The sequence below is a fragment of the Arctopsyche grandis genome, chromosome 3 (genome assembly GCF_051622035.1).
Source record: "Arctopsyche grandis isolate Sample6627 chromosome 3, ASM5162203v2, whole genome shotgun sequence".
Taxonomy (NCBI): domain Eukaryota; kingdom Metazoa; phylum Arthropoda; class Insecta; order Trichoptera; family Hydropsychidae; genus Arctopsyche; species Arctopsyche grandis.
This window is the reverse complement of record NC_135357.1, coordinates 10,810,096-10,867,882: the sequence shown is the minus strand read 5'-3', so window position 1 is coordinate 10,867,882 and position 57,787 is coordinate 10,810,096. Positions and strand designations below refer to the sequence as shown.

At 34.3% G+C, this 57,787-nt stretch overlaps 2 protein-coding genes across 4 annotated transcripts; one reads left to right on the top strand and one right to left on the bottom strand.

Moving 5' to 3' along the window:
• Positions 1-13,548: 13,548 nt before the first annotated feature.
• LOC143923080 (homeobox protein six1-like) lies at positions 13,549-42,721 on the top strand. 2 transcript variants are annotated; one of them, XR_013261694.1, is made up of 8 exons: positions 13,549-13,698; positions 15,522-15,811; positions 20,673-20,883; positions 22,214-22,341; positions 23,415-23,519; positions 28,975-29,033; positions 38,306-39,048; positions 42,141-42,721. XR_013261694.1 is itself a non-coding variant. In XM_077446583.1 (7 exons), exons 2-7 carry the CDS (start codon positions 15,692-15,694, stop codon positions 38,598-38,600), a joined length of 918 nt encoding a protein of 305 aa, XP_077302709.1. In that variant the 5' UTR covers positions 13,549-13,698; positions 15,522-15,691; the 3' UTR covers positions 38,601-41,444. The 2 variants fall into 2 exon arrangements, 1 of the variants encoding a protein (XP_077302709.1); XM_077446583.1 differs by lacking the exon at positions 42,141-42,721 and having other exon boundaries at positions 38,306-41,444.
• A 4,089-nt stretch (positions 42,722-46,810) lies between these two features.
• Tbce (Tubulin-binding cofactor E) lies at positions 46,811-50,243 on the bottom strand. 2 transcript variants are annotated; one of them, XM_077446825.1, is made up of 8 exons: positions 50,187-50,231; positions 49,832-49,928; positions 49,638-49,747; positions 49,379-49,558; positions 48,872-49,292; positions 48,664-48,795; positions 48,425-48,587; positions 46,811-48,347 (listed from the first exon to the last, which is right to left on the bottom strand). In XM_077446825.1, exons 1-8 carry the CDS (start codon positions 50,210-50,212, stop codon positions 48,010-48,012), a joined length of 1,467 nt encoding a protein of 488 aa, XP_077302951.1. In that variant the 5' UTR covers positions 50,213-50,231; the 3' UTR covers positions 46,811-48,009. The 2 variants fall into 2 exon arrangements, with proteins under 2 accessions (XP_077302951.1, XP_077302950.1); XM_077446824.1 differs by having other exon boundaries at positions 49,832-50,243.
• Positions 50,244-57,787: the final 7,544 nt, after the last annotated feature.

Genomic DNA, 57,787 nt, shown 5'->3' with positions numbered 1-57,787 from the left:
CTGAATATTTTAGATTGTGGCTTGGCATTTAGATTGTGAGCATTACATTTTAACAACAATGAAGAAGATGAAAATAGTTTTCGAAAAATACATTCATTAATAGAGTACTTTTGTTTATTTTATATTGTTGCAAAATATACTAGAGAGTCTAAACACACTTTTACAAAACTCGAAATCCTTGGGGGTTGTGATCTAGGGTAGGGCTTTAGGGTTTGTTTGGATTAGCTGCAATTTTTATACCCGCTTTCTATTGGATTTCTAAATATTTCTAGTTGGAGATGTTGGTAGTCAGACAAGACAGACAAGTCAGAAAAGACGTCATCACTCAAAGGATATATAGGTACCAGTGACGTGTCGTGAAAACCTTTCTGTTTTTATTTAGCTTCACTCTGTTCGTTCAGTGACATTCCCTTCCGTCAAAAAATTGTGATCTGATTTTGAACCACTTCCATTCTTTAGGTCGCTCTAATATCTCATCAACATACGGGGGTTTGCTAACATTGAAGTAAGCTAATGTCTCCAGCATGAAGCTAGAGAAGCTTAACGAACTCATTAAAAATAATATCGGAATCTTGTGTCCGATCAGAGCGATGGCAGCTATCTATCTAAACGCGGCTTTCTACAGCTCCTTCACAACTCAATTAAACAGTGATAAAAGTTAAATTTTTCAGTCTCGTAAACTCTCATCTCATATAAACTTAATAGTACCAGCTTTTATTGTAACAAAGCCTTACTTACACATGTGTGAGCACACGTGTAAGTAAGGCTGTGCAACAAAAATAGAGAGATTTCCATGGCACGCCATTGGTAGTTACGTTTATGAATTTAAGAGAAATTTGATTGGGGCTATCCATCTTTCACCAAAGGAACATTTATTTTTCTTAAAAATAACTAGATTTGTATGTGTAATTAATAATCTAACATATAATTTCGAAAGATACTTTGTATGTAAGGTTTAAAGGTTTGTTGGGAGCATCGAATACCAATCAAAGTTTCTATGACGACGATATCGATATCGTCAAATATTTTTTTTCGATTGAAATAAATTTAATAAAAAAACAAATTAATGCTTACTGTAAGATTGTTTTGCCATGTTTAAGCTGTTTATATTACAAATACCGAGCGAAGCCGGGTAAAAACACCAGTGTTTATAAGCAGGGCAGGCCAACTCGAGATAGAAGCGGATGCAAACCATCCGGACCCCGTCTATGAAAGGGGTCCTGAAAACTGAAAAAAAGGAAAATACCAAATAAAAAAAAGAATTGCATTACCGCTTTCAGTATGTAACTATGGTCTGAATACGAGATAATATCGCCTCGCTTGCTACTTCTTGCAAAAAAATATTTTGCTTTTTATCTAAAGGCTGACTTCATTTTATATTTTTAATTATGACTATAGAGTGGAGAGCGATTAGGTGATGAATGATAAAATGGACACAAACTACGTTATTGTTCTTTTTAACTTGGCAGGAAACCTTTTTGATTGCTCTCTTGAACTTTGCACTGTTGGAACGTGTGTTGTGAATGTTTATCTCGTCATTTTCTGCACCACTTCCTAGGTTACGGAGGTCGCGACCAATTAGAACTAATGAGTTAGTTTAATCAGTTAAGAAGTATAATGTCATGCTTATTTATTTTTCTTTTCTTCTATTTATGTATTTTTACTTGTATTTCATGTACTTTTTTCCTTTATTAATATTTTTAGCACACTAGTCTCTTTGTGCTAAAACTGTTAGACGAGTCTGCTTGATTAATTGATGTATAATAAAATAAAATAAAATATTATGTGTTTTTTGTGACCATTTTTTCATTCATACCCAAATCATCATCCGCTCTATATTCATGGCGGCTCAAAAGGCACAGTGTTACGCGGCACGTGCTTTTTTAGATAGTTTTGCACAAAAAAAAACGCCAGCATACCTGATGTATGCTATGGCAATCCAGACCAAAACTCACCCCTTGAATGTTTTCAGTGATTTTATATTTTAACCTTGTATTGACATACATATCTACATATGTTTGAGAGCGAGTACGGCGAATGCCATATTTGAAGAAATGTGGGAGAAACTTATCGGAATAATAATATTTTTTTCCTGAATTGTAATCGTAAGTGAAACGTAAAAGAGGTATGTAAAAATGACATGATGATACTCTCATTACAGCCGGAGTTTACCTATGCAAGCCGTACCGTACGATTTTATGTCTCTACGCCCTTACGAAACATTGTACAAATTCTAACGGAGAATAAAAAAAAAATCTTTATATTTTTATCCGGCTTCGCTCGTTATTTGTAATATAAACCACTTAAACATGACTAATCTAATAGTAAACATTTTATTAAATTTATTTGAATATAATTCTTTTTTATTAAATTAACGTCACGGATTCTACGAACCAAAACTTACATACATACGTCATATATACATACAAAGTCTCTTTCGAAATTACATATATGTATATTAGATTTATCATGTAAAAGTGTACTATTCAGATTTTTTGGAGTTCAATTTTATTTCACACTGAGGCTCCCTTTAGGAGAAGTTAACCATAAGATATTTTATTCTATAAAAAAGAAAAACGCAGATTGAGTTATCGATAAAGTCCATTAGACTGTCACGGAAAATGGTTTAAATTGAGTTCTGCTTTATTGGTCAATTTTATAATATTAAAAAATATATATACATATATCGGCTTATCTATTATAGATTATTGAATTTATAATACATAGATATTTCGGGGAGTTGGCTATTTTTTCTAAACGAACGATTCGCTCCTTTTCTGAAATGTATCTGAGAAATGGTAATATTATAGCATTGGTATTAAAAATGAAAGATATTGTATTCAAAAATTTTTTAATGATAACTTTTCTACTATTAAACTTCTTTAACAGTAGAAAATTATGAATTTTTCTACTATTAAACTTCTCACATATTTTTTTAAATGTTTTCTGTTTCACGTGCTAAGTAGCCATTGATGATAATTTAATACATAGATACTTAATTGTGCAAAAACGTCGAATCCATTTATAATACCGAATTTTATAAGGGTTCTAAATTTGCATAAAAAATCTTTTTTTAAATAATTTGCATATAAGTACATATATAATCTATACGAATATTATTTTTAGAATATCTATTCAATATTTTTAAACAAGATACTGTTTTATTATACAGCGTGGCCGCATCATCGAATCAATTATGACGATGAGTACCGACCGGCCCTTGTAAATCACCTCAACATCGTTGTGGCGCGTAAATCTCTTTTTTTTTGGTGTAAATAAACGCCTACATAAATATTTTAAACACGTATAAATATTTATCGATGTAATAAAATTAAATAGCGTTCGCATTGGAGTCGAGAAGAGGAGTGAAAATGAATGATGATGCTGTCTCTCGCAACCCCTATAATAGTCGCATCGATCACTATAATATCTACATACCGAGTCAGAAAAAAAGTTCCATTAAAAACTTTGAATGGAATGGAAACAAACGGTCACAATTTCAACTTTCACATAGTAAAGTTAATGAGATTTCGCAAATGTCACAATGGCACGACATTCTTCTCAAATTGGATAATATTTTTCGTGCCATTTACAAATGCATAACAATGCTCTCAAAGTAAACATAGATATTTTCAATATTAATAATTAATTTATATAATAACAAGCACCTATTTTTTAAATTAGAATTTATTTCAACTCTTCGTAGACTTGCAGACATAATACTGTATACTAATTTTCCAATGAATAATTAATTGCCATATTGACCCGACAATTAGGCGTCTTTTTTTTGTATTTATTTTTTTGGTTACTTAAATACTTTATTAATATATTATATGTATAAGTATCAGTCATCTTAATAATTCATAAATTATAATTATAATATGATGACATTGTATAGATACAAGTAAAATTTTTAAACATATGCAGTTGTTCGAGAAATTAATTACTACGTAATTAGGTAGTTACAAACGAATGCAGATACATTCAACATTACCCATATATTATTTATCTACATATAATTAAATCTAATATTATAATTAAAAAATGGCAAACATTGGGAGCATACCTTCCCCCAAGCACATTACAAGCGATGATACGCATGTAAATAGGTTACATTAACGTCAACTTTTCCCTAGATTTGAGAGATATGTATATACATACACATACATGTGGTCATATGTATAGAGGAATATCTAAAAACTCATTATTTTTAATGCTAATTAAATTTTTAGTACTCAGTGTGCCAATTAATTAATATATCTATGTACCTCCTTCTTCGCATATAATATAATAAACATACTTAACTAGGTACTAAAGTATGATTAGTTTTGAAAAATCAAACTCCAAAGTTGTGATTTTATCGTATGATCGACTACAGTAAATCGAGATAGGGATGTTATAAGTATCTGAGTGAAAATAAAGTGTGAGAAAAACAACGTAATAAATTATCACTCATTTCCTGGTCTGTCGTAGCTCAGTGAATTCTGTCGTAACTTTTCCAAAACCGATAAACTTTAATAAAATTCAAAATATTTAATATAACACTTGAGTGGATTGAGAATGACGGAACAAATTTGTCTTCTAGTCGTTTTCTATTTCATTTAAACTGATAACAATGACAATTTGTGCGGACAAATAGACGAAAAGCAAGACTTTCGTAGCGTGCGAGAAGCGATTTAAACGGAAAAGGGGGATGTTTCAAACCGGAAAATTGTCTCCGGTAAGTAGTTATTGTACGTATAACCTTTTAACTGCGGCTTTATTACGACGCAGCACGCCACGGCGAACTAATAGCGATTAATAAAACGATTAGCAATAAATAAAATTTTAAAACGCGTCGATTTAAACACCGGTCGTCTCCGTAATGGCCGCCCAACGTGTCGCCATTTGAATTTTAAACGCGAAAATGCGCGCGCTTTTAATTAGCTCTTTCGCGCATTAGCTTGATTTATCCACACGATACGGCCACACCAAGAATACTGACGTTTATTCAAATTCGAAATTGATTTACAATTTATTTTTATTTTTCACTAATTAATTCAACAGCTGCTGAAAGAGGATCTATGTGTATACATACATACATATGTATACTTAAGTTCTCAGATACTAAAATGTGGATTTGTTAAATATTTATGAATTTAAATATCAAATTAAATTTTATATGAAGAACCTCAAAATAACACCAACGGTTAATTGATGAAAGAATAATGGTTATTACAAAAGTATTCAACTATGTGTGTGACACTGTCTTCTATGTATATTTATGTATGTATGTAGTTGTTGGACAGGGGGGATAAATTGTTTGGCCGAGAAAGATGACACATTGTGTCATTGTCACTTGAGGGAAAGTGGCAAGAGAACTCTTTATACCTATGTATATAGTAAATTAAATATCATATTTAAATATCAATATAATATCATATTTAAATATCAATATAATATCATATTTAAATTGGTCCAGTATAATAACTCTAATTGTGTTTCGTAAAAGGCTTTTAAATAAAATAAAGTAAAAATATAAATCGATTTAAAATACAAATACATGTAAAAAGTATAAATGATGAAAAAATAATATTTAAATATAAGGCGCATTTTATACGTATTCTACGAAAAGATTTTTTCTATGAGTAAAGTGCCTCAATAAAAGCCTGAAAAAACTGTGTCTTCGATTTGAGGATAACTTTTATTCAATACCAATTCAATGTACATAATATAGATACAAGGTAAGCAATCACATTTGTAAGCTTCAACGATCCAATTTATTATTTATTGTCTTATGCAGGGATCCTCAAACTACGGACTGCAACTGCTTTTTTCAGAAAGAAACTCTACAAAAACCTTGTAAAAAAAAACCATAAACGCATACATAAACTCCAGTTAATTTCAAAACTGTCCGACAAAAATATCGAATCTCATTCAATCTCTTAGTAAAATAGAAATTGAATGAAAAAATTCGTACCTCTGTTACTATAATAAGTAAATCGTGCTAATGTATGACGTCTCGTGGGCATAGGCAAGCAAGGCGGTGCCGAAGAGCGGCTCATTTAGAGGGGCGGCAAACTGAAGATGTAAATATTTACATACATAAATAAAAAAAATACTTGAAATGGTAAATTGACGTAATTTCTACTATTTTTTTTATACATAAATCATCTGTCATTCAATAATGGATCACCATCCTCAACTGATCCAAGGAGTGCATCCTAACTATGTAATTTAAAATATCTATCCATAATAAATATTATAATTATGATTATTCGCTTGCGTTACACAATATTTATATGTAGAAAGAGTGGTATTTTGAACTTTTTCTAAGGGCGGCGCATAGTCCAGTGACGTCACTGCATAAATACATGATTTCGAAAAATTTTAAAAAGGCTAATCTATGTATATCTATATCTACTAAAACTTATTTTTTAATACATACTTAGTTAATAGATATAAGCAGTGGTGTAGTGCTAAATAAAAAGTAGTGATAATTAACAAATATTGTTACTTGTTGAAAATATGACTTTTTTTATATTTATAACTTCCATACTGCATCCTCTTCAACATCTTTGATTTTGCAAACCCATGTATGTGTGTCAACAGCAAAATTTATTTTTAAAGATGCAATGCTAAAACCATATACATACCTTTATGTCAAAAAGCTATCAAATTTTAACATGTGAATTTAGAGATGACTATTTATTTTAGCTGAGTTCCCTTATTTTATCTGTCCTTATGTGCAAAGAATGTTTTCTTTCGAAATTTTGACAAAAAAAATGCCCATAAATTCATCAAAAGGTCTTTTAAGTTTTGAATATGCTCAGATCACTATTTGGTTGTGATCACCAAATAGTAGAACAAGAATCTTACAAAATTTAATTTGAAATCTTAGCCAAAATAATTTTTAATTGTTCTCGAAAAACAATTTTCATATCAATCAAAGTGCCAGGGCGGCGACCTGGTCCAACCTGGCCCGACTATACCACTGGATATAAGTCCTCATAATTACATTTTACATAACCGTTTGATTCTTGCGCAGTTTAAAAGATTATTGTGTGATGAGCAACATGGTTTTACACCCTGTCGTTCCACTACCACTAATCTCGCCTGCTTCACACATTTGATCATGTCTAAAGTTGACGTTGGTCAGCAAGTTGATGTAGCCTACTTTGACTTTCGTAAAGCCTTTGATCAAGTCAATAATGACGCTCTTTTGATCAGGTTAGCTGAAGTGGGTTTTTCAACGCGTCTTCTTAAACTCTTTGCTTCTTATCTTAGTGATAGGAAGCAATTTGTTAGATATGGTCTTTATGAATCTCCTTCATTTTTTACTCGATCTGGTGTTACTCAGGGGTCCACTTTAGGCCCATTACTATTTACAATTCTTATTAATAACCTCCCTAGAGTTTTATGTAATGCATCATGTCTCTTGTTTGCTGACGACGTTAAATTATTTTTTGCTGTCAAGGATGAGAGGCAAGCCTCTCTCCTTCAAGCTGATATTAACGCTGTCTTGGAGTTCAGTTATAGTTTAGGCCTTGAACTTAATTTAAACAAATGTGCAATTATGAGCTATGGACGTGCACATTCGCTCTATTGTCACGGATATTCCATTAGATCCGTCTTGTTGAAGCGTGTGGAATCTATTGTCGATTTGGGTATCACTTTTGATCCTCAGCTCACCTTTCACAACCATATCAAAAAAGTCGCTGACGTTTCCTTTCGTCGACTTGGATTTGTTTTGAGATATGCAAGATTATTCTCCAATCCTTTGTCTTCTCGCTTGCTTTTCAATTCGCTTGTGAGAAGTAAGCTAGAGTATAATGCGATTGTGTGGAATCCGCATGAAGCAAATTACTCTCTGATGATTGAGAAAGTGCAAAAAGCATTTCTTCGTTTCCTATATAGGAAAGAATATGGGTATTACCCATATCTCTACCCCACTCCTTTCCTTTTGGGCATGCTTGGGTATAATTCCCTTGAACTTCGGAGAAACTTCTCATTAATTCGTTTCGTTCTCCTGCTCTTACGTGGTAATACGTCATGCCCGTTGTTGCTGGAGCAGTTGGGGCTTTATGTCCCTAATCACTATGTGCGTGGTAGACATCATCATTTGTTGGCTGTACCTCCTGCCCGCACAGTCCTTTTTCGAATGGCTCCTATTCCAAGAGCTATCCGACTTCTTAATGAAATCGTTGCTGCCGAGACTGAATGTGATATTTTCCACCTTAGTGAGCGTAAATTGTCGGAAATTACTCTAACCCATTTATCTGGTAGTCTGCGCTCATCATTGTTTTCATGATTGATTGTGATTTATGAGTGAAATTTTGATTAACTCTCTTCCATTTGGGCCTACAGGGATGTTTTGTATTTGTAGTTGTTTCTTACATATTTATTGAAACTGGCTGTAGGTGCAAGGCATTCCTTATGCTATATTTTATTTGATATTTTTACTTTATCTGTTATTATTAAATGCTATTTTTTATGTATGTATGGATGTATTTATGTTTATGTTTAATTGTTATTTTGTTTTTTTTTCTTTTTTGTGTTATATTTTTTGACCATTGTGGCGCTTTAGGAATTCCTGTTATGCCACAATGGTCTGTTTAAAATAAATAAATAAATAAATAACGAGAGAGCAGAATTAGCAGGTGAGATGTTAGCAGTCAGTGAGATGTGAATAAATTATGCACGTATGTACATATATGCTATTATAAATTTATGTACTTACATGCTTATGTACCTACATATTCTCATATCATTAAAAATAATTGGTAATTTAATTTAATAAAAGTTTGAATTGAAAAAAGAAGAAAAAAAACAAACGAAATAAAGTCAATTTGTTTTCAGTTGAATCGATGACGTTATGTAAAGTTGACATTTATTGCGTTCATGTGTCGTCGTCAATACCATAAAAAGGTTGTAGCAGACGCATGCGCCACTATGGTGATGAGCAGGTGAGGCGAGACGAGGTGAAGTGAGGAAAAACTCACCTGAGACACCTGGAGGCGTTCTCGCGTCAGCTCCGCCCCACTATTTGATATTATCTGGTCATAATCACAGTGCGCTCAGTCTCAGTTGAATGGGGCTACTTTTATTTTAAATATATCTTTACTCTGATTGATATTTTTAAAACAGGTATTATTTTAAGTCAAAAATGAAAAAAAATATATTATTAGATATTATGTACATATGTATGTATGTCAGAGAAATGCTATAATAAAACATTTCTCTGATGTATGTACATATGTACATTCATGTATATGTACATAAATATGTAATATTATAAAGCATTTTTCATTATCATTTTATTTTTTTTATATATTAAGTACGTCACCATAATTTAATTAGAGAACTGAATCGGTTAGGTATGTCATAATTAGAGGCCGGATAACCAAGGTGGCGTTTATTGTTCAAATGTTGTAAATGCATTGTTAAAGGTTTGCCGAACCTTTTTTACAAAGCATTTACAACAATGGAACAATGAGCGGCACCTTGGCTATCCGGCCTCTAGTCATAATAAGCACTCATAGATTTCTATTATCAAAAGTGGCTCAGCTGAAAAAATATTATTGGTAGGCAGTTAGCAGAAAAAATCTATTGGGCAATCCTCCAAGCAAAATTTCACCTATTAAATGAAATAAAGGCTTGAACAATCATCTTTGTGTATTTTTGTGATTACATATGTATATATTAAACACAAGCATTATCATTAAAATGAATTGATTAGCAATGATTCATATGATACGACTAAAAAAACATTACTAATTTTCCCAATTTGGTGGAAAATACAAATTTCCTTTAAAATTCTACATCATTTATTTGAAATTTCACATAATTTATATAAATTACCATTTCTCCAATCACAATATTATACAACTAAAACAGTGGCAGCGCGCACATTAATACGGGAGGAAAAGCCTGTTCCTCTTGTTCCTGTTGTATCCTGCTCGCGCAAATTAAGTGAGTATGTACCGTTTACCATGCACCCTTTTTTATTGATCTTTCGACTTAAGATCTTTCGATTTTCGATCTTTGCCTTCCGATATTTGTGTTTTCTGTAATTTAACATTCTGGCTCGTCACGGAGACCGAGTACATATGTATGTTATTACTAATTATTAGTAACCTCTTCTTAGTTCAGAATCGATTCTGTCGTCTGACGAAGTTTGGGTTCTAATCCGATCGTTTTCAAACTTTGCCATTTTGCTCGGTTTGGTCATCATTATAAGTGGAAATGACGTCCGCCATTACCATGGTGAAAAATAATCGTAATAGATACGTTTGAAAATATTGCATCTTCGTTCACGGTGATGTCTATCGTCCACACTGTCCCATTTGTCCACACTGTTCTGATCGTTTTTTCCCCTTTCGCCCCCCTCTCGCTATGGCAGATTGATCACTTTGCCATATTGGTGATTGGTGAGAGAATTGGTGATTTCTTAATTAGGTTTTTATATATTGTCTTATTTTTTTGCATTCGGATACCAGTATATGTAATCAACAAGCTACTGCAGCCCGATTCATCTGTGAATTATCACAAACCGCCACCCAATTAATAAAATACATACATATGTAAATTTTCAATAAAATGTTCCACTAAATACTATGAATGCGAAATTTCGGCTTTGAATGCCAGAATGCATTAAAAGATAGGAAACGGAATACGTGGTTAGAAGTATAACAAAGTTAGTTGATATATGTAGTAGAAAGATTGAAGAGATTAAAATGGCAATGGGTAGGTCACTTAGCTAAAAGAGTGGATGAAATAAGTACTCAAATGGTACCTGGAGAAAGTGAAAAGTCACAATGAAAATGAGTGGATCAAATTAGAAAAATGTGTTGAGTGAGATGAATGAGAGTTGCTCAAATCTCACCCAGCAGTGGATGGCTGTAAATGATGATTGTATCCAAAATCTTACAGAAATTACACTTTTGGAAAAAATACAACATAACGACATGCATTTCATTTACCGCTATAAAGCTTCAGTGTGATAAAAACACACCAGTGATCGATTCACATTAGTCAAAATTTCGAGGTAGAATTTCCTCAACAAAATTTCATCTATTGTCACTACAAAAGGAACATACATATGTATGTATACATATATTACAGTCGATGTGTATTTTCAGTTGTAATGTATTCCAACTGGCGTTTATGGTCATTCATATTTGCATACAATTAAACTATAAATTATATCTCTACGAGAGTAAATACACTTTTAACAATGTGCGCCAGTTTTGACAGTTCTGATGAATACCATATTATGATAGCTCTAAGAATGTGTTCGAAACAAAAAAAAATGTGACTTTCAAACCCAATTTACTGGTCGAGTAACGTTTTCACGAAAACCTAATTTCTCCATCTAACCTGGTACCAACTTAAAGTTGAACTGTATTATCAGTTGTAATATTTTGACCAGTTGGAATGTAATTCGCCATATGAATCAAGTTACATGGATTAGATGGAATATATTCCAACTAGTCAAAATATATTGCAACTGAAAATATACTTCAACCATATCGATAGTTATTACCAGGTTAGTTGGAATATATTCTAACTAGTCAAAATATATTACAACTGGAAGATACACTTCAACTGTGACATATACATACATATGTACATATATCATTTTAACAAAACTGTGACTTTCCAATTCAATCCAATTCTAAACAAAAATGTGGCTTTCCAATTCAATTTACTAGTCGAGTGACGTTTTTACGAAAACCTTATCTCTCTATCTAACCTGGTGACAAATTATAATTGAACTGTATTTTCAGTTATAATATATTTTGACCAGTTGGAATGTAATTCACAATATGAATCAACGTACGTGGGTTAGACGCAGCGGTGTCACCCCAATTTTGGAACAAAGGGTCTCCAAATTTAAAAAAAAAAAAATATTTTGAAAATATGTACATTTTTTTCATCCAAGGCACTATTACATGACAGTTCATTGAATTTTTAACAAAAATTATGTGAATTTTTAGATTCCACTCCACTTTGGATTAGACTCCACACTGTCAAAACATTTGTGAGACAGAGCTATTTTATAAAATATCAGCATAGCACGGATTCTAGCTCAGCATTGAAAGTGTTAATAACGGGTTTCTGGAAACCCATGGAAACCATTAGGGTGACACCACTGATTAGACGGAATATATGTATTTCAACTAGTCAAAATATATAAAAACTGAAAATACTCTTCAACCATAACGGAAGTCTGTACCAGGTTAGATGGAATATATATTCTAACTAGTCAAAATATATTACAACTGGAAGATATACTTCAACTGTTAATATTTGCTAGGTATTACGAATAAAGGAATGTGTGACTTTCCAACTAAATTTATTAGTCGAGTGACGTTTTTACGAAAACCTAATATCTCCATCTAATCTGGTATTGGCATATAATTGAACTGTATATTCAGTTGTAATATATTTTCACCAATCGGAATGTAATTCGCCATATGAATCAAGTTACATGGGTTTGATGGGATATATTCCAACTAGGCAAAATATATTCCAACTGAAAATACACAACTATAATAATAGTCGGTACCAGGTTAGTTGGAATATATTCTAACTAGTCAAAATATATAAAAACTGGAAGATACACTTCAACTGTTAATATTTGCTAGGTATTACGAATAAAAGTAATGAGTAAAGAGCGGACCAAGTTTCGGACCGTTCATTGTCCATAGTTCGCCTTGCATTGTTCATTTTTATGATGAACCATTTTTTTGGCAACATTGTAGTTTGCCCTGTTTCCTTGGAAAATAGACCCAAAACGCCCTGTTTCCTGTAATGAGTAGACTGCGGATAGACATCGTGATTTTTCCAGGAATCGGGGGTGTTAAGCTCTATTTACAAAGCTAGAGTCCAAAAAAAAAAAGCGTTCGGCGAACCTTTAACAATGCATTTACAAAAATTGAAAAATACGCGGCACCCTCTGGATCCGGGCTTTAGTAATGAGTCCCTAAGATATTACGATAGCTCTAAGAATGTGTTCAAAACAAAAAAATGTGACTTTCCAACAAAATTTACTAGTCGAGTGACGTTTTTACGAAAACCTAATATCTCCATCTAATCTGGTATTGGCATATAATTGAACTGTATATTCAGTTGTAATATATTTTGACCAGTCGAAATGTAATTCGCCATATGAATCAACTTACATTGGTTAGATGGAATATATTCCAACTGATAATACATTCCAACTATAACAGTAGTTGGAATCTGGAACATCTACCAGGTTAGATGGAATATGTATATTCCAACTAGTCAAAGTATATGGAAGATACACTTCAACTGTTACATGTATACAAATCGAGTCACATTTTGGCAACAATGTCATCCCTCAAAAGACGCCCTCTATGAAATATAATTTTAAGTATATATGAAAATAAAAATAAAAAAAAATTCACACGCAGGCTGTGACGGACTATAGTACGCGTCAACGGTCAAAGGTGGGGGATGAAAGGGCGTGACGTCACGTGCGAGCTTACGATTGGTTGAAATGTGCAAAAGCCCCGCCCCGAAGACACGGCTCGTCCCGCCAGTGTGGCCGTGGCGCTTGCGCGGTGGGATCGTGTTGTACGGGTGCGCTCTCGCACTGTGGTGCACGTTGTAGTTCGTGATTCTTCTCTTTCTTCGATTGTTCTACTCCCGTGTCTGTCCAGACTCCGGACCGTGATTCCAGTGCATCAGGTATATACCTGTGTGACGTTGTATTGCACTCGGTGTCCTCCGCTCTTGTGTAACGTCAAATTTTCCGTCGACGCGTTACAATAACAGTGGACTCGCCGCGAGAGCTTTCAGCTTGCTATTTTTCTTCTATCCAAAGTCGAAGATGTCAGCAGTGACGTCCCTAGACTATGTGCCGCCCTTGGTCTAAGTTCAAAATGTCACCCCTTCTACATATAAATATTGTTCAAATGAAAAATATAATATGTAGATATTTTAAAATCACATTTTATACCATGTGTCTTAATGACAGTACATAATTAATATGCATTCACTTAGATCAGCTGAGGACAGCGTGAGAACATTATTTATATACCTATACTAGTGTTGTGCCCGATGAAATATCAACGCATGAGTTATTCAATAAAAAAATATATAAAAGTAATGTTGTCGGTCCTGTGTTCGATCCGGGTCTACGTGACGAGCCAGAATGTTAAATTACAGAAAACGCAAATAACGGAAGGCAAAGATCGAAAATCGAAAGATCAAAAAAAAAAAGGGTACATACTCACTTAATTTGCGCGAGCAGGGTACAACAGGAACAAGAGGAACAGGCGCACATTAATACGGGAGGAAAAGCCTGTTCCTCTTGTTCCTGTTGTTTCCTGCTCGCGCAAATTAAGTGAGTATGTACCGTTTACCATGCACCCTTTTTTTTGATCTTTCGACTTAAGATCTTTCGATTTTCGATCTTTGCCTTCCGATATTTGCGTTTTCTGTAATTTAACATTCTGGCTCGTCACGGAGACCGGTTCGATCCGTACGCGGTCGTATTGTTTTTTTCAAATACCTTTTAAATAGATATATTTAATTTAATGTTTATATTTATTTGTTTAATATGAAAAAACTACCTACATATAAACAATATAAAACATCAATAGAAATATTAATTAATTAAATAATTTTTCAATAGACAGAGCTATCTGCTCATAGATTTATTTTCCTAGGGGAAATATTCGTAGCAAACAGTATATATACATATATAGAAGTTTCTTGTTGATCTGTTATTATGTTTGTATTATATATGTTTTAACTATGAATGTCGAATCGAAGCGATTATTATAGTACGGCGTGCGTTATCGCACACCGATGCACAGACTAGACCAGTTTACAATTGGTTTTAATATGTTTTTCGGTGTTGTCGGCCTTTAAATGATTAGGAACGTCTCTGAAGTTATGTGTGATTTCAAAGATCTGATGTGTATTTTTGACGTTGCGCATGTATTTGTCGTCTGGTTTTCCACTTGTGTTCCATGACGTTTAAATTGCATTCCTTTCCGTTTGGATTGATCTTATCTTGGGTCGTGTGTTGTGTTGTATTGTTGTTATAAGAATTTTATGTATTTGTGACGTCTCAATGCCGTGACAAAGTTTCATTTGATACTTTTATTTACAAAAAATAGTAAATAGGTAATTAAAATTTGGTTTTTTTATTGAATTCTTCTATCTAAAAATTTAACCACTTACATTTGATTGATTGTATAATTTGAATCATACACATGCATACTTGCTCGATTTAATTTTTTGATATTATTTTTGCTGTGATTATTTTCACAATAATCAAAGCACAATGCTTTGAAATGTTTACTCAGACCTAGCTTTATTTGTTTAGTTAATGTTAATACAAAAAAAGTATAGGCTCATCTTGGAAAAAGGGTGTTTGAATGGGGTGCCAAGAGTGTTTCAACCAGATGTGTTTACACAGTGTGCAAATAATATGCAGTTTCTCAAACAACGCTATTTTAAAATGACGATTTTAATAAATGTGTCGGATTGTTTTGTTTTAGATCGAGTCGTGCAAATGTCGCAGTATAGTGAAGCGTCGTTTCGGTAAACTCCAATCGTTGATGTTGTGATGTAGTGCAGTTTAGTGCAATTGAGTGCAGTGCAGTGCAGTGCAGTTTATCGAGAGTGCATCGTGAGAGGCGGCAAATTGAGTGAGGAGGGGTGCAACGGGATGCTGGAGTGGCAGTACGGGGGCGGGTCGGGGGCCGTGGGGTCTGCGCCCCCGGCCCGAGATGCGCCTCCGCCCCCCAGCTTCGGATTCACCCAGGATCAGGTCGCCTGCGTCTGTGAGGTACCTTATCATTTTATCAATACTACTTTGAAATGTTTTCCTTCGGATAATAATAATGTCATTGCGATTGAAATTCCCATTACAATGGTAGGGTTTGTTTTGTTTTATCATGCGTAAGTAAACATGATAGGTATGGTCCATGCTTGACACGTGTGTCATGTTGTGACGCACGTACAAATGAATTGGTTCACTTGTTAAATAATAAAAATAGTTGTCGTTGAAGGATACTGATATTCTCCTTGTCATATCATACAATAGGTACTTGAGTGTCTTATCTGTTCAATTTTCAAAGAGTTTGTTTTTTTAGAATGTTTTTTTTGAATAATTTTTAAGAAATTAAGTTAATTTTTTTTAGTCAACTTTGATGCAATTCCCATGTATGTATGTATGTATTTATTTAATATTTTACGAATGATGAAAATAATTAAAGCGATATTTATCAAAGCTTAGAAAATTATGCGGAACCATAATATGTGTTCCTAATTTTAAAAATATTTTTTAGGTCAGTGATTGACATTTTGATTGTGAAAAATTATTTTGTTTACCTACCAGTTAGCAATAATATAAAAGTAATTAGTATGTGTATGTTAACATCCAAATATATATAATAATAATAATTGAATTATTAATTAATTAGAAAAAATCAAGTACTAAAATGAAGGGAAACTTGCGCTTTAAAGCACCTTTTACTTTAATATACATACATGCATGTAGACTTACTTGCATATGAACCGCTATATTTTAAAGCTTGAAACTTGGCCAATTTTCAGTTTCAAAAACACTATTTCAGTTTGACTTAATTCACATATTGTTATCCCTACTTTAATTCGATATGTCCAGAATCTCGGAATAGAAGAATATACTTATTACAAGCCACCAGTATTTTTAAATATTTTAAAACGCAAAACATTATATTTAATATTTTGTAAGATATTTCTCGAAATGAAAGAAATGGATTTACGCCACTTACAAATATAACGGCTCATATGTAGAATTAATAAAGAGGTTTTTGAGCTTTTTTACTATTGAACTGTACACTAATATGAAAATAAAATAATATTATAAATATAATACTAACAAAAAAAAAAAAAAAATAGATCAGTAGCAACCAGTAACGGCTCATGCATAATTACATTTACAACTTGTGAATATAATTAAAATAAAAATGATTATTTATTTAACATACTCATTCATAATGAGTAAAGCCCGGACCTTGAGGGGCCTTATATTGTTCAAATGTTGTAAATGAATTGTTAAAGGTTTGCCGAACCTTTTTTACAAAGGATTTACAACAATTGAACAATAAACGGCACGCTTCCGGTCCTACCTCTAATAATGAGTATGTCAAATATCTAAATACAATATCGTAATTTTTCTGTAAAATTTTTTGTTAATTTTAAAAATAGTTCTTAAGAATCATTTGGAATGATTTTTATGTAGAAAAAAAAGCGCGAAATATCGAAAATGGTTGTCAAAATTTGATAATGAAAGCACTGTCAATATTTGCATTAGATAATATGCATTGTAAATACATACATATTATTAGATTAGATTCAATGTATCTACATATGTATGTATGTATTTACACATAAGGTTACACCTCAGTTCAAGCTGGCTTTTCTTCCATTCATTGTTCTAGTGGTATTTTAATCAATATGTAGTTATATTCACCTGTGAAAATTTTTCGAATGAAATGTGTCAGTGCCGTAGTATGTATATATTTAGATACGTCGATTTTTGTTTTTATCACAGGGTTCGTCAACCTTTTAAAATATGAAAAAAAAATGCAATAAAACACGTTCACCGGCGCGAACTCATCCTAATTGATGACAGTCTGGTGGGCTCGGGATCTCCTCGCGTTCCACCACCAGCTCGAGTTGGCAGTCGAACTGGTCTAATTTTGTACTGGACCGGTACGGAAATAGGTCTGACGAGCTGGCGACCTAAGTAACTCTATATGTAACTCGACACAGACGGACACTCGACACGCCACTCTTTCTCTTCGTTTAAAAATCCGTTCAAACCGGGACGGTCTTGCTAATTATTCATTCGTTTATTAATCCAAGTGATAATAAATTAATTCGCTTACAAGATTTAAAAAAAAAAGCTTACTTTACTTCATTTTTAATGCGACGCTCGGTTCCGGTTGGAGCAAGTCAACAGAAAATATAATATTGTGTAATAAAATTAAATATCATGTACATAGGTATATGTAGCGATTTGATAAACGCTGTGTTGTTAAAATAAAGAGAAAAGTCCAGGGTTGTCGAGTAGGGATGCCAAATCCGAATATTCGAATACTTTTTTATTTTCAATCTACAGCACATTTAGTTCTATTTGATGTTACAGATAATGATTCTCTTAAAATTTTAATAATATCTTGAACTTCTTAAAACTACAAATAAATAATTTAAAGCTACTATTCGATATTCGAATATATTCGAATATTTGGGATCCCTATTGTGGAGTCAAATCAAAATTTACTGACTCTGACTCCGGCTTTATTTTATGATTTGACTCCGACTCCAACTTGAACGATTTTAGTACGATGAACTTTTCTTGCCAACGTATAAAATTATTAGTTGTAAAAATAATAGCGATTTTCAAAATATAAAAAATTAAAGGAATTACACAAATCACTATAAATTGACATTTAACCCAATTTATTGAATTGTTGGTAATGAAATAGGTATAAATACAAAGTAAGTACATTCATAGTATATGTGTATGACTTTCATACTCCAACAACTCAATTTAATAAATAAAATGACAATAAAAAAGTATGAGACGGAGGAAAACATCGGTTTTGGCTAGAATTCATCAAAATATGCGCCATTTAACGACATAATTAACATAATTTAAATTGATGATTTTTATGAAGAAATTTTTAAATTTCAATTTAGTGGATTTACTTAAATTGACTCTAATTGACGCATTAGTTTAAAATAATAATAAAAAGAAGTCGGGAGTCGGTTGATTTTTTACGACTCCGACTCCGACTCCGCTTGAAAAGCTCCGACTACACGCCCTGGAAAAGTCATAATTTTTAATGATAATTTTTTATTTTTATTTTAATTTACCTAGATAAGTTTATTGGAGATACAAATATTCTAGTGATTTATTGAAAAAATAACTCATAGATTGTAGCGAGAATATTTTTGTTGCCAGTAGCTACATAGCAATACACGGAATCTTCAAGAGATACTTATCTTCTCGTTTCGTTCTATTGAGTTATGAGTTATGACATCGAAAGTCAACAAGGCATACATATTGTAGGTTGTTCAGTTATTTTTTGATACATTTTGTTTTCATATTGGGTCATAGTGACATTACAGGTGTCACCAATTCGTCGCTATGACCAAATAATTAATGGATTCTATCTTCAAAAAGTTACAATATTGACTCCCATCTGCGACGTGCATAATAAAATATTTTTACTTTATTTTTCTTAATTATGTAATACTTATAAAAATAAATAATTGTAATTATAAAATAGTACAACTATGAAAATATTAAACCAGAAAGATTTTTATTATTGTCCCATACCAAAAGCGGATCTATAATATGTACAAAAATATGATATTTTTATTTTATTTTAACCTTTTTATTGTTTTATATTATGTTCAAAAATATATCGCTAGTCTATTTTAATGGCTTCTGATCTAGTGATCATTATCTATCTATTTAGTATAAATCGTAATGTGAAAAAACCTCAAAAACCTTTTTACAATTCTTATTTTAACTAAGTACTCTTTAAAGTAGACGATTTATATCAAATACAAAATATTATGATATGAGAAGATGTGTTCATGTTTTAAATAAATTATATTTACACCCCTAGTAAAGTAACTCTTGAAATAAAGATGAGTAATTATTATGTAATTCATTTTTAAGATTTACGAATTAAGTCATCAATATCTTATATTAATGCAATTTAAATTTTTATAAATGCAAATATTGTTCCGCAGGCAAAACTTGATTTTAGGTATGGGTGTATTCAGTGTTTGGACATTTCTTTGGGGTTTTTTTACTATTATAATTTAGTGATTAAAATTATCTTTTAAATAAAATTATTAATTAATTATAAAATTGTTGTAAGTTGAAAATATGTTTGCATACATATCGCACTCAAATCTATATATTATTCTTATGCATTTAATCAGTTAAGAAAAATTAAATTGTTAATTATAATTTGAGACAAATTTAATAGTAGATGTAAATATGCATATCGAAAATAATCATGAGGGTTGATGCCCCAGTGCACCCTTCTTCTGAACGCGCTCTTGTCCTATGCTATTTTCTCTCCATTAGCTATGTCAAAAATACTCATTTCTCTAACGTGGCTCCATTGTTTGTTCTTACATGTAATTTGATTGAATTACAAAAGAGTGCACGTGTATGTGACTTTCAAAGCCCCCGCCAATTCGGAATCGATAAATATATTTTATTAAAACTCTAAACGCAAAGCTAAGTCAAGAGGTTTATATTGTTCGGAATAAAATAAACACTTCGGATCGCTTCGGCCGTAATAAACATCAGTTCTTCATTTGTGTTTTTGTAATAAACTCGACTAGCGTATGTATTTACAATAACCAAATGCGTCTTATTGACGATTTCTTGGTCATTTTCTTTGTTCTCGCGTCTGCCAAGTCATCATCTTGGAACGAAAATAATACCAGCTTATGTTACCGGCTGGCTCAGCTCGGATTCCTACACGGACGGGCTATTTCTGTCTTGGTTACAGCATCCGCTACCAAACTTCTTCACTCTGGTGAAATGTTGATTCCGAGGATCTGAAATACACACTAGCCTTTTTCCTGAATTGTAGATTGATAAATGATGATCATTGTGTCCATTTCAGGTGCTACAGCAAGCTGGAAATGTCGAGCGACTGGGTCGCTTTCTCTGGTCCTTACCTGCCTGTGAAAAACTGCATAGTAACGAAAGCGTCCTGAAGGCAAAAGCAACGGTAGCTTTTCACAGAGGGAATTTCAAGGAGTTGTACAGATTGCTCGAAAGCCACTCATTCAGCCCGCACAACCATACCAAACTTCAGGCACTTTGGTTAAAAGGTAAGAATCTAAACGGTGCGCTCTGTTCTCCGTTCAAATTTTCGTCTGCTTGAACAGGAGTTTGTATATTTTACACAAAAATGTATTTTTGTATATATGTATGTACTTTATATTTGTGATTTAAAATATTTAAAAATAAATTTTTAGTTTATTTTTTTAATAGTTATTGTTTATCTCGTAAAATAAGTATTTCACTATGTGTTTTTTTGTATATACATATGTTACAGTTGTAATATATTTTGACTAGTTGGAATGTATTTCATCTAACCTGGTACCAACTACCGTTATAGTTGAAGTGTATTTTCAGTTGTAATATATGTAGTTTGACTAGTTGGAATATATTCCATCTAACCCATTCATATGGCGAATTACATTCCGACTGGTCAAAATATATTACAACTGAATACACAGTCCAATTATAAGTTGATACCAGATTAGATGGAGAGATTAGGTTTTCGTAAAAACGTCACTCGACTAGTAAATTTAGTTGGAAAGTCACATTTTTGTTTTGAACACATTCTTAGAGCTGTCGTAATACGGTACCTTTATTCGTAATACCTAGCAAATATTAACACATTATTGAATTATAAGGCATTCGTCAAAACTCAACTGTTATATTACAACTGGCGCACATTGTTGAAAGTATGTTTGCGCATGTTGAGGTATTATTTACTAGTTGAATTGTATTCGAATATGAATGACTTAAAGCGTTAGTTCGAATGTATTACAATTGAAAATACACTTCGACTGTAACATTCATATTACAAAGTCGCCGACGAAATACATCGAAAAATTTGGGGAAACGAGTCTCGAGAAATTTCAAGTTAATGGAACGAGGTAGACTCGAATCAAACACTGTTGAAATCATCGACATGCATTTCCTATCATTAGACACGTGTCAAGTAATCGTGTAACTGTTGATTATATTTTTAATGCAATCGATTTGCACCGTTGCTGACCGTTCGAAATTCGATATCCTCTATAATCTACTTAACGAGATACGCGATTTTTTTTTATCACTACGAAGCTAATCTGTACCACCAACTACTATCTAAGTTGTAATGGTAGAGATGAGAGTGTAAGTGTATGCAATTATTATTATGTATTACACGAATGGCGGAGAACGTGACACAATTCCCATCGTTCAATTTCGTCGCACAAAAACTGAACTAATTGTGTGATTAGTGCCAATTTGTATATGTTGACACTAATTCAATAGAGTGGTTAAATGCATATTTATTATAATAGCTACTTATATTTGTAATTTTAATTGGTCCATTTCATTGTTATTTTAAAATAACTTCAATTAAATTTTTTTATTTTGTTTCAGCACATTATGTAGAAGCTGAAAAATTACGTGGCAGACCTTTAGGTGCTGTTGGAAAATATCGAGTACGTCGCAAATTTCCTCTTCCCCGCACTATTTGGGATGGAGAGGAAACTTCATATTGCTTCAAAGTGAGTTTCATTATTTTAATACGTATTGATTTACTATATAAATAAATATCGGCGATAAAAATAAAATAAAAGAGAATCTGTCAAAAGTGTGGTAAAAGAGCCTTGATCTTCTTTTCAAATTTTATCTTACACAACCATTTTATCTTACGCAAATTCTGCGCGCGCACATTAATACGGGAGGAAAAGCCTGTTCCTCTTGTTCCTGTTGTATCCTGCTCGCGCAAATTAAATGAGTATGTACCGTTTACCATGCACCCTTTTTTATCTTTCGACTTACGATCTTTCGATTTTCGATCTTTGCCTTCGGATATTTGCGTTTTCGGGCGTTTCACATTCGGACCCGTGTAGTAGACCCGTCGGTACCACATTCGTCGTTTTGGAGCAATCTGTTAAGACGAATGTGCATGATTGATTGAAATAAAATAAAATTTAATGTAAAAGAAATCATTTAATTTTTTCAAATTAAATGATTTTTTATTGAACATTTTACAAACGAAAATACAAAGGCGATTCACAAAATCTGTTCCGTTTTAATTAAAAATCTATAAAATATGTGTTGATATAGTAAAATCTTGTACATATGTATTGAAACATTTTCAAATTTCAAAGTCACTTGCGATCAGGTCTGGTGACCTGAATGAACATTGAATGTCACCAAAAGCCCAGATTAGACGTTCTATGAATAAGTTTCTCATATACATATATATATGTATGTAAATTGAAAGAATTTTTGTAATATTTGTATATCAGATTCTGTTTTCATGGAGTAAATCACACACATTTTGGCATATGATAATTTTCATCGAGTCGAACGTACGATGTGGAGTAATTTTGCTTTAAAATTCGTCGGTTTTTTACGTCATGAATTCTTATAAATGGAATTTACTTTATAATTAATGATGGACACGTTGTCCACTGTTTTGCATCGTAATCTAAATGTATAAATTATTTTCTTTATACTCGCCGAATGTTTTTGATAGATAATAAAAGACAACTTGGCACCGTTGCCAAGTTCATTACTAATGAAAACGTAACTTGAAAACATTGTAGTATTGTTATTTTTATTATTTCAGGAAAAGTCACGGTCCGTGCTTAGAGAATGGTACACACATAATCCTTATCCTTCGCCCAGGGAGAAAAGAGAACTAGCCGAATCCACGGGTCTCACCACAGTCCAGGTGAATATTATACCAGATAATATGTTGATTTTCTCACATTAGACGGTTCGTAGATAACTGGTTTGAAATCATTATGAATTTAAAAGATAAAGTAAAAGATGTATTTATGAAAACCCATACCATGTATAACAGAAAGAACATAAGTTTGTAAATTTCGAATTTTAAATGTATTTATGATTTTACATTTTACATTTAGATTTAAATATTTTAGATGTATTTTTTCTTATGTTGCATATTAAATTTTGGAGGTATATTGCGTATAGTTAACACTTCATCCAAACACTTCCATTCATCTCTGGTTTGCGTAACTCTCATTTATCTCACACCATGAATTTTCTTTTATTCCACCCTTAATTTTTGCGGCCTTCCTTTCACCATATTACATTCTCTCGAGTAGCAATCTAGCACTTGTTGTGTCCACCTTTCATCCAATCTTCTAGTTTCGTGACCCGACCCGCCCATTGCCATTTCAATTTCTTCATTTTCTCCACTATATCCAATACCCTTGTCATACTTCTCACCCACGTATTCCATTTCCTATCTATCCTCGTTATACTGATCATTCAGCGTTCCATACTTTGACTGCATTTGACTTTATATACATTTATGTATGTACATATGTATATATATATATTTAAATTATGGACATTGAACGCTAAGAAGATACACAAAGTCCAATGCACTCCAATGAGTATGGAAAGCTGTATGCTCGGCATAACGAGGAAGGATAAGAAGCGTAATACGAGGGTAAAAAGTATGACAAGGGTAAAGGATGTAGTGGAGAGATTGAAAAGATTCAACTAGCAATGGGCAGGTCACGTAGATAGAAGAATGCAAGAAAGGTGTACAAAAGACGGGCTAGAATGGTACCTGAGAGAATGTAAAAGGCTAAAAGGAAGACAGTAAGGAAGATGGGTAGACGAAATTAGGAAAATGTGTGGGGTGAGATGGATGAGAGTTGCAAAACAGAGACGAATGGATGCGTGTTTGAGAGACATTCATTCAGCAGTGGATGGTGAGTGGCTGCTAATTATGATGATGATGTAAATTAATGCAGTAAATTCTCAATAGTCAAAAATCCACTAAATAAATTAGCAGTTGTGGATTTAATTGAAAGCATTAATTAATTAACAAAAAAATATGCTTTACGCATATATTCAATATGTTAATAGGTCTCATCAAGCTATAGTAGCACAAAATTTTCTAGATAAAAGAAAAACGAGAAGTGTTGATGTCTCAGTTGGCTCTCTAAGCAAAAATAAAGTAATAAATGAATAAAGCGACTTCTCCTACGCCCTTCTCGTATTATGTTAGTCTCAGCAACCGGAGAATGATAACACACGCGCGTCCTACGTGCGAGATGTAAAGTTTTGTAAATTGGCGTCAATTAGCAAACGTTTGATGGCTCGTGTCGTCGAACTGCAATGGTGTGGTGGTCCCCCGCGGCGCGATCTTGCCAGATAACATCTCTGTTCCGAAGACTTGTCGATGGCATTCCTCGGCCATCGCCGTGGCCGATGGTGGCCATCGGCCGTGACGATTAAATAAGTTTTGTTTTGTGTTTTCCTTTTTTTTTATTCAATTTTTTTGGGCCACCCCTGGTCCGGTGTCAGGTTTCACCGCGTTACCACATGGAGCGACATGTGGACACGGATTAACCACGCGCACATATGCGCCCGAGGCTTGGCCAACATCTACAAAAACCACACACACACACACATCTATCCGTAATATACGACATTACTATGTTGAAAAGATAGAGAATACGAGTACATATGTACCTAGTCCATTTTCAACCCTTCTCTCGGCTTACGTCATAATTTTGCTCTCGTATAGAAATTGTGTGGTTTGAAAATCGAAGCAAGAGTTATGATGACTCTTAGGTATATCATGTTTCAACAGAAGGAACTGAGGATTGAGGTGAAAATAATTGCTGTATATTGGAAGCAATACGTTTAATGTAAAGTAGCAGTATTTAATTATAGAACTTGCTCATGTATGTATGTATGCTAAATTGCAAGTTGTATGTTCATGAGTGTTCAACTAAAGGTGTTTATGTGTCGCGTTACTCTGTTATTAGTCTCAAGTACCTTTGAAGATGATGATGAGTCATTACGCTTACGGTATAATCATCATTTTAATGCAGTAATATATTCTTTACGTTTATCAGTTTATCACTATCAATTATTGTAAGGGCTGTGGAGTCGTGACTTTTTGACCGGAGTCAGGAGTCGGGTCGTTAAAAATCGAGCGACTCTTTTTTTTGTTTTTGTGTGTGATTATTAAATTGCTGACAAACGTGTAGGGCGATATTTGTTACGAAAGTGATTTACCAATGTGTGCTAATCTGAGACGCAGTGTTTCTAGTTTTGTGTTTTTCTCTTGTTTAGGTCAAATTGAAAGGCCCATTTTGCCCAATCATCAAATCAAAGTTTCATCAAATACTTTTATTTTATTAGTTTAATGAATCATAAATAAAAATATATCAAAATATAAAAGATTTTTTTTAAATTAAAATCAACCAGCTCATTTTTATGCCCATTATCGCTAAGGATGGTGAAATTATGACTGTATTTTATGTTACTAGTGATCTGTTCACATAGAAATATATTTTATGATGTTTTTTAATTTTTTACTCTCGATTATTCGGGTGCGGACTATCCGTGCTTGAAATAAATAATTTTATTTTTTAATTTCAATGAAAAAATAAAATTAAAACGCTTTCAAAGGAAATTTTACTTCCGGACACAAATCATCTAAAGAGCGTATTATGTACAATCATTTGTTGTGGAAATGCATCAGGAATTAATAAAATGAAACTTTAAGAAATCGGATAAGCAAAAAAGCCTGGATGATGTGAGGGGACTGAAATAAAAATGTTCCTGTTGATTATATAACCAAAATTATTATAAACAAAAAGGAGCATGGATGGATAGAAAGATCTTCGAAGATGTGTTCAAGTCTTGATGGGTTCCTGAACGTCTAAAAGTATTATCGTTCATACATAATGCTGCTTCTCATCCGAATGCAACTACATATAATATGTGTATTAAAAATAAACGATCGTCTTTTGATAGATAATTCTTTAATGGCTAATGTTACAACTTACAAGTCTAATTCAACCCATGGACCAAGGTGTCATATCATCAACCAAACAGCTTTGCCTTGCTTGTCTTTTCAAAAAAATTGGTTAGGAAGATGATGACTTGATCAATTACTGAAAAAAATTAGATACACGGAATAGCAAAATCTTGGTCGAAAGTAAAACCAATAACACTGGTTCGCAATCTGAAAATAGATTTATCAGATTGCGAAGAGATCGAGGCAAGTGCGTATCTGAAATATACAGATTAATGGACAATTTAAAATGCTTTGAAAATATTGATCGGGAGTGGTTTGATCGCGGTTCAAATGATCCGGGTTTTCAATGCATGAGTGATGCGGATATCGTTTCTTTATTTTAAAAACGATGTGTAAAATTGATAGCTCGGATTAGCCGTGTTTTTCGAATATCCGTTTCCGTACTCCCCCCCCCCCCCGGATAATCGAGATTACTGAAATATATGAAAAATCCAAAATCGGTTTTATGCCAGAAATACGTTCTACATTATGTCTTTTAAAATACATATGTTTCAAAGTTCCCAAAATCGTGGTTTTAATAGTGTATCAAAAGCAAGTTTGTATTGCTCATACAATGCATTGACAAAAACCTACATATGCATCTCAAAATCTTAAAAATGGCTCTTAGATTATTTTTTATTTCCGATATTCATATATCTATTAATTCTGGGAAAATGATACATACATATTTGTATAATAATTCGTATGAATATCAGAATAAATTTATCGATCATTGTAGTTTTCTGTCAAGTTTTCAACCGAGGAATACCTAATGGTTTTGAAAAAATATATTTGAAGTTCTATTGTCGATTATGATTTTGGAATGCTATTTCTTGATATTTACTGTCACAATGCGTGCTTAGCTGTCTGAAAATTTTGAATTGAAATATCTCAAACGGTAATTATTACGGGAAAACTGTCCGTTTGGAGAAAATCCAGATGGCCGTTGACTGAGTTCGATTTTTCGATATCGACTATGATTCAAAAGCAACACAAAAGTGGAAACTCAGACAAGTTGCGGCCAGGCAGAGCGATGCTAGCAGGAAGTAGATGGTGTCGGGTTTCTTGCGGTGCTTCTAAACAAAAAAAAAGAGAATTTGTGCCTGGCGTTGCGGACCATCGGCTGACCACATGTGCTCATCGCCTCAGACCAGAATCCACTCCATCCATCACATCCTTCAAAATTGTCATTTCGGTCGTTTCGCTTCTGAATTTTCACTTTGCGCGAGGATGAAATATCTTTTTGATAACTATTCAGCACCTTGCATTGCTGACATAGTTTTGTACAATACACATGTATCGGAAACGACTATGCATTCTTGTTGAATTGCAGTCTATAGTCAATTTGTATCATATTATCGCATGATCGATTTCGAACGTAGCTACTTTTCCTCGTCATTTTTTACTATATTTACCCTGTAGTTTAGTTTTCTTTGGAAAGATTCCCTCCAACTTTCCCGTTGCCCTCTGAAAAGGACGAAAGTGAAAAGGTGAAAAAATGTATACGAAACTATCTTGATAATTCAAGCTGATGAACCCGGCAAATACAGGGATAATCGATTCGAATTTTATAACCATCCCGATATTTTTAGCGGTCACAGGCGATTCATTCTCTTTGATAAAATCGATTTGTTGTTTTGCTTTCGCCCGTGTTTTGAACTCATGACCTGTAGATGAATGTACTAAACTGTGGCTTCTTTTGATAATTCATAACATTGAAAAATGCCAGGCACAGTATTAGGAGTGTTTCCAAAACTTAATCGAAGTTTTTCTTAATGAAATTCATCGAGGTTTTTTGTACCTAAATATCGATGGCTTGGTGCACAGATATTGTATGTCCATTTTTGAATTTTAAGTTTTAAGTAATTTATGTGTTATGCATAAATTACCTTGAAAGGAAAAACCTGAATTATTCCAGCATCTACATACCTACTTAAAATTTGATACGAACTCAAAATTCGATATAAATTCAAAAATGGACATACAACATCTGTGCACCAAGCCATCGATATGTACATGTGTGTGTACAAAAATATTATTTATTACTATCTAACTTACTTCAAATATGTAATGTGATTATCAAAGTATACAATTAGGTATTCATGGTTACTGGGTATAAAATAATAATACCGCTTTTTTTCCATATATTTAATTAAGGCTCTCTGAAGTTCAGAGACGAAAGTTCATGCATTCGCATAGTTCGATGAAAGCTTTTTATAGAATTGATTTTTTTATGGAACTTTTGAATCCTTGACGTCGAAACCGCCGTTCCGGCTGCCGTCGGCTCTCTTTAAAACAGGCATTATCTCATTGTTCTTTTATTTGCTGCTTTCAGGTCTCGAATTGGTTCAAGAACCGGCGACAAAGGGACAGAGCGGCCGAACACAAAGACAGGTAAGAGGACTTCTGCTTTGCGTGTCCATTGTCCAATTTACGGATCATTTAAATCTATTTTTCGAAAGAAAATCCTTACTACGCCGCCCCATAATCCGATAAAGATCTGCATCTCGAAATAACCTATCCAAAGTGGGACAAACAAAAAAAAAAAAAGTTGTACAATACAAACTTGCGATAAGTTCACCTTTTGTCTCTGATTCGAAATCAAATTCCGGATCGTTCGAAATTCGGCAATAATTCGTCGGAGACATTTTCTGACCGAAAGTCTTGTTAGGAGGCCCCCCTGCATCCGAATAAATCTAAAGTGTGGAGATAGATGGGCACGCGAGATAAACATGAAAGTGCAATAAAAAGATTCGAATGCGCGCGATAAAATTTAACATTTTATAAGGATCGTGAGACGTTTGTCCCCGCGGACAAATAAGACGACGGGTACACCTTCCGAGAAGAGCTGATGCTGCATCCACAAAGGTCACAATCGCACATAAATATCCCGAAGGTTCGTCTCGACACCTCTCGGCTCATCGCTATGTTGTACTTATTTTGTTAGATTAATATCAATTGAGATTGTTTGAATAATTGATCCGGGAATGGGAAAGCTCTGGGAACATTTTTGATGACGAGCGCATTTGGGTCACAGTTGTTAACGCGAGCCACGTTTTGACATAACAGTGCGACAACAGCAACAACCTTGGTCGCAATTCGGGTCGCGAGACCGGCAAATTCCGAGGTCGCTCTTTCTGTCGGATGAGCAGCGGAGTGATACCCCACTCACCCTTAGCCCCCATCATCCCTGCCTGGGAGTGGTTTGTTTTTATGGGAGCGTACGCCCCCCGGGCCCCCTCGGCCCCATGGCGCCCCTCCGTCGGTGTCGGGTTTCGCGCTTCGAGATATGTACTGTACTATGTAGTGCGTTCTGGTCCGCGGGCCTTGCACCGGTCACACCTGTCCTTCCCAAACTGTCCTTGCTGAAAAATTTTCAATTATGCAAGTTACATACATACCTACTGAGATAAATTTGCTGTTTATAAAAAAAATAGTACTGTACTGATAACGTTTTATATATTTATTTATGTATACTTGGGAAAGGCGGCATAGCTGATGGACTCAATTATATTTTCCCATGATGCCATTTTTCGGGTTGCCCCTGAGCGACATATATCTATGCGATGCGGTGCAAACGATCGAAAAGCGCCAAACAGACTGAACCACAGATTAACGACACGTGTACCTTATGCGTGTGCACTGCTCGCACTTACACTAAGCGAAAACTACCCGAAGTCCCGATATACCTACCCTGTATACGTTCTGTGCTTCTGATACTTTAGTTCCGAATTTTTCCTTATTAAATTATTAAAAACTCGCCAGAAAGATCTAACTCAATTTTAATAATTACCATTTTAATAATTGCATCTGTGCACATCGAAAGGTTACTCGTCATATGATGTGCAATTTTTCATTCGTGAAGTCGAGAATTGCGTTTAAAGCAGCCATCCAGTTAATCTGCGGTTCAATCTGTCTGGCGCTTTTCGATCGTTTGCACCAAACCCATATCTATGGTATTAAACTTGAACATAATAATAAAAATGCTGCATTGTTTGTAATCGGCAAGGAAGGCGCACTGGGGTTTACCTGTTAGGCCTTCCGGGTATATATGTATATAATAAAAAAATAGTGGCAACATATTAGTTTGTATGATGGTATTTGGCAAGTTGATGAGGAACCGTTTCACCAATGAAATTAGATAAATTGGCAAACTCTGATAGGAAACAATCGAAATATCCAAGTATGACTAGCAGCATTACACATAATACTCAGAATAAATTCTTTTCAATCGAGATCAACCCACGGGATCGAACCCGGCAACCACTTGCTAGTGAGTATTAACGCAACTATCAAGCTATGCTGCTGGCTTAAATTTTGGTAAAACTATGAATCAATAAAACAAAAAAATCATTATAAGCAGTGCTAAAACTACACGTGTGTATGTACTTAGAAAAACAATTAAATTTCATAATAAAAAAGCATTTATTTATGTCTAAAATCAATATCATCAGTTTTTCAGTTTATCAGTTTTTATTTAGTTATGTCTAAAATCAATATCATGAATGTATGTAGTTTTCCCAATAGGACGAACTTATGTACGTGCGTAACTTTGTATAAAATAAAAAGAAACTTGTAAAATTTAATGATTACAAGCAAAAGTATACTTATTATTGCTGTCGTTACCAACTTATTACTAGATTTTATATCTTATTATAATTTACAAAGGTACTTATTTATTCACAAACTTATTACGATAGGTTAGGAAAATATTGAAACGGAGATTGGTTTATATATAAATCCGTGTTTTTTTAAGTTTGGAATTTAATTCAGTACATACATATGTATTCTCGAAGTTCTTATTCGTTACGCTTATTTAATGCGATTTTAATTGTGTATGAATTAAGCACATAAAATTTAAAATTTAATTTGATATCGTATCCGAAACCATGAAAATCTTTTTTTATACAATTAGCGAACCGTAAAGATGTTAACTTTTGTTTTAATTGTCGCATTAAGTGTAAATTTATTGTGTCCTTAGTCAATTTAAATACAGATACGCTTGTTTTCAATATCGCCGATTTCCAAATCTACCTCATTTTGGTTTTATTTTAAAGCTTTTCTTATATTATTGATGATGTTTTTTATGTGTATACTTTTTAAGAAATCTGTCAGTTGTTGGATAATTAATTTGGTACTTGGGCAATTTGAAGTTTGAGAGTCATCGTGCTGATATAAACGTATTATTGATGACGCTTTATTGCGACCATATGTGTGGGCGAGTCCAGTGTGTAGCTGCTGTGATAATAGGCTCAAAACACACCACATCTGGATCTTCACTCCTTGTTTAAAACATTTTTTCTAGTTCAGATTAATGTTATGGACACTAAAGTACATATAAGTCTAAGTATTGAATTTTTTATGATTACGGATGCGAGACAGGACCAGGTGTATGTCAAAAAAACAGTTTATCAATTTAATTTTTGCCAAATCGATGAAAAACCGGAGTATGTATAAGTGTGTACCGCAAAAGTGATGTCGATAAGGGCCGTAGTAGATCGCCAAAAATGAGCAGCATTTGATTTTGTTGGGTTCTCATTTAGGGTCGGATGGCTTTCAAAGCCGCGGGGGTTCAGGAGGTCCTGCCGCGTCTCACTCACCCTATGCCTCCCCCTTTTCTCCACATCGGTTGGTGTTGTTTTGTAGGATATCAAATGTCGCATTAGCGCACCTCGCACTCTGTCCTCATCCCGCACCCCCATGATCCTCCCCGAACCTCCCCAGTCTCCCCTATCACGCACACCGCCCATCATTATCAACAATCTGTAACTATTGTACCGCTCCATATCCATTACAGCCTCCACATTAATATTATTGGATCACGGGGAATCGTTAACGACCGGGGATGAAACCTGTTGGGCCGAAAGAGGACGTGCGTACGTAATTATCTGACCATAATTGGCAACTTTCGGAACAATACATTCATGTCAACGAATGCCTTTCCTGATTTTTGAATCGAATCAGTTTGATCATTGTGATTTCTTCGTGGACAGAAAAAAACTGATGGGGCTACCCCTATAATTTACTTTGTCTCCCATTTAAAGCGATCGTTCGGGTTATGTTCTTGTTCACAGGTGGACGTGTGTGGAATTTTATCGGGTTGTCTTGTTCGACAAATTGACGATTGATAAAAGTCCCATATGCGTCTTGTTGTTTCTGTTTCGGACGCTTCGGAAGCTTTGCCTCGATGGTTGCCTTTTTTTTGTTCGAGAATTTTTCTTTGCATTTCCTGGATTCGTTTTCGAGGAAGGGATCTGTCATTTTGAATTTGATGTTGTTTATTCAATTGTTTCCGCATTGGGGATTTAACACGTCCCCATAATAACTCCCTCTGTGCTTTCGAAGTGTTCCACATAAATCATTTGCGTTTATTTAAGGACTGCGGCCCCATTTCGGATGAAACTAATAACTTGTATAAATCCCAAAGGACTTATTACTAATAAGTCCTTTGGGGTTTATCTGAAAACCATAAGTTGGTGAGTCCCGCGAGGCTTTTATTTTTTAGGGTAATGCGAAGAAAATTACATTACATATATTATTATATATGTATAACACTAGTAGTTTTACCCGGCTTCTTTCGGTATTTGCAATATAAACCGATTAAACATGGCTAATCTAATAATAAACATTTTATTAAATTTATTTGAATAGTTTTATTTTATTTAAATTTATTTGACTATTCATTTGTTTTTTATTTAATTTAACGTCGCGGATTCTACGAACCAAAACTTACATACATACATACATACAAAGTCTCTTTCGAAATTATATAGATTTAAATTTTATTTACATTTAAATCTAAGCCATCCGAATTTCGATTATTCTATATCAGGTTTCGAAAATGAACTGTAGTTGTTTTGATTTAAATAAATTGAAGATGTGTTTTATATTCGTTGACTACTTAAAACCGTTAAGTTAAACCATCCGAATTTAAATTAGTATAAAATATATATTTTGTTCATAAATCAAATATGTAAATCTAAACAAAAACAAAAGATTTTTTGTTTTTCTTTATTTATTGAAATAAATTTAATTTTTATATATGTTAAGTTACGTTTTTAAATAAAACAAATAAACCTCAGCATTTGAATTACGTATAAATGTGGTTCTAATACATACATGGTTCCAATATATAGACTACTAGTTGTTTTACCCGGCTTCGCTCAGTATTTGTAATATTTGATTTTTAAATGCTTTTTATTATTACGAAATTATGTTCACAATACATCTTATATCTATTTTTATTTAATTTGGTTAGTAATCATAGTATTATATTATTCTAATGTTATTCTACAGCATAATAGGAAAAAGAGCTCAAAAACCTATTTACAATCCTTAGTATTTGTAATATAAACAGCGTAAACATGGCGAATCTATAGTAAATATTCATTTGTTTTTTTATTAAATTTATTTTAATCGATAAAAATATAATATTCAACTAATTGAATTGTTTTGTTTACGAAGTTCACAACTAAATATACTACATACTTACATACAAAGTCTCTTTCGAAATTATATGTTAGACGTCGTTTTTCACTTGCTATTTTGAAAAGTTTGAGAAGTTAAAAGTTAGTTGTGCCATTACAATAAATCCTTTTGTGAAGAAATTTAAATTTATACATATGTATTTACATACTTTTGTTGGGTCTACCTCACGGGCCGGAATGTGAAATTACCGAAAAAAAAAGGTCGGAAGGCAAAGATCGAAAATCGAAAGATCTTAAGTCGAAAGATAAAAAAGGGTGCATGGTAAACGGTACATACTCACTTAATTTGCGCGAGCAGGATATAACAGGAACAAGAGGAACAGGCTTTTCCTCCCGTATTCTGCGCGCGCACATTAATACGGGAGGAAAAGCCTGTTCCTCTTGTTCCTGTTGTATTCTGCTCGCGCAAATTAAGTGAGTATGTACCGTTTACCATGCACCCTTTTTTTTGATCTTTCGATTTTCGATCTTTGCCTTCCGACATTTGCGTTTTCGGTAATTTCACATTCCGGCCCGTCACGGAGACCGACTTTTGTTATACTTTTATTTTAGAAAACATGCTAAATTGAACTCGAACCACCCAACTGGTTGACAATCGCATGTCGTGAGTGTTAGTTGTTGAACATATAAAACATAATAATAAAACTGAAGGGCAGTTTGTGTAATTAATTGAAATTTTCCATATTCCGCGACGGCGCGTACTAGCTTGTGATTTTGCGTGTTTGAATCGGCCGTTCGTTTCTACTTTTTTCGAAGATGCGTTTAATTTTAGCGGCGCGAGAGAGAGAGAGACGGTCGCATGCGAGCTTTCGCTCGAGCGAGCGAGACAAAGTACGTTCCTGGGCGACGCGGCCCATGAAGTATACTACGCTCCGAATGAAAATGACGGTGGCGCTCTACCGCCTACTTGATGGTGCGCGGCCCGTATCGGGTTACGGCGCTGGGACGCCTTATAACATCCATTTGTCTGAGCACACAAGGGGCCAGCGCTCACTACAGGGCCGTACAATCATACCTTTTGTTCATATCTATTGCAGATTGTAATTAAAAATCAAAAATCAAATAAATCCCATACTTTATGGTGGCGGTGAAACAAAATATTTCGTCGATCACATCGATCACAGAAATGTTACGTGTTCAGCATTACGCGTATTATTTCAATGAGTGCGAAAGAGACGAATATATGCGCACTATTTTGTTTCTATTTTTAAATAAAAATAACTTTTTTTATTCAAAATCAACAATGGCGTAATTGCTGTAAGTACATACATAATCTAAAAAAAATATCGAAACGTCTTTTTATTTGTTTATTTAGACATAGAGCTACGATTCGTGAGGGTAAATGTATTTTCTATTGTTGCCTTTATAATCCCCATAATATAAGATTTTCCACCGTATAGAGATCATACTATCGTGTATCATAATAATCAGTCCTTAATTTTGAATCAAAGTTTGTGGTCGTTTTCTGTGAAATGACCCTAATAAACGAAATCATTGTTAAATAGAATGGTGTTTTAAGAAAATGTAGGTACAAGACAATGGTCGCAACAATGAAATAAATCTTTTTAAAACAGCAACCTGATATTTTCATTATTTATATTATATTTTGTAAATATTTAATTAAAATTGTACTCGTACGCTTCGTCCCTGAAATATAAGCAACAAAACAAACATGATTTTATAATACAAACCCGAATCACGTGGCCATCCCCCTCGTTCTCTCCACCAAATAATATTTTACTCGGCTATAATTTTCGCCAATAAACACCGTACTTATTAATCGATATTTCAACGATCTATGTATGATTATTTTCGTAACCGGTTTTTTTTTTCATAATGGCAGTGTCGATTTTTGATTCAAATCGTTTGTTAGATAAGCATATGAAAAAAAGTGAAATAACTTTTCAATGTCGGCATCGTTTGTAAAAAGTTAATGCGCATGAAATAATAGTGGAAAAGCCTATAATGGTTTAGGTATTGAGTTTGAAAGATCTGTTAAAATAAACATCGTCGCGTCCTTCCAATACGCTTCAACGATGCGATGTCTGATGTGGGTTAAATTGTACACACAAGCGCACATAAAGTTCGACCACTTTTTCTCTAGATGTAGATATTATAAACAATTATAAAGATCTTTGTGGAAAAAATAACGTTTTCGTAGGGTTATGCTGAAATATGCGATTGAAGTTTCAATTTTATAAATATAAGAGTTCTATTATTATACATATCTACATATTTCTACAGCAAGCGTTTCATTGTGAAGGGGCAATAATATGGTAGATAAAATTAATATCAAATTTTAAGAGGAAATAAAGAGACGTATGAAATTAGGATTGAGTGCATTTGGACTAATGAATGCCGTTTTCAAATCCAAAATGCTACTTTGTTTGATGAAAAAGATTGTGTTTTAATTAACGTGTTTCGTCAATGATGACCAGGGATCAGCGGACAAGTTGCTTTTGCCCACAAAACATCATTCTATATTTTCAATTACTATTGTCAACCTTTTTTTGCTCCCTTGCAATAGTTATTGAACGAATTTTTGTGGGCAAAAGCAACTTGTCCGCTGATCTCTGGTGATGAGTCATCACTGATGACTAGAGGTAGGATAGTCACAGTGCTATCCATTGTTCCATTGTTGTAAATCCTTTGTAAAAAAGGTTCGGCAAACCTTTAACAATGCATTTACAACCTTTGAACAATACGCGGCACCTTCTGGGTCATCAGTGATGACTAAATATAGGCATTCGATGGATGCTTTTCAAATAACAATAGACCGCTCCATTAGTGCTTAAAACAAGACAGCAAAAAAGCATGGTTTTTCTAAGTAATTGACAATAGTGAACCTTTTTTGTGCGAAAAGCATATGTACATCAAACGCTGATCTTTGCTAATGACGCATGGATACGAAGCTTGGGCATTGAACAACAATTCTCCATAAAATCCAATGGATTCATAGAAGTATGGAGCGCTGTATGTATAAAAAACGGAATACGTGGTTGAAAATTATGGAAAGGGTTGTTGATATAATGGAACAGTTAAGATATTAAAATGGCAAGGGGCGGGTCACGTAGCTAGAAGAATGGACGAAAAAAGTGCTCGAGTGATACTCGCGAGAATGTAAAAAGATGGAAGAAAAGTCAAAAGGGAGATGAATGGATGAAGTTAGAAAAATGTGTGGGTTGAGATGGATAAGAGTTGATCAAAACTGAGACGAATTGAAGCAGTGGATGTCGAATGGCTGTAAATGATGATATGATATGATGATCAAATTGTTAGCACATATTTATTTATGTTACATACATATTTTACTTACATATATACCAGGAAGGCCCAACAGGTAAATCCCAAGGCGGTTTCCTGGCCAATTAAAAAGTCGCTGAATTACGAGATACTGAAAACTCAAAATTAACGATACATCTATGAATTTTAACTTGTGCATAAAATATATTGTAAATTAATCATACTCAAATAGTGGAGACATAGTAGATAGGAAGGTAGCCAATTTAATCGAGGAACCGTTTCAACAATTAAATCAGATAAATTGGCAAACTCTGATAGGAAACGATGGACCTGGAGTCACATATATCCAAATCTGATCAGCAGCATTGCAGATAATATACTCAGAATAAATTCCTTTTAATCGAGGTCAACTCACGGAATTGAACCCGGCGACCTCTCGATGCTATGTAAAAGCCCAACCACCGAGCCATACTGGCTAGTGTTAAATAAAAAGTTCAAAGGTGCAGTTTAATTTAAATACTTTAATAACCCCCCCCCCCCCCCCGAATTACTTACTTTCAAATGTAAGACATTCCGTTTGATGGTTTCAGTTTCAGGAAACTCTTCGTTTCTATACTTGAATACAATTTATCATCAATTTTGAATAAGATTAATAATTTTATGTTTATTACAGCTACATGCATATATATTTAATGAAACCAAAATTATTTAAATTGCATTTAATATTGAAGTTGAGATAAGTCGTAACATAGTAGAGATATTGGAAAATGTTTCTGGAAGGATTACTATGATGATCCTAGTACCCAGCCGACTAGACACGTATAGAAACGGAGAGTTCATTTAACGAGTATTGATGTGTCGTAGGGAGCCCTTATCCGTAGCTAATCTGTTACACCCAAGTACTTTGCATATTAATGATTTAATTTTCTTTCGCAGCGTTCCTGGCTCTGACAAGACTCACCTGGACTCCTCCAGCGACAGCGAGGGAGACTCCTTGCTGGTAGGAGGAAGCGGACGTCCTTTGCCGCCAACCTCTTACCAGCCTCAACCCCAACTTGACTTGGGGGCGCAAAGTGGCGGTGTAGGTGGATCCTCAGCGGAAGGGCGGCCGCCCTACGAAGGGCACCTGAGGTTGGACGCCCTAGGTGCCGCCTACACCCAGCAACTACACGGACTGCCGCCCTTGTACGACGCCCCTCTTCCCCATGACAGGGGCTATCATCACTTATGATGCTGGCCGGAGCCGATCAGCGACCGCAACGACAGATATTGAAACCGCTTCATGTGTCGCTGCTTGGATCCACAAACCCAGTGATGTTCGTGTGTGTATGTGTGTGTGTAAATGCTATCAGCTCACCGACAATTGTGTATACAGTGAAGACCATCGTCTTTCCTCAGGCACGAACTATACACTGTATAGTTTGAAATTTTGCAATTGCGATGTACTAAGAAAGTACACGGGGTAGAGTGTCTCGTAGTGTGAAGCGCGATTTGTGAGAAATTTACATAGGTTTCTCGCATAAGTTTGTAAACGGCAAACAATGAAGGGTAGGGAAGATGCTCCTTTCAATAAAATATCAAATTACAAGGAGCGAAATTTTAATACTTACACAGTAGCTAAAGCCGTTATTTCTTGTATGTTAATGGTTGATTTATACGAAATTCAATTAAATTGCCTCGTTATTTTGTAAAAAATTGAAAAAAAATGTATAGCGCAAGAGTTTTGTATTGTACTTAGCAGAGGTAGGCGTCGGCTGGATGCTTTTCAAATAACAATAGATCGCTCCATTAGTGTTTAAAGCAGGATAGCAAAAATGCACGGTTTTTCTAAGTAAGAAATTAACAATAGTGAACCATATTTTGTGCAAAAAACATCTTCCGAATGCCGATCTTTGGTACTTAGTGTTGTTTTGAGATTTAAAACTTTACCGACCGCGCTAATTTCGCGAAAACTTGCCCCAAAACCGCACGAACTTGCATCGAACAATCACTTATTAATAAATAACTAATTAAAATTAATCAAGTAAAAAAAAAAATCATCTGACGCTATTTTCTACAATTCAAAAAAATCAAATATACATATCATTATATTTTATAACTTTTATAATTCAAAACGTTTGCAGCGCCATTTATGTAGTTTAAATTCATATAATTTATATAATTTCTCCCAAAAATATGAAATAGTGTTTATATTTTATCATGAATTATTTTTTTATATGAGTTTACTGCTATCTCTTAATGAAATTTCGAAGTATATATAAAATCGTATGATTTTTGTCATCAGAAAACTTGTACGTATCTGATGACGCCACTATGGCGTCCGCGGTTGTATGAACGAAGCAACGGTAAGACACCAGCGGGGCGTCTGCGGTCGGTAAAGTGTTAAAAACTAACAAATTTTCATGTGTTTTATGATTTCTCAAGCGTTAAAACGAAATAAAAATACTGCACTGTACAAAATTGAACGGTTTTCGATAATTTAATGATTAAAATATTTATCTCTTTGCACCAATCAAATTAAAAATAATAAATCGTAATGCATCCACCCCAAAATTACAAAAAAAAGTATTGGATGATAAGTTCGTTCCCGATTTTTATGTTCACGTTTTTAACAGCAAGGGCGAAAACACAGCGATGAACGTGGCACATGGTTTTTTTTTTAGATAGTTTTAAACGTGCCTTGCACATATTAATGGAACACCCAGCACGCACCGTCCCAAAATGACCCCCTGGAGTGTTTTAGGTAAAATTGTATCCTTTCTTGACAGTGATCGATAACGGTGTATCCCATATTTGAAGAAATGTAGAAATGCACTTGTCGACGTTCCACGTACCACGTTCCGTGCTGTGTGTTTTCACCCTAAATGGGTACGAACTTATGTAATCATCTAATATTTTACATGTTTTCTCATGTAAAAGATAAACTACTCAGTTATGTATTTTTCTTTTGTGAGGTGTTAAAACCATAAATATATGTACAGAGAATAACATTATTCTATATATATGGTTAAAACACAAAAAGGTTTCGAAAATGATTTTTTTAGTTTTTTTACATACTTACTGCGACTGAAGATAATAAATTAAGATCTATCTCTCTTAAAATTTTAAATATTACGCTTCACATTAAATAACATTTTAAGTCATTTACTTAATGTAAAAGCATATATGAATTTCAATAAAGTATTGTACTCGGCTTTTATATCGATTCTATACCTTTTGTCAGTACATATGAAACATACTTTACACACCTAATTTTATGGTCACTCATATTAAAATTTGAGAATATAGACAAAGCCTCTTTAAACATAGCAATTAAAACTACGTATTGAACTTTCGACAAGAAGGTGAATGTTTATGTATTAAAATTTCATCCAAGTTCCTGCTTATACAAGTTTTTCTATGTATTTACGGCACACCTGTGCAAGTGCACGGATATAATTACGGACAAGTGCATTGATTATTTTCATACATAATAATCGACCAGTTGACCTTTTTACAAAATGTCTTCGTTTCGTGTTTGCAGTTTGCATGCGGAGCGTGTTCCACGGAGCAAAAATCCGGATCGCGAAAGGTATCCGGTTTCGATCCCACAAAATAGCGCATGCGCTCACGTGCGATCGGCCAATAAATTCAGGATTTAGATGACTGCCGAGAGATGAAAATTAATTCGCGAAATGTCATTTTGAGTCACACCATCCTACATACAAACACACCACTTTAATATAAACAAACACGATTGATCTCTACCGTCATCGAAAAGTAACGACGAGCTTCGAGAAGGTTGATTTAGACTGTTATAATAATAAATTTTGCTCTCAATCTGCCCCTGGCTTGTGCACGTCAGATAGTGTTCAATTTTAAATTTTACTTCGGACGCATCACGTACGTCCATCACGCATCGCGTGAAATCGATGTTCGATGGGGCAGAAAATATTTTTCCTTAAAAGGATGTTCTAGTATCGAATTACGCCACCATAATGCTGGTGGTGCCTTCCTCATGTCGACAAAAAAACCTTATAAATACGCTATACATTACGCATAGAAAGAGAGTGATGGACTCTTCAAAGTACACTCGAATAAAATAATTAATTAAAAAAATATATATTTCACTCTGTTGCAATATGTTTAGTGTCTGCACTGATATTTATAATACATTGTCTAGGTATAGAAACATAGCTGAAGACTATGTACATATGTATGGCGTGAGAGTCGCAAAATTATCAAAAAGAGACAGTACACATGTACCTTTATTCATATAAAACAGACATCGTATCGGGTGTGCTTTATTATTTTTTTTACCTAGAAAATGATATCCATAATCTATAGATTTTTCAAATTATAGTAACTAATAATTAGGTAGTTTGCTTCCTTAATAATTTTGGTGTCAGAAGTGGGATTAGATATCGTCTCAAAATTACATCAGCGCACCCGATGAAAAAGTAGCAGTCAAAATAATTTAAAGATGTGCTCAATTTGTGAAAGTAATCTAGTAATTAACTGAGATTGTATTGCTATGTTTTTTTAGCTGGAAAGATTAGAATTAATTCTAGCTATACTGTCGGTGAGTGACGAATTGTGAAGAACTTGACTCCCTGTAAAACAGCTCGGTGCGCTTTTTATGAATATATGAGCCGTTATATTTGAAGTGGCAGAAGTCCAATTTTAAGTTCCAAAAGTACCATTTCTGTTTGAATTAATTCACAAATTGTTATCACTAATTTTAATTCGATATAAATGAAGAAAAGTGGACTTATACCACTTTCAAATATAGCGGCTCGTATATTTAATTAATATTATATTCTATATTGTTCCATTTACGAAGGCTCCCCCCCCCCCACTCTACACATTGAACACGGTAGGATCCGAATAGTGGGGGTGGGCCTTCGCAAATAAGACGATTTTCTACTTATGCATTGTACGCACTAAGTTATCTATCGTGAGGGGATTGTCTTTCAAATGACTGACGATTCTGAAGAAGGCAATATTTAACAAATGTACTTAATTCGTTTGCGCGTATTTAACCCTTGGATAGCCGTTGGAGCATCATTTTAATGTTTAATCTGCATTGTATTCTCGTTTTTCTATACGCCTGTTGTATGTAGCAAGTTAAAATTGATCGCAATATTACATGCATTTGGTCGTCCAAAGGTTGGATATTTGATTTAAATATAGTAATTTATTACGTTGTATTTAAACATAATTAGTATTTAGTAATTTATGAGCGGAGCTTATGTACATAGTAAGCTTAAGCAGCTGATTGTCCTATGTATAATGAAATGTGATGCACAATTAATTATAATTTTACATTTTATGATGAACATATGTGAATAATAAAAACAATTTTTTTGGCCGATACTGTTGTTTTATTTATTATTGAATTGTGTAATGTGTAATATTTCGGGGTAGGTGGATTTTGAAGCCCTGCCTTTTTGAATTGTGACGTGGGGCGAAGGCAGAGGCGCCCAGCCCTCGTCAGGGGTCCATTCAGGCATAAACAAGGGCCCATTGAGCTCTTGTCCTGCCACAAAGAGGCATGTGATTGGGGGTCCATTGTTAACTATGGGGATTACAGACCATACGTGAAGGATGCTCGAAACGCGAAACATAACCAAACATCGAAATTAGGGCACTTTTTTTTCTGGCTGCAGTGATGAAATTCAATTATATTTCAACTTACATTTTAATTTTCACACATTGTAAGATGAGACTTTAAGTGGGCGTGGAGAAAAATCTAATCTGGGCGCTTCAAGTGGGGTCTCAATTTTAGGATATTTCTAAAGGTATTTAAGCAGTGACATTGCGGGGGATAAGTTAATTCTCAAGGGCTTACATAAGAATATTGCAGGTAAACAAACAAATATTGATTCTTTTTTTTTAGCTAGGACGCCTAATCTAAACCGTCGCAATCCTTGGCAAAACTCACCACCTGTAGGGTTTTCGGTGATATTTCATTCTTGTATTGACATACGTTTGAGAGTGATTCCCAAATTTGAAGAAATGTAAGAGAAACTTGTCGAAATAATAAGATCGTACGAATTAATAATACAATAAATTGCATCAATCAAAAATTTCTCAGAAACAAAGTCTCTCGAAGTTAGGAGTCCCAGTATACCGGGTTTGTCACGGTTTCAAGCTTCTCATCCCGGTGTCCCGAAGGGACCTTTCGGGACAGCCAAATGTCCCGGTTTTCGATAGCTGCTTATTGAGTTTTCATTGTTCAGAAATACCGACCTCTCGCAGTTATGAAACTGCAAAATAAATGCACGAATCTCAATCTCACCGTAGATCCACATCCATGGTTAAAAAAGCAATAAAAGCGAGATTAAAAAATCCATTTTTATTTTCAATCTTTTTTGGTAATATGTAGTTAATTTCATTTAATATTAAAATAACTAAATAAACTGGAAAAAAAGAAAGGAAATACTAGTTTATAAAGGAAGAATCTTAAATTTAATTTACTAAGTTTAAGCTTTTTACAAAGTTTTTTTTATCATTCTTGTAATACCTGTGCCTGGGGGGGGAGGGGGGATTAAATTAAAATATCCTGGTTTGGATATCAATAAATCTGGCAGCCCTACTCGAAGTGTCTCTAGCTACGACAAATGCCTTAGCCGGATACCTCACGATACCTAGACTTGTTTGCAGACAAATCTGTAGGTTTGGTCATTGACCATCATATTGTGTACTAAGGTGAGGTTTTCTGGTGAACTTTTCTGATAAGTAAGTGAACATAAATTTATGTTAAGGTAACCATTTTACATGTTTTTAGATTATGTGACAAAATCAAGACATTTTTTTTCAAAAGAATGTTTCAAAATCCTTAAATTATCAAAAACATTAATGAACATAAAAAATCACGAATGCAAATTTATGAAAATAAAAAAAAAGATTTCAATATTTATAAACGGTAAACGGATTATTTCGCAAATTGCAATCGCGCACATGATTATCGTCGCCACGAAAATCGCGAATATGGAAATATCCACTCGAGTTCTCGTTATTAGTATGATGGTTTGCGTCGTAATTCTCAATGGGTGGAATTTTCGGGTGCCAGATATTCCGTGATCGAGATTTGAGTGACTAATCATCAAACCTTTATAAACAGGCCCTTCATAAGGATTCCGCCAGGACAGATAACCAAAAAAAACAGTATTGTACTGGTAAAATTAGCAAAAATTGTCTCTGTAGTATGTACATAGATATATGGACACAATAAATTGTCACATTATTTATAAATTAAATAGCAGTTGAAGATATTGGAAGTTCGACATAAATTCATTCAAAATCAATGAAAAATGAAGGGTTCAAATTATCTGGAATTTATGACAGTAGAATGAATCAAATGGGAAGTGTAGCAGCCGTGGATGTTCAGAACTATCTTGATTATAGATTTATATAGAGGGGTAACAAAGATTGTATTGTTAATATTCTTTTTTTTATATATCGTGAAATTTATTTTGGGGACCATCCGGCATGTGCGCTTATAGGGTTATAATTCACTGTGTTATCTTGATCTTGACGAGATACCTCTCGGGACATCCCCTTAACGTTTTTGTATCGTTTATTGTAATTCTAATCACAATGTCGGCGTATTGTCCACATTTTATCGTAGAAAGGTATAGAATTTTCGCAAAATTAGTGAAAAAAGTGAACTATTATACGCATGTGAAAATAATATATAAAAGAAATGAGTGCATTAAAAAATAGGGTGATTGCACGTGTTAACATGGCGAAATGCTTAATAAGATGAATTATTACAAACCACTCAAACGTGACATTACATTTTGGTCAGTGCAACCCCTCTATAAATGTATACATTGTGGGGAGTTTACAGACTTCATTAATTGTATACCTTGTTTAGGGTGGTTAAAATCATGTTTTTTTTTTTACTTTTACTCGTTAAGGATAATGGTATCTTTTGTTTTGCGTTTCCAAGCAACGTTTTCCCCAGCTGAAAGATACACTGCAGGTGTGCTAAATCTCCGGAACAATTTCACGGTAACTTTGATTAATTTTAATACAATAAGTTACCTCCACAAATATGTACATATTTATATATTAATAGTGGTTTTACCCGGCTTCACTCGGTATTTATAATATAAACATTTTAAACATGGTCAATCTTATAGTGTAACATTCATTTGTTTTTTTAGTTAATTTAATTCAATCGAAAAAAATAATATTTAATGACAGGCAATGGCTACATCAACACTACCGATATTTGCGAATTTTTCCATAACCAGTTCCTAAATAGCAACCACAGGTTGCAATATGGGAACTGGATATGGAAAATTCGAGAATATCTGGTGTAGATATCGGTAGTGTGGACGTAGCCAATCAAAAATGAATGGTTTTTGTTATATATAAGTGAACCCGAACTGAAAAAATAATCCTGATCCGGAACTGAAACAGGAATCCGTATCCGGAACTGAAAAAGGAATCCGGAACCGGAACTGAAAAACGAATCGTGATCCGGAACTGAAACAGGAATCTGGTGCCGGAACTGAAACAAGATTCCAGATCCGGAACTGAAAAAGTAATCGGGATCCGGAACCGTAAAAGGAATCGAAATCGAAATCGATATCGATATCGTCTTAAGAGATAATTTGCTTTTTTCGATAACGTCACTGATTCTACGAACCAAAACTTACATACATATGTGCATACAAAGTCTCTTTTGAAATTATATACCAGAACAGAAATTACGAAAAGGAACTGAAAAATGAATCGGGGTCCAGGAACTGAAAAACGAAACAGGAGCCAGAACTGAAAAAAGAATCTAGAACCGGAACTGAAAAAGGAATCCGGATCCGAACCTGAAACAGGAATCCGGATCTGAAACAGAAATCGAGAACCGGAAGTGAAAAACGAATCTGGATCTGGAATTGAAAAACGAATCTGGACCTGGAACTGAAAACGGAATTGTTCGATGACGTCACGGATTTTACGAACCAACCATTAGTTGCATACAAAGTCTCTTTCAAAATTATATATTAGATATATCATCCATTGAGTTAAAACATTACACCAACTTAGGGAATGGAAGTAATTAAATTTGAATGTAGGACATGTATGAATATGGAAATATTTATCCAATAGTTCTTAGACATTGAAAAATGATTCAACCGATATAAGTATTATTTCGACATCCGCAATTTCATTAATCTTTTCTGAGGCATGCTTGCAAAAGCAAAGTTATGGTACATATGGGAAAAATACAAGAGGTTACTTGTTATTATTTGCTTTTACATTGTACGACTAACGTAAAGTCATGACTAGTGTTAGTTTCATATGTATGTATGTGTATCTTATTCAGAATTAATAATAAAAGAAATGGAATATAAAAATGAGAATATAAGGTTGAATACACCTTACAGGATGGTACTACCATTTTTACGTTCGTTTAATTTGACTAATGAAGCGGTAAATAAAATAAAGGTCGATGCTTGGTACTGTAGATGTATTGTGGAGTATTATTTTCTACAAAAATATCTTAAAACATACATACATATATTCACCAATAGTAATCCTTATAAATATATGTATTCTATAACAAAAAAAACGAAATCGTACTGATCGAAATATATTTTCATTGAATCGTTTCATTGAATTTTTCACTGAATCGTGAAAAATAAACAAATAAAACCTTTTTAACAAATTTGTTGTTTATGTGTTAGAAAATTATTGCTTACCTTATAATGCATTTGTAATTGTGCATCTTATTATCATGATATAGAACTTTAAGGTTAGAAAATTTAAATGAACAAGTAAAATTGCTCAATTATATGTATGTAGTCTTGTCAACATATAATTCAACAATAATACTTTATATAAATGTAAATGATAATAGAAGTTTGCCAGCTCCCAAGTAAACACGTTTACTGAATTAAATTTTAGAAGGAATTTAATAGAAAAAACAAAAATTGTTTATTCATTTTTATTTATAAAAAAAATACAAAATTATTCAAATGCAAATTTAAATTAAGAAAGGCTACGCAAATATTATATTATAGTAAATAAATAAAGGAAAAATCGAAATTAGTGTGGCATATCTGCAAAAAGATGCAAATTATATATGAAGATGGTTAAATTGCTAGAATAGTTTTGAGTTCAATCTCAAGACCAAATTAATACTTAAAGGTAATATATACTAGGAAATTTTCAATGAGTTCTTGCATTAGTAAATCATTTATATTTTGTGCTGTATAATTTAGATAAATAAACTAAACAATTAATCTAATTCAAATGAAGACATTTGTACATGAAACAATTTTCTAGAATACTATTTAATGATGTCGTCACCACACGGATTTTAAAGACAATCAACAATACGATAAATTGTATATTATGTTCGAGTATTACATATACAAATATATGCATGTATCATATACGAACACAATACTTTTCTTGTTTCAGAAATATTATTACGACTGTATATATAAAAGTTACTATGCAATATAAAATATATTTGTATAATTAATAATAAATGCTATCAGTCGAATGAATTCCAAATCACAGCATTCCCTGTTAAACAGGCACACAATAATATCTCTGGACAATGCAAACATTACAAATCTTCAATATATATGTATATAAATATGATGGCGGGGATTACGAAGGCAAATTATAATAAATATTAATCACCATCTGATTATGATTGTATCACCATCTCCGACAGAATAAAAGTCCAGCTCTTTCATTTGATTAGCTAGATGTATCAAAACATCTTTTTGACTTGTATTATTTTGTTGTAAGCAGTACAGAGATGGTGATGTTGAAGTTTTTGCTTCTTTGATCTTCAACGAGAAAAGTCGACGCGTCAGAGCAATTAGTTTTTGCACACTCATGGTAATCGATACTTTCTTTTTTATTATTATTCCGGTAACTTCATCCTTCAGAACTATTTCAATTAACTTGGTGCTGATAGCCCAATTGTTCTTTTTTGCAGCTAATAAATTATCATCGGGTAGACCATACTCTGAAAAAAAATCTCATTAATTTAGAAATAAATTTAAAAAATAGTCAGATAGTTTGAAAATATGGTTTGTAAATTACTTTGAATAAGTTGATCAAATCTAGAGTGAAACAAAGCAAATTCTAAAATTTTTCGTTCTTCGAGGGATTCACTACATTGCTTCCATAGCAATCCATGCTTTTTCAGATAATCATATTCAGCACCTCGTCTTATTTCTCTATTGACTTCTGAACCATTCAACTCCTGAGGACCATTCAATAGAAATTAGATTAAGCAAATTTAATCAACAAGCAAAATTAAAAAAAAAAAGGATATTTACTTTTAGAGTTTCAATCCTCGCAATTATCATTTGTGAACATGTGTCATAGTTGTCGTTAGAAAGCAGTGGATTTTTGGTAACATACAGTTTATTTAGACACCTCAATTTGTTCAATTCACTGATTGATCTCCACTGTAATATAATATTACAAACATTAATCTGTACAATGATAAAAATACACGATTTGTTAACAAAAATGTATGCTTACATCATTAATTTCGTTTTGTTTAAGATACAAATTTTCAAGGCTGGTGAATAAGTTTAGCTTTTCGCCTCGAAATTTATCATCAAAGGTGACAGTTTTTATATTGCAATCATTGAGACTCAAATCTTTTAAATTGTTCAATGTTCCCAATTTTAAAATTTCTACCCAACTTTCTAAAGGGTTACCGTCGAGAACCAGAGTGGTTAAATTCTCCGAAAAAATAAAGGATGAAGAAATTGTAATTTTTTCAATCCTATTATAGGCCAGAATTAATTCACAAATACGACTCCAGATTCTCGATATTCTATCGATATCTTCCCATTCAATATCGCAATGTGTTAAAGATAATTTTTGTAGATTTGGAAAGTATTCGGAGAGTCTGTCTGCTTCTTCATCCGTTGATGGAGTCACTAACCTGTTCTTACTAAAAAATAAATAAACTTTTAAGAAATCAGATACACAATAATTACTTATACAATTAAAATAATTACGAAGTATTTTTATTCAAACCTTAAATCTAAATTGTGTAAATGTGGTAATTGAGATGCAATATCAGCAACTGAATTCCAATTACTCAACAAATTTTTTGAAATATCTAAGCTTTTCAAAGCGGGACACAAGACGGCGAGGTTTCCCGCAGTCCAAATACATTTATCAGAAATGCAAGCTTCCTGAAGTATATCGAGAGACCTTAAATGAAAGAACAAATTACATAGTAACTAAAATTATATTTACAATTAAATAAAATATATGTAAATAAAAAGCTCACCCTTGTTTCTCCTGCACAGAATCGAATCCTACCATTTCTATAAAAGGCACTTTAATTTTCCTCTTCCATTCATCGATGACGGCCTTGTACAAAGCGGCTGTAGATTCGTCCTGTTAACACAAATACCATCCCAATTACAACGATTCGATAATTTATCACTAGGCCGAGAAACACACGAAGAAAGAAATCTATACCTCTTGTTCTCCATAGTATTGTTGAATGGCAGCAGCGCAGGTGGTGACGGGGTCGAGCTTGTGAGGCCGCAAAAGGGAGGCGCAATCGGGGGCGGCGCTGCGGCAGTGGAAGTATCGGAATCCTTCGACGCAGCCATCGTGACGGCCGCGACCGGCTTCGTCCCACTCGAGGCCGCACCAAAGGCCCGTCCGCCCCCGCACTTCACCCACCCATCTCACGGTGGCCAAAGAGCCGGAAGATCGGACGCGCGCTCCGACTCCACACCATTCGGCCAAATCCACGCCGGCTGTCGCTCCCGTCGTCCCCGCCACCCCTGCCACCCCCGCCGCCCCCACCGTCTCGTCTCCTGCGCACACTTCTGTCACGCCGCACCGCACCATCACGCACAACCGTCACACTGACAGGTGTGGCAATAGCGCACGGAGTTTCGGCCATTAGCTAATCAGCTCGCACAATCAATTAAAATATTTTATAGGGAAAAGAGCACAGACAGTGGTTTCACTCTAATGGTTTCCATGGGTTTCTGGAAACCCGATGTTAAAAATCAAAAGTTTCCGGAAACCCGTTATTCATATAATTTTTGTCAAAAATTATACAAATCTTAAAAATTTAATGAACTTTCATGTAATAATACCTTGGACGAAATCGAAATGTATATATGTATATGTAGGAATCTCGTCATCGTCATCGTCATCGAAACATTCGAGAATATTCCACAACAACAAACCACATTCCTTGCAGAACTCACCACACGTACACAACACGTGCACTTCTTGGAATCAATCGCCAGTTCCTTCGAGAATGATCCACCCTTCACACTCGAGCGGAACGAAACCCAGACGACGCACACCTGCAGCCATTATATTAAACTCAAGCGGAACGCCCCTACCAGTCGAGTGGAACCAAAACGGTCGAAACACGCCGCCACCATTAAACTACATCGAGCGGAACGGCGCCAATCGTTCCAGAAAAGTCCACCCCATCGACAAAAGCAAATTCCTCGCTTACGCATCAACAACCACCACCATCGGTCAGGTGATTCCAGAAACACTATAAAAGGAGGTACAACCCAAACAACGCCAGTCGACCCACAGCAGCAAGCGTCGACACACAGCAGCAGACCAGTCGACATCCAGCTCCTGACCTGCCACCACTATACTACGCGGACTTGGAAGATCAATCAGCCGAACGAGCCAGCAACACACTGCCGTATCCAGAGACCTTCCGAACATAGCCGAAAAACGAGCCAACAACACACTGCCGCATCCAGAGACCTTCTGAACATAAACGAATGCCGAGTCAGCGACACTCTACCATATCCAGAGACCGCTGAACGCCATACTTTTGCCCAAATACAATACCTTTGTACAACCATAGGCAAACAATAAAACTTTATAAAACAAGCACAACAGTGTTTCGTTAGGCTGGGATATGGTCAACATACATGTACCCCGCCTACATATATATATATATATATATATATATATATATATATATTTTATTTTTTTTAAATAATTTTTTTGAAAAAACATTTGGAAACCCATTTTTGCAAAATTGGGGTGACACCACTGATGTACAGGGACGTCATTTGGGGGTCTAAAGGAAAGCATTTGCCCTCCTCCCAGATTAACTCAGACCAAGGATATTATTTGAAATACTATGAAGCTAGAATCGATTATTCGTTATTAATAGTTTAACCAACAAGTTCAAACTTTTTGCAGGCTAGCAGTAACGGTTTAGCAATTGGTCGCTCTAGATCGGTCACACGTGATCACCCGTCACAGTAAAACTGGTCTGGAGAAAACTGGTCACACCCTAAAACTGGTCACACCCGAAAATTGGTCACGATAAAACTGGTTACACCCAAAAATTCAACCAATTTTTAATTTTTGGGTGTGACCAGTTTTCTCATGACCAGTTTTAGGGTGTGACTAGTTTTCTCATGACCAGTTTTAGTGTGACGAGTGATCACCGATCTAGAGCGACCGGTTGTCCTGTGACCGGTTCACATTTGATTAGTAATCACCGAACCAGCAGTAGTTGCAATAAGCTTACATATGTCGAACAGAAGCTTTTTAAAAAAAAATGGTTTTATAAAAAATAATTATGTACAATCGGTTCAGTGATGATTCACAGTGATGAACTCCATCAATCGAAATATTGTACCATTGAGATTTCTAGTGCCAGATATTCTGTATTTACATCGAAATTTGAGCAATAATCCATTAACTGTACACACTCGCTCATACTAACTTATGTCCCCTCCCATGCAAAAAGTTGAAATCATATACCTGAGAATAATAATCTGAAGTTGCTTCAATCTGTTTGTAAATAAACGTACAACTCTAATCAGGTCCCATTCCATCAGTTCATGCAGCCTTTCAGCGGAAAACTTATAGTGAATTAATTCCATTGATTTGGCATTTCTTACCAAATCGTAAAATTTTTCCAGTTTAATTAATATTTATTTTAAATGACAATCTGCATTTAAATAACATTTTCAAAATTTGTAATTAATTTAGATTTTTTTTAAATTTATTTTAACATTTTCAAGATATTGGAATATTGTACGTATTTCATATAATTTTAATTAATACGTGAATTTGTATTCGATACACAGATGACGCTATAATATGATAATCAGGGCTGTGGAATGGTGGAGTAGTAACATTTTGGCTAGTGTCGAAGTCATTTTAAATTTAATTCCATGCTTTAATTGAATACATATATTTTTAATAACTGTAAATTGAATTACTACGAATGACTTAAAAATACCCAAAATAAGGAGATCTGAGGCTGAGTGTTTCCATATTTGTATTTCTCATGTTCAGATCAAATTAAGGAGAGGCTTCGTGTTTGATAAATTCGTTACGCCAAATGCGTATATTTTATTAGTATCATTAGGACAGGGCATGTCTCCCTCCCCTTATCTCTTGAAAAACTAAAATGTCGTCCCTGAGTATGCAAATACTCAAAACATTGAAAGAAAAATGTTAATCTTGTACATAAATTAGTTTACTATATATTAATACGGTAATTGGATTATTAGGCACATTGCCATCGTTCAAAAGACAACTTTTGCCATGGAAATCGCGAATACGAAATATTTACGAAAAATCAAAAGTTCTGGAAAAAATAATATACACTCAATTTGTATTTTGCACTGGACATTCCACGACCCAACAACTAACAATACTAACTGAACACGTGACGAAGAACTTTAATATGAAGAGAAGTACCGGAATGGTATGTCTCGACATAGAAAAGGCCTTCGACACGGTTTGGCACGATGGACTCATTCATAAGCTTAACAAAATACCAAACTACCTAATTCTCATCATCAAATCGTACTTAACTCGTAGAAAGCTAGTGGTTAGCGTAAATAATGAATTATCGTCTCCAAAAATAATCACAGCTGGCGTTCCGCAGGGGAGCTTGCTTGGCCCACTCTTGTTCTCCATATATATAAATGACATACCTATTCCAAAAAACTGTCACATAGCCCTATATGCAGATGATACAGCTTGCTTCACAAGTAGCAAAAAACCAGACACTATTCTTAAAAATCTTGAATTTGCAATTAAAACAATGACTGAACACTTCACTAAGTGGAAAATTCAAATTAATCAAACCAAAACAGACGCCATATTCTTTAGTGTTAGAAAACATAAGCCAAGTTCAGATCTGAAAATCCCCTCTGGAGAACGTCTGAAATGGCAGTCAGTAATAAAATATTTAGGAGTAACGTTTGATAAAAGAATGAGATGGGCACCTCACATTGAGGCAGCGAAATGCAAGGCGATGCGGGGTATATCCTCAATATATCCAATATTTAATCGCCATAGTTCTTTATCAACGCTAAATAAAATAAAATTATATCGCGCGCTCATATTATCATTATTAACCTATGCTTCACCTGTATGGAATAACGCCTCGAATACTAGCAGTGGCGGCTCGTATTCGAGAATTCATAGAGGGGTGGCTGCAGAGATTAATCGGGGTGTAATAGCTCGTTGACCATACCGGTGATCAAATGCAGACAAAAATAGCATGCATATGTACTATACTGGGAGGTCTGTAGCCTTGCAGCCCATATGGACGGCAAAAATAGCATGCATTTGTACCATACTGGGAGGGTTGTAGCCCCGCAGCCCATATAGACGAGCCGCCACTGAATACTAACCTTTCCAAGCTCCAAGTAATACAAAATAAATCCCTAAAAATAATTTATAATACACCCATATATACTAACCTGAAAAAACTGCATGCCATATATAATATTCCGTTTGTTACAGACATTACTAACAAACTAACCAGTAGATTCTATGACAGAATCACTAATAACCATACTAACACACTTGTGAAGAGTCTCGGTGATTATAACAAAATGTCTATACCCTTCAGGTATAAACACAGATTACCTAAACACAATCTGCTTTAGGTCATCGACTTTAGAGAGTCTTTAATTAATATTATGTATTATGTAAAGGTGAAGAAAATAATATGTGGTTGATTTGCTTCTTCACCCTTATAGTCTTTCTTTTTCTTTTTTACTTTATCTGTATCTTTTTCTTTATCTGTTTCTTTTCTTTTTTTTAAAATCTTGATGTTTTTGTAATTTTACTTTTTTATATCACCATGTGGTGCTCACTGTAAATGGAATATTATATTTTTATTTATGTTTATTATTATTTTTTGTCTCATTATACAACTTTCTTTTTATATTTTATTCTGTATGTGTGCCTATTTAAATAAAATAAAATAGATGTATTATGAACATTTATAAGGATTGTAAATAGGTTTTTGAGCCTTTTTCCTATTATGCTGTAGATTAACATTAGAATAATATAATACTATGATTACTAACCAAATTAAATTAAATTGTAAAATAGAAAATGATCAGTAGATCAGTAGCTATTAAAATAGATATAAGATGTATTGTGAACATAATTTCGTAATAATAAAAAGCATTTAAAAATAAAAATAAAATATTTGGCACTCGAGTTCTCGTTAGTTATAGTTATCGTTAATATGATGGACTTTTCGACTACCAGATGTTCTGTTATAGAGATTTTAGTGACTTTTGGACGAGCGCTTTCTGGGCAATAATTATCGAACCGTATGTAAGCATAATTAATCCATAACATACGTATGCATAATTAATCCAATGGAAAACAGTCAGTGTTTTTTTTAACGATTTCAAAGCCCTGATAATATTACACGCGAGATAGCCAGAAGTGTCGCGGTTTTGTTATGATGATAACACATCACTATCCCTCGCGGTCAAAATATAGCACACAACCGAGATAAAGCTCGAATTATCAATCGCAGAAATGCAACCGAGCCGAGAGGTGTCTGTAATCGGCCGAGGGGGATGCAAAACGTTCCGAAATCGCATTCGGAAAGGGCGAGTCGGAACAAAGGGGAAGGGCAGGAAGAGGGTTGGCAGCCGTGAGCGTGCGTATTCGTACGACGATGGGGGGGAGGTGGATGTGTGCGAGCGAAGTGCGGTGGTGTAGGAGCCGAGTGGTGTATGTGAGTGGTGAGTGGTGAGTGGTGAGTGGTGAGTGGTGTGAGTAGTGAGTAGTGTGGGTAGTGTGGGAGTCCCGGGCCGGCGGGTGCGGACGGCGCCGCATGTGGATGTCCGCCCACAGCCGCCGCCCCCTCGCTGGGACTGCCTGACAGCCTGACAGCCTGACCGCCGCCTCGGCCGCCGCCCCTCGGCTCAGCGCCCCTCTTCCTCGCCCCGCCCGCCCCGCACCGCACCGCACTGCACCCCGTCAACATGAGGTGAGTCGCCACTCGGCACGGCACCTGTCTGCCCCGCCCCCGCCCACCCCACCCCGCTACACCCGACGCCCCGCCGCCCCCTCCGACGGGTCGTTGGCGCCCCCTCGAGCGAGCGCCCTGGAGCACCCTGGCGCCCCCTCGGAGTCCGGCCGCCCCCGTCGAGTGCGCCGGCGCCGGCGCTCGTCCTGCCGAAGCTGCTTATAAACAAATGGCAGGTCGACTGGCAGGCGAGGGGCGCCCCCTCCCCCCTCCCCCCTCTGCCGACCCTTCGCCCTCCGCCCCTCCTCCCTCCCTCTCGACTTTCATTCATCAAATGCGATCGAGATGCGAGCTCTACCTGTGCGTTGACGTTCGATCTGTCATTTGTTTTGTTTTATTCTAATTTTAAATGCACAACATGTCCCGAACTTAACAATCCGAAAAACAACCATAACGCTTTCTTTTGTTGTGCGCGCACGATTGTTTCGAACGCCTGGACTCGGTTCTGCGCAATGGAACCAAATCAAACGATACGAATTATTGTCATTCTTATATATAAAACTGAAACGGCGTATGTAATTCGTTTCTGATTGGCTGTCATCAAAGTCGTTTCTGATTGGTCAAAGACGCTTGTGATTGGTCGGTCGTTTTTTTCGATTCAAACAAATTTAATAAAAAAACAAATGAAGATTTTTTTCACGGTTTTCATTTCATTTCATTCCATAAAAATGTTTCAATTATTACTCAAATATAGAATCGAATTGTATATTGTTTATAATAATATGTTTAGTATCGAATTTGTTTGTATACATTATGCGGATGTATATAGTTCTGCCGGAAAGATAATGTTTTAAAATAATTTCCTGAGGCAAATATACGATATGAATATTGAATCATCGTCGAACACTATTGATATGAAATGCTTCCTTTTTGCAGAACTGTTTCCGTTTTATATACAAATAATAATAAATATAATTATGTATAGTAACCACAAAGTTTTTAAATCATTTTGTGAGTTGGATCTATTTCGATAAATTATCTGACCTGCGTTTTGGGCGTGCAGCATATGGATGAGGCTCTGAAAAACAAAAAAGAAAGAAATAAATCAAGTCAAAAAAATGAATTTTATTTACAAAACAAACAATCTCCGGTATCTGAGGTTCGAAGACAAGAGTCTTCCCACCTACTACTTTTTACAAAAAAGCTTTATTTATTGGCATTTTATGACGACTGTAATAAAGCATTGTACAAATTCTAACAAAAAATAATTCCTCAAATAATTTTTTAACATTTGTATTATTCCGACTTTTTGAGACTCAATTTTTTTCACATCCAGAGTAGCCCAGCCTACATACAATTTTAAATAACAAAATTAATATTAACCTTATTATATAGGTTATCTCATTAATTTAAATTTTTAATTATATACACTAACTCCATTAGGGGGAATTATGTCTATGTGTATTGTCTAGAAGTAAATAATATATAGAGAGAAAATTGTTAAAGCTAGAACTTTCGTTTTGAATTAATTAGAAAAAAAAAACATATATTAATTTGAAATTAAAAATAAATTATATTCAACTTATTGAATCTCAAATTTAGAAAACTCTCACTGTATGTGTATTTCTACAATAAAATGTAGTGTTATGATGTGAACTTTAATATTATGAATTTCCAACTGATTGTATTCATAAGAAAAGCTTTAAACGAAATGAAAATAAAAAGAAAAATTTCTACCTAGAAAAGAAAAATAATGTGTATGATATGGAGAAAGTTGGTTGGTGTAAACAAATTGGTATATCTATGTAATTTTAATACCAAAGAATAATCAACGATGTGAATATTGAACATATTAATTTTCAATTAGTTATTGATCTTAAGAAAAATCTGTATATTGTCAGACAAGTGACGTTTATGTAGACTAATCGAAAGTTACAAAATAAACAAAACATGTAGCAGTGAATATAAACGTATTGAATCAACGCACATAAACACAGAGTTCAAATTAATTGCACAAGTTGTAGACAACAAAGAGCGTTATATTTAAATATCATCAAATCCGTTGTATACATCAACATCGGACTTGTATATATCAACATTGTATTTCTTTGCCAAAGTCTCATTTAGTATGTAGAATTTAACATGTATATCGTTTCCATCAAGTTTTATTCAATGTCAGTTTCTAA

What these genes read in the sequence shown, in the direction of transcription:
- Tbce (XM_077446824.1), bottom strand. Translation starts at nt 50,212, where the DNA reads ATGGTGCGGTGCGGCGTGACAGAAGTGTGCGCAGGAGACGAGACGGTG. An exon ending in AATACTATGGAGAACAAGAG is followed by an intron (nt 49,748 to 49,831) that starts GTATAGATTTCT and finishes TTGTGTTAACAG; the next exon opens with GACGAATCTACAGCCGCTTT. An exon ending in CGAGGATTGAAACTCTAAAA is followed by an intron (nt 48,588 to 48,663) that starts GTAAATATCCTT and finishes AATGGTCCTCAG; the next exon opens with GAGTTGAATGGTTCAGAAGT.
- LOC143923080 (XM_077446583.1), top strand. Translation starts at nt 15,692, where the DNA reads ATGCTGGAGTGGCAGTACGGGGGCGGGTCGGGGGCCGTGGGGTCTGCG. An exon ending in TCAGGCACTTTGGTTAAAAG is followed by an intron (nt 20,884 to 22,213) that starts GTAAGAATCTAA and finishes ATTTTGTTTCAG; the next exon opens with CACATTATGTAGAAGCTGAA. An exon ending in CGGGTCTCACCACAGTCCAG is followed by an intron (nt 23,520 to 28,974) that starts GTGAATATTATA and finishes TGCTGCTTTCAG; the next exon opens with GTCTCGAATTGGTTCAAGAA.